This window comes from Maylandia zebra, linkage group LG14, assembly GCF_041146795.1.
Source record: "Maylandia zebra isolate NMK-2024a linkage group LG14, Mzebra_GT3a, whole genome shotgun sequence".
Taxonomy (NCBI): Eukaryota; Metazoa; Chordata; class Actinopteri; order Cichliformes; family Cichlidae; genus Maylandia; species Maylandia zebra.
In genome coordinates, this window is record NC_135180.1 from 30776615 (window position 1) to 30848703 (window position 72089).

Below are 72089 nucleotides of genomic sequence, written 5' to 3' on the forward strand. Positions count from 1 at the left end.
ATCATTTCATTTCATTTAAAATATATATAAAATATACCAAGAAATTGTCACGGTTTGGCATGGCAGACCATGGAGGTTGTAGGGAAGGAGGACTCAGGCGCGGTGCTCTGTGTGCGAACAGTGCGTTTATTTACAGTGTGTGGTACAAAACAACAATAAGTCCCCATGTTTTCCCCAGACTCCCGTGTCGTGTTCTCCTAGTGCTCTCTGCTCCCGTGTCTGCACTCCCGGTGCTCGCTGCTCTTCAGGCCTTCCACGCTCCTCCTGCGGGAAACAATAGCGGCAGCTGTCAGGACACTAAACAATGGCAGGCATGCACTTAACGACGAAACCTAAACTGGGTGACTAACGTAGAGTCTCAAGCAATGATCCCGCACCGGTGGGAGCTCCAAGACTCTTAAGTAGCTCTCCCGACGAGGCCTGATCAGCAGCAGGTGTGTGGCTTCGGGTGTGGCCAGTCCCCTAGCAGGGCCACACCCACCAGGCCTGACGGCGCCTATAAACGAGTGCTCCGACACACAGCCACCCAAACACATGTACAAGCATAGAGAAGAAGGGGGAGCAACACCAAAAATACATAATAATATAACAGGTTCATGACTGCCCAGGGGTCCTGGGTCGCCCAGTCCCAGGACCCTGACAGTACCCCCCCCCCAAGGGTCGGCTCCTGACGACCCTAAAACATAAACACAAACCAAAAAGTACAGTACAACCAACCCAGGGCGGGCGGCGGGCCAGAACCGAAACAAGCAAAAACCACAAAAGAACAACCCCCCCAAGGTCACAGTCCCAAAGTCCGACTGCGCATCCCGCAGCGGAGCAAAAAAGAAAAATGCCACAAAACAGTCTCAGGCGGCCCATCATTACAACAAAAGAGTTCAGGAGGCCTACCTCGAGTCCAATGGCGGTAACGTTGCAGCTCCGGCGGACGGCCATGGGTCCGGCATCAGCAGCAAAACGGTTCTGGGGGCCTGCCACTGATCCAGTGGCGGCGCTGCTGCTCCTCCGGCGGCGGGCCCCGGGTCCAGTGGCGGCGGCGGCGCTGCTGCTCCGATGGCCTGCCACAGGTCCGGTGGCGGCGGCGCTGCTCCTCCGGCGGCTTGCCCCGGGTCCGACGGCAACAGCGCGGCTCCGGTGAGCAATATCGAGGAGTGGCACATGGCCTATGAAGCGCCGGTCGCTGACGTGGACGCGCTAGACGTGGGCGGCGTGGAGGGCACGCTAGACGTGGGGGTCCTTCTGACTCGCTGACCTCCAGTTCTGGCTGAGCGGGTCCCTCCGGACCTCCGAGCTCCTCCGGTGGCAGCACGGGCTCCACAGGCTTGCTGAGCTCCTCCCGCTCGCCGATCTCCAGCTCCGGCTCGCCGAGCTCCTTTGCTGGCAACGCCGGTCGCTCCGGCTCGTTGAGGTCCTCCAGCAGCGGCGCTGGCTCCTCAGCTGGTGGCTCGCTGAGCTGCAGCAGCGCTGGCTCCGGCTCGCTGAGCTCCGGCGCTCTCTCCTGCAGCGGCTCGCCGAGCTCCGGCGCTCTCTCCTGCTGCGGCACGCCGAACCCCGGCGCAGGCGGCGCGGGCTCCTCCCGCTCGCCGAGCTCCTCCGGCTGCACTGCAGCTACGGATGGTTGAGCTGGGGGTGAAGATGGTGATACGGCATCCGCAGGCGGTGGAGATGACGGCAGTGTAGTTGAAGTGGATGGTGGAACAGATGATTGCTGAAACGGCCCCTCAGACCCTTCAGCAGAGACACATGCGTGACCAGCAGGTATCGAGATCTCTGGCAAAGGTGAAGTTGGTTGAGACAGCACCTGGCTCACAGCCGGCTCGTGACGCCATGGCTGGGGCTGTGCGGGGCAGTCAGTCTGTTCCAGCCCAGGTAAACAGTCCTCACTTGACAGACTGAGCTTCTCTGAACATCCTGCAGAGGATCGAAGGAGCTGGGCAGCTGGCTGTGCTACGGCTACAGGCTGGGCAGCAGGCTGTGCTACGGCTATAGCAGGTGACGGTACTAGAGATAGAACTACTGACTGTAGTGATGTTTGTTGAGGAAGTTGAGCAGGTGCTTGAGCAGCTAACTGTGCTGCAGTAGATGGCGCGAATGGCTGAACTGTAGACTGTGCTAATGGGAGAGCGAATGGTGGCACAGCAACAGCAATGGGTTGAGCAGAGAGAGAAGCAGTCAATAAGGGTAAAGGCAGCGAGATACAATCTTTGGCAACACTCTCCGTCTCCTCAATCTTTACTACCTTCTTTCTTTCTTCCCCCTCTATTTCCACTGTCACAGGGAAAGAATTTAACACCCTAATGGAGTTTGTTTTACCCCCAGCGGGATCCACAGCTGCTGGAGTGGGTAGTGGAGTGGAGGCTGCTGTAGGTGGGATAGATGATTGAACTACAGACCGCTTAGCTATAGACTGGGCGGCTGCCTGAGTTACAGGCTTGGCGGTCTCGCAGTGCCTAAATAAAGAAACAGATGGAGTAGAAAATGAAAAATTGTCTTTATGACTCACCACAGCCGGTTGTTGTGAAGTCCGGGAAGCTGGCTGCGGTGAAGAGCGCCGGCGGCGCGAGCGTCGCTTCTTAGACGATGCCGGGCCGGCGTGTCAGGCTGCGGATCCCCCAGCTGGTCGGGCTGGAGAGCAGCCTGAACAGGAGAGTGGAGGTGGAGCGTGTTAGCCAGAAAGTCCGCGACGATCGGGTAGAGCGTATCCAGTACCCACGGGAAGCAAGACAGCGTCTCTTTCAGCCGCTTTTCCACGAAATCTTTCCTCGTGCGCCTCCAGCCAAAGGTCACACAGTCTATTAACTTTATCTGTCATCTCCCTCCTGAATCTCTCCGATGAGTCCGCTGGGTCCATGATTGGCAGGATCATTCTGTCACGGTTTGGCATGGCAGACCGTGGGGGGTGTAGGGAAGGAGGAACCAGGCGCGGTGCTCTGTGTGCGAACAGTGCGTTTATTTACAGTGTGTGGTACAAAACAACAATAAGTCCCCATGTTTTCCCCAGACTCCCGTGTCGTGTCTTCCTAGTGCTCTCTGCTCCCGTGTCTGCACTCCCGGTGCTCGCTGCTCTTCAGGCCTTCCACGCTCCTCCTGCGGGAAACAATAGCGGCAGCTGTCAGGACACTAAACAATGTGTCTGTGAAGGTTCTCAGTCATCCAGGTCATCGTAGTCAAAGGAGCTTGCAAAGAAAAGCGTCTGGACTTCTTTAAGTTGCTTGAAGACGTTTCACCTCTCATCCGAGAAGCTTCTTCAGTTCTAAGGTCAAATGGTGGAGAGTCCCAGATATAAACCTAGTGGGAGTGACCCCCCCACAGAGGGACAAAAGGACCCCCTGATGATCCTCTAATCGCCTGAGCCAAGGTGTGAAACTGGGCGTGGGTCCCAATCAGCCAGAGTTTCAGGTGTGTTCATTGTGAAACCTGGCCCCACCTTATCATGCAAATTCCTGAGGTCAGATGGCCCAGGATGTGAGTGGGCGTTAAGGCGTCTGGGAAGGGATCTCAAAACTGGATTATAGATGGCAGAGAGTTGGTGTCGTAAACCCCCGCCTCTGTTCAAAGATGGTCGCTGACAGTGGACATAGATGGCTTCTTTCACTCCTCTTTCAAACCATCTGTCCTCTCTGTCCAAAATGTGAACATTGGCATCCTCGAAAGAGTGTCCTTTATCCTTAAGATGCAGATGGACTGCTGAGTCTTGTCCCGTGGAGGTGGCTCTTCTGTGTTGTGCCATGCGCTTGTGAAGTGGCTGTTTGGTCTCTCCAATGTAGAGGTCTGAGCATTCCTCGCTGCACTGTACAGCATACACCACATTGTTAAGTTTGTGTTTTGGCGTTTTGTCTTTTGGGTGAACCAGTTTCTGTCTGAGCGTGTTGCTGGGTCTGAAATACACTGGGATGTCATGCTTCACAGAGTCACAGAGATCCACAGAGTGCAGCACAAGCTAGCAAGACAGAAGCTAAGCTCGTTGCAACATGGCAACTGCCTCAACGCTACCCGAAATGGAACCTCCCCCAACCTCATTCAGATCTGGCGTTTGGAACTATCTTGGTTTTCATGTGAAGCATGACCCTGATGGTAAGCGCGTCATGGACAAAAGTAAAACAGTGTGTCGGATGTGCCACGCAATGCTCAATTGATGGGAACCAATGCGTTAGCGCAGTTAGCTTGTTAAGGTGTTGATGCCGTCCAGCCCAACGCATGGGGCGATCCGTGGTAACTTGTTAACGGAGATTTGTCGCGTTATGGCGTTAACGTCATTTTAACGAGATTAACGCTGACAGCACTAGTGTGAACACAACGAATATGACTGCACATTTACGCCGACATCATCCTAGTGCAAAGATAAATGGAAGCAGACAAAAACAACAACCACGCATGCTACACCCTTCACCCGAGTCATTTAGACAGCCGTTAGCACATGAGTCTCCTTATGGGGACCTGATATGTTTAATATGCTGCTGAGAATATAGCCCAGAAGAAGCGTATAGTATAGTTTTTATTTTGGAAAGAGCCATTTCTCTGTAATAAACTCTCTTTTCCAAAGATGAGTGATTTCTCGATCGGATTGATTTATTTTTATCACTATTATTTTGTTGTTTCAGCAACATTAAATTTAAAAAAATTTATTTTTGAGTTAAAATCTATATTTATAATTTTAATAAATGACAAACTAAAAAGGCATGAACATTTTTTTGTATCGAAAAAATATCAAACCGTGACACCAAAGTATCGAACCGAACCATACCGTGAATTTTTTGTATCATTGCACCCCTATTAATTATAGTTACAAGTTACTTCTTCAAAAAAGTAACTGAGTTAATAACTGAGTTACAATATTCTAAAAGTAATTAATTACTTGAAAAGTAACTATTGTGTTTGGTGACACAATACTTTTGTCTTTTATTTCTGTATGGGATATATAGATATGTCAAGATTTTGGCACGATAAAGTTGGGCTCACATCATTACACATCTGAAGTAAAAATCAATCATTTGTTTGTGTTGTGAAGAACAAGATGAGGAGACCAGGATTGCCACCAGGAGATTTACACCCCAGAAAATATTCTGTATGAGAACCATTTTGTTGTCCTTTGTGCTATTTGAATCACATTGTTGTTGAATTGTGCTATACAAATAAACTTGCCTTGCCTTGCCTTGCCTATTTGTTAAAGAGGCATAATCTAATGATTGCACAGTTTATTTTTCTCTTTTTGCTCTCAGTGACTATCAAGACTGACTCAATTTACTGTGAACTTTTGAATTTTTATACTGAACTGTTTCGGCCATCTCCTTGCTCACCTGACTGCCTAGCTGCTCCACTGCCATCCGGACCACCCCTCTATGGGTTAGCCTCCACTCCTGCTTAAGAAAGATTGTGGCATTACCCTGTGAGTCTTTAGTTATTATTTTGGACAAGCCGTTAATCAGTATTGTTCCCCTACTATTCACAGTGATGCTCCCTCACCTATATTTCTCATCCCCAGAGTTCCTACACTGGAAAATACCCAGTGTTGTGTTCTCTTCCCCATCCATGACAGGCCCAAGCCTCACGGACACCTTGCAGTATTCAATAAATTCGGTTGTTTCTCCTGTTTCAGACTGTTTAGTTTTAGTGTGTTTTGGCTCGCAACACGCAGGGCATCATTCTCTTAGTGAATGCCGTTTTATAAGGAAAACGCTAAGGAAAACGCTTGAAAGAAATCTCCGCTTGTGAGCAAAACCCAAACCAAAAAAACCCCGCCCGTTCCTATTGGTCGAAAAATGTACCATGTCGACCAATCAAAAGATATAGCAACATGTTACAGAAGTGATACATCTCCTGCTGTCAGGCCTGCAGGTATCAGGCTGTTGTTCTCCTTTACCTCATAGTGGACAGAAATGGCTTTTTGGAGTGGCACAAATAATTTGTGTGGCATCAAATCTGATGCAGAACACCTGATTGTTCTGCAAATAGTTTGAAATGTTTATTTAAAAAAACGCCTTGGCTGCACGTTTAGGTAAAGAGCTGCAAAAAAACATTGTTGTTTGCATAACTCAGTTACTTTTTTGAAGAAGTAACTATATAATTAATGGCCCAACATTGGTCATTATATTCTGTATTTTGCAGACAGAGTTACAGGACTCTCTCCCAGACCACAGACTCATGGTACAAGTCAGATCTTTATATAAAATAATAAAGAAATTTAAAAAAAAAAGAAAGAAAGAAAGAAAGTTTTGTTTTCAAAATTGGAGTTCAAGTTATTTTTACTTCCAGTAGTGTTAACATACTACACAGGTCATGAACAAGATTTTTTTAACTTTTCATTGTAAGTGGGCTAAAACAGTTAATTAAAAGTAGTCTAACATAAATGTAAATGCTGTAATTTGATTATTTTAATAAACCATGTAACTTGGATGGATTCGATGCTGGCATGACCACAGTGCACAAGTCTGCTGTTGCTCACAGTGGTCCAAGGGATTGCTCAGGGAGTTTGTGCGTTCGCTCAGACACATGAGACTCGTATGTTCGAATGCTGTTCATAGATTTCAGTTCAGCATTCAACACTATAATCCCCTAACAGCTCACTCAAAAACTGGTCCAGCTGGGGCTCAACACCTCACTGTGCAACTGGCTGTTGGATTTCCTCACCGGAAGACCTCAAGCAGTACGGGTCGGCAGTAATACATCCAGCACCATCATTTTAAACACGGGGGCCCCGCAGGGATGTGTGCTGAGCCCCCTCCTCTTCACTCTGCTGACCCATGACTGCACTCCATCATATAGCTCCAACCTCTTCATCAAGTTTGCGGACGACACAACGGTGGTGGGTCTCATTAGCAACAGGGATGAGACCGACTACAGAAGTGAGGTGAGACGCCTGGCCACGTGGTGTGTTGACAACAATCTCTCTCTGAATGTGGAGAAGATGAAGGAGATTGTTGTGGACTTCAGGAGAATGCACACCCAACATGCTCCTCTGACCATTGACGGAGCGTCTGTGGAGAGAGTGAGCAGCACCAAGTTCTTGGGTGTGCACATCACAGAGGATCTCTCCTGGACGTACAACACCACAGCACTGGCCAAGAAATCACAGCAGCGTCTCTTCTTTCTCCGCAAACTAAGAAGAGCAGGAGCACCAGCCCCCATCATGTACACTTTCTACAGAGGCACCATCGAGAGCATCCTGTCGAGCTGCATCACTGTGTGGTTTGGAGCCTGCAATGCGTCCTGTCATAGAACCCTCCAACGCATAGTGAGAGCTGCAGAGAGGATCATTGGTGTCTCTCTCCCCTCCCTCCAGGACATTTACAGCACCCGTCTCACTAAAAAAGCCCTTTGCATAGCGGCTGATCCCACGCACCCAATGCAAAGCTTCTTCAAGCTGCTGCCGTCAGGGAGGAGACTGCGGAGTCTCCAGGCCAGGACCAGCAGACTGAAGGACAGCTTCATCCATCAGGCTGTCAGGAAGCTTAACTCCCTCCCGATTCTGCCCCCTCTTCTCCTCCATGGTCTCACTGAACTCTGTCACACACACACACACACACACACACACACACACACACACACACACACACACACACACACACACACACACTCTGACTCACTCACTGGCCTGCACCAGTTACCAGTCACTTTGTGGAGCATTGGACTGCCACTACCTCATAAGACTTTGTTGTTATACTATCTCTTACTGTACATTACTAAATCTCCATTTGCCTATTTGCACTACTCTGCCTGGTTTACACTTAATGTCATTTACCCTTACCTGAATATTGTATATTGTATATTGTATAGCTTTCTTGTTAATTTGTATTGTATTTATTTAAATTTTTACTTTTTAATTATTTTATTTGCATTTTTTAATCACTCTCTTATATTTAAATGTTCATTGCTATTTCATCTAGGGTTTGAGAGTAACGAAATTTCTATTCTCTGTATGTCCTGTACATGTGGCAGAATTGACAAATAAAGTTGACTTTGACTTTGATGAGAAATTAGAGGGAACATTGGTCACATGCCTTCCTATCTGGTTTGCATTTAGTTGGACCATCATTTATTTTTCAACAGGAGAGTGACCCCAAACACACCTCCAGGCTGTATAAGGACTATTTGAGCAATAAGGAGAGTGATGGAGCTCTGCACCAGATAGCCTGGACTCCACCGTCATCTGCCCTAAACCCAACTGAGGTGGTTTGGGATGAGATGGATTGCAGAGCAAAGGCAAAAGGGCCAACAAGTACTCAGCTCCCCTGGGAAGTCCTTGAAGACTATTAGAAAACCATTTCAGGTGGCTGTCTCATGAATCTCATAGAGAGAAGCTTCAGAGGATATAGTTGTCATACAACTGGGCCAAATATCGTTAAAAAAGGTTTTAAAACCAGTGTATGAAATTAGTTTGAGTGATTTTAGTCCAGGTTTGCCATTTGGAGTTTGCCATCATATATTTTCAATTTAATTTGCAATTTTACCCACCATAGGTGTACTGTTATGCAGCCCTCCCAAAAAAATACTAACTGCATATGGCTGGAGGTGAATTAAAAAAAAAACCCCAAAAAACCCCCCAAAGATTTCTTAAGTTTTTCTATTATCATCATCATGTTTTCTATCTTTTTATAAAATAACCAAAAAATATCAGGTCAGGGGAGATGCATTTATCACTCTTCTTGTGTTAGTAATAATTATAATGATAATGTCATGGACAGTATTTGCCCTGCAAAACATTTCTTGTCACAGCATACATTCAGATTGCAGCTTAATGAGAATGTTTCAAAGTGTTAACTGGCAAATATAGTGAGCACTAATATTTCATATAATATATCCATTTGTGAGTTAGCAGCACACTTCAGTATGTGGGTTGTAGCCCAAAAAACTTCTCATATATAAGATGAAAATGTTTTTAGTTTATAGAAAAAAATCTAATTTTTAAATTTAGACATCTTTCTTTTCACGGTCCGTTCCTTTCCCATCTGAAGTTTGCTATTTTAGTAGTTGATTCAACAAAAAGATCCTCTTACTCTCTTAATGTGACCCTTGACTTCTTAGCAGTTGCTTAATTTTTTAATGACCTCAACTGTTTTCACAAAGGAAATAAATATTCTTAGGGTCATAAAAGTCTGCTCAGACAACATTAAAACATTAATTTTGTTATTTTGTTTCAAAATAAAGTAATTACTTAATTGTTATTGTTACACAGTGTTGCTCACAAAAACTATAAATAATCACTAAAGAAACTGTCAAAGAATCAATGAGAGAAGATGTTAGTTCAGTAATTAAATCGTAAACTTGTGGTCTCTGAATTTTAATAAAAACTCAGAAAGTCCCAGAGTGAATTGGAACATTTTGTGTTTCAGAACTTAACTGTGTAAGAAAATTATCTTCAACATTTTTGCATTAAATGTGACTTCTCACCTAAATAGCGTTCAAAAGTTCACAAATCACCTAACAAGATTTAGAAAGTCCATATATGAATATTTTAACATTTCAATGCAATTATGTTTTATTTATATAGCGCCAAATCACAATAACAGTCGCCTCAAGGCACTTCGTATTGTAAGGTATTTGTGGCCAGTACGTAAGTGTATTCACAGTTCACAAGGATCTAACCAGCTGTGTTAATCTTCCTGAATATCTTAATAATCTTACTTTTAATTTCCTTTGTCCTGAGACAATACACAAAAGGATTTACAAGAGATGGGCCGAGGATGGTGCCAATTAACGATCCCTGGCGTTCTTCAAGAGTTAACACCACACCAAATCTGGTCAAGATAACAATGATAAACTGTGGACAGTATAAACATGATACACAAATCAGGTGACTCACAAGAGTGCTTCCCATTTTCTTTTTGTCATTATTTGATAATATTTTCACAAAAAATAAGATCCCACAATATGAAAGACAAATGAAAGTGAATGTGAAAAATGACACAAAAAAGTATATACTGGCAACTTGGTTGAAATATTTCTCTGGGTTAACACAAGTGGTTCGCATAACTGCAGCATAGTCACAGAAAGTGTACCTAAGCCTTGAATTGCAGTGAGGGAGCGGTGTAGCTGTTACAAGTGTAAAAAGCACCAAACTACAGGCAACAATCCACAGAATGTATGTAAATACTAGTGTACGTGTAATTGTTAAATAACTATGATACTGAAGAGGATAGATTATAGCAATTAACCGATCAAATGCCATAATTGTTAAAGAAAACATCTCCATTGTTGCTCCCACCTGGTAAACATACATTTGAATTATACACTCCACATATGATATGGTATTAACACCAGCAAGCAGAACCCTGATCATTGTTGGAGTGGCACTAGAGGTATAAAGTAGGTCAACAACAGCAAGATTGCAAATCAGAAGATACATTGGTTTGTGTAACTGCTTGTCAGAAACAATGAAGATGATATTGACCAAACTTGCAAAAACAGCTAGTAAATAGGTTATTAGCATAACCACACCAACTGCTACAGGCCTTTTGACTGTGTCAAAACCACCTATAATAAAATGTGTTAGTTTGATTGAAGCATTCTGTAAAGACATATTTAACAAATATTAAGTTACAAAACGTTTCAAGATGTAGTTGGAGAAGTAAAAATATGCTGAAAATGTTAACCGTGTTTAACAGTTGTAAAAAAGAAACTGGTATAACCCTTCTAAACTGAAACAGGTTTGGGTTAACTACAAAACAGTGCTTTCTCATTTTAAGTCTCACAACAACAGGAAGTTTTAACTTGGCAGCTCCCTTATCCAATCACACTGGATGTCAATTCTTTGTGTTTACATATCACAAGGGACTGCAGACTACAAGTCTAGTATGATGTCACCCCCACCCTCCAAAACCAATGATAGATGAGGATAGATTGGAAATCATCAATTTTAAATTCCACTAATTCTATTTCCATACTTCAGCACAAAATGCCACAGGGCTTTATCAGTACCAGTGAAGCCCAATTTACCTCTGATGCTTCAAATGCTTGAACACCTATATAAAAAAAGAACCCCAACAACAACCAAATGAAAAAAGGAAATAAAAACAAACAACCATTTAGTGAATTCCAACATTATATTATAATTTGGACAGACTTTATGAAGAAAAGAACATTTTTTGGAGCATTTTTTAAGCACAAAATTCATATTGACAAAAAAACATATGCAGGCCTTTTTACTGAGGAGAAGCAGCCTATTATGCGTAAATTCAGCAGATAAATGCATCGGTATAGAACTCTTCTACTCTGAGCATGTTCATATTTACTAACACACTTTCATACAGCACTTAAAGACTTTTTGACAATTGTAAATAAACTGGTCTATCTCTTGAAGTGGTTCTGAGCCACAATTTAACCTTTGAACTGGTATTTGTGTAGAAACGAATAAATGTGTTGTGGATGCATCACACAATATTTTATTTTTTAGAAATAATGTTAGTATTTTTAATTTAAGTGAATAAAAAAAAAAAAACAATAATTTCATTTCATTTGAAATATATATAAAATATACCAAGCAATAGAGTTAATCTTTTTTCCAACTAAATTTTCTTTGAAAACAAGACACAACTTTCACTGTATTACTTCTTACGTTTGCTCATTAGGTTAATGACTTCTTTGTTTAAAAAGGGCTGATAGGAAAGATGTGTCATACTCACCCCTCTTGAGTGAATTATAATCAGTACCTAGCTCCAGTAATGAACCTCAGGGTTTGGTGACACAATACTTGTGTCTTTTATTTCTGTATGTGATTTATAGATATGTCAATTTTTTTGGCTTGATAAAGTTGGGCTCACATCATTACACATCTGAAATAAAAATCACTCAAAAATAAATAAATAAAATAAAATAATAATAATAATAACAGTTCACGCTGCTCACGGACCCCAAGACCCCAGAGCCGGGTCTGTGACAATGTTAGTGTTTAGTGTTAGTGTTGTACTTAGGAAATTCTGCATTTTGAGTCAAGGCTACGCCTGAATATTTAGATAATCATTTAAGTTTCTGAGTGGTTTTGTAATTTCCTCAGAAGAGCTAGAAACTGAGACAGTTGTTTAGCATGTGTGGAAGGCACGCTCACTTTAAGTTCCCGATTATTCATTGTGTTAGTCTTTCATCTTGTGTACATTAAGTAACTTTCACTTCACACCTGCTTCTCCACATGCTTTCTGCATTAGAGTCCTCCCTTATCTTTTTGCCAGTAAACACTTTTACAGCATTGCTATGTGCTGGAAATGTTACAGACGCAGAGGTTGGGGAGCCAGCTTTATGAAGGAAAGTAACTTGTGTCACATTGACATGGCTATCAAAAAATCTACTGAGGGCTACTATGCATGTGTCCTAATTCAGCGGTACCATTGGTAGGCCGGGCCATTTGAAAGCAGCAAGAACATAAACGTCAAAAGTGAATGGCTGTTAAATGTAACCTGACCTCCTTCATCAAATCATGTCTCCCCTTTTAAAGATTTTGCTGAGACCAGAGGAAAGAGTGGTGTGACTGGAAAGCTGCTCATACACAGTGTGTAAAAGCCTGTATCAATAAAATGCATAGCAAGGTGCAATGCCGTGTGTGTGGGTCCTCATTCTTGTCATACTCAAGAACACTGTTGGTCAAGTTACTTGAAAAAAGTAATCAGTAACTAATTAATGATTAGTATTTAGTTTTACCAGTTTTCTATGCTTTGAACACAAAGAGAGACTCTTGCAACTGGAGCTATGGAGGACAGCCAGCAAATAATGATCCATTTCAGCATCCTCAGTCCAAGGTATGGACACCCACTGTCACGGCGGGGTGCGCCGATGTGTGCGGAAACAGGACCCAAAAGCAGATGATGACGAGGAATAGTAATGATTAACAGAAAAGTGAACCTTTATTGCGATGACGGCAGGAAATGAACCAAGAGACCAAAGCAAACAGGCAAAACACTAAGAAATAAAACACTAAGCTGGCAAAACACTAAGAAACAAAACACTAAAGGTACTAAGACCAAAAACTATAACTATGACTGAGGTGGAAAATAAACAGGCTAAGACTATGACTATGACTGTAACTCTGGTGAGATAAACAGACGAACTGACAATGGCATGAAGAAAACAAAAGGCTTAAATACAGACATGAGGTGATCAGGGGAAGTGGCGACACATGGGGGAAAACAGCTGACAGACATAAACCTAATGACAGGACCAGGAGAGGAAAGCTAAATACAATGAACAAAGAACACATGACATTGTCAGAATAAAACAGGAAATGACAACACAACTTAACAGACCTAATACGTGATGAAATAAATAGAAAACCCCAAAACATAGAAAACCCAGGAACAATAACTGCCTAAACTAAAGGCAAATAGGAAATAACACAAACTAATAACATATCAAAAAATACAAAGAAAACTCAGAGTGCTGGGTCGGAGACCCAGCCTGTGACACCCACACCTGTAAGGGGTAGTCATCCTGACACTTGAGATCTAACAAAATATCTAAAACGAAAGGAGATGATCAGCTGTGGCCTGCTGAGATTTGATGATTGACCAGAAAACTACTGGGCATACAACCTTCAGACGAGACGGGTAACAGCTACCTCGAGGTTCAAAAGAAAGAATGCAGTGCCTTTTCCTCCATTTTTCAGTTTTTGTCAAACTTGTGAATGAGGAAGCCAAAATTCGTAATGACCCCAATTTTAACTGTGTCACTGCTGCCAACACCAGCAACCCTAAAATTGAAAGGATGATACAACAGAAGTATCGTTCACCTGTTTCTGCTATGAGCACGGAAATATCAAGTGATGTGGGAGCCACCCCTAACAACTTGGACCCCGATAAACAATCTCAACAATAATATATACAGAGAAAACCCAACAATCATATGACCCCCTATCAGCAAGCACTTTGGTGAGTGGGAAGGAAAAACATCCTTTTAACAGTAGAGATAGTGTCCATTTCCCGAAACCTAACTGGAAGCTGATTTCATAGAAGAGGGGCCTGGAAACTAAAGGCTCTCCCTCCCATTCTACTTTTAAATACTCTAGGAACAACAAGTAAGCCTGCAGTGCGACAGTGAAGTGCTCTAATGGGGTGATATGGTAATATAAGGTCATTAAGATAAGACGGGGACTGATTAATTAAGACCTTGTATGTGAGGAATAGGATTTTTAAGTTAAATTCTGGATTTTGTGAGTTAGCAGCACACTTCAGTATGTGGGTTGTATCTCTTTAAGATGGCGGCGCACAGTGTTGCAGTGGCTCACAGCACTCCTTCTCAGTACTCCTTTCTTTTATTTAGTTTGTATGTCCTTCTTATTTCTTTGTATTACGTGCATGGACGCTGGTGCAACAACAGGACAATTATAAACAATCACTGCTCCCCGAACCTAGAGTACATGTCAGTAAGATGCCAGCCTTTTTTTTTCTACTGAGAGAGCTAATGGTAGTGATCATCACGGCTGTGTATATTCCACCTGATGCCAACGTAAACACAGGGCTCTCTATCCTGCTGAACACCATTAACAAACAGCTGCGGGCCCACCCGGACGGTGTTCACGTAATTGCAGGTGACTTTAATAAGGCCAACATAAAGACTGTACTCCCAAAGTTCTATCGGCATGTCAAATGTCCCACTAGAGGAGAGAACACTCTAGACCAGGGGTAGGCAACGCCAGGCCTTGAGTGCCAGTGTCCTGCAGGTTTTAGATGTGTCCTTGATCCAACACAGCTGATTCAAATGGCTAAATTACCTCCTCAACATGTCTTGAAGTTCTCCAGGGGGCTGGTAATGAACTAATCATTTGATTCAGGTGTGTTGACCCAGGGTGAGATCTAAAACCTGCAGGACACCGGCACTCGAGGCCTGGCGTTGCCTACCCCTGCTCTAGACCATGTTTACTCCAACATCAAGCATGCATATAGAGCCATACCCCTCCTCCACCTCAGTCAGTCCGACCACCTCTCCCTCCTGCTCTCCCCCGCCTACACCCAGTGTTGCCAACTTAGCGACTTTGTCGCTATATTTAGCGAGTTTTCAGACCCCCCCCTAGCGACTTTTTTTTCCCAAAAAGCAACTAGCGACTAATCTGGCGACTTTTTCTGGTGCTATTGGAGACTTATGATGACTTTTTGACATGAAAGCACGTATCTGTCTTACTCTCATCAAGCAGCGGGTGCTGCCGTGGGCACCTCGCCCATGCCAATGTGCTCACAGGCGGCAGGTAGTCCACGCGCAGCAGTCCCCCCTAGCTGATGTCAGAGCAGGAGATATTCGCCCCTATGCGATTGTGGCAGGATGAATGTTATGTCTCGGTTCAACCCACTTTCGGCCTGGCACATTAGGGGGGCGCTAGCATAAATAGTGGCGATTTGAGCATTACTGGATCGCTAACCTGTGATCTCCTTTTTGGTCACCTGACTTCACTTGGTGTTGCAGAGATCATCTGTGGGTCAGCCTTCTGAAGCCTCCATCGCAGCTGGTAGGTGTTTACTCAGTGTAGTGCATACATTACCTTACTTGGTGGTAAACAGATATTGTTTTTAGGTCGTAGCTGTAGAAGCCTCCTATGAGCCACTCTGCTCATGATTCGTGACGCTGTTTACTCGGTACGTAATTCAGTTTGTTACGATCTCTGCCTTTCATTGTTCTTATAGTAAATACTTATTATGCTTTGCAGGGAGTGTGGGCCTTAGTTTTACACAACGCTACGCTAACTGAAGTGCTGCTGCTTTGCTTTTACCATCTGTTCCTGTTGCGAGGTTTATTTTCCTGCTGCTGCCAGCCTTTTAAAGTGGTGCCAAAAAGTGATTGTCTGCCAAAAACTGATTTCCAATGTTTCTCTGTGTTTTTTATGTGCAATATCTTTACGCATGTTCGTAAATAGACTTCGGTGAACAGGGTTTACAAAGGGGTTATATAGAGAATTAAAAAATTATCAGTTTTTCAAGTATTTTTACAACTCTGTGTTATTGTACTTACATTATAACCAATCCGGTCCTTTATCCCCACTTAAAATATTTTTACAGAACTATTATAATATTTGCTGACATTTCTGCTGTCCTCTTGGCTAACTTACTCTTACAAAACACATTTTTAATGTTAATGAGATTTTTTTAACTGCATAAATAAAGGTTATATAAAAGTCACTGCCAAAAACTGATTGTGGCTTCTACCTTGTTACACGAATGTTGTTTGTGGCTCAAGATGACTTTATGTCATCCATAAGGGATGCATTTGACATATGTTTCACATATTACAGCCCAACAAGTTACTTATAGCAGTTTAAATACGAGCAATAACTTTTTGGGAAATCCCGGAAATCAGTTTTTGGCAGACAATCACTTTTTGGCACAACACCGGCTACGGGAGTCGGCTGGCGTACAGTTGGGTTATCCCCCAGCGCTGCATATTAGTTTTGTTGTAATATATTATAATATTCTTTTTTTTCTTTTATTCAGATGCGGAGGGCTGACGTGGAGGAGACTGGGGGCGCCTTGGTGGTGGGAACTTTTGAGTGTTACACACCTGTCTTCTTTTAGTTTATTAGCGTCAGTGGGTGATAGTTTGCTGCACCGGTGTATTGGTGAGTTTTCTTTTTTTTTGAGTTGGTGCGTGGCATCCCGGCCCCTCCACTGGTAAACCTCGGCTCTGAATACCTTTTTTTAAGCACATTTGTACATTGATATTTATGATTGTGCTTTTATATGTTGTTTTAAATAATTATTAATAAATTGTCAAACTGTTTTATCATTGAATCTCATCTCTGTACTGAGTATAGCAAACCTAAGTGCCTTCTTGGTGATTAGTGTTACTTCCAGTATTTCCTGGGTGAAATTCCCAGGGTGTCGTTGTCTTTTAAACTGTGAAGAGTATTTACTTTATTCCCACCTCGTGCTGCCACACATACAAACTGCAAAATCAATCGCACATGAGCGAAGCCACTGCTGACTTTGTCTGAAGCTGTCTGATGAGGCTTGCTATGTCCATTTTGATGGTTTATGGTTAAAAATGTTCTTCTTTTACTGTTACTTTTTATGAATCACAAGGTTTAAAACTACTTAAAAAGACAAAACACACACACACACACAGTCTGAAAAAATTTAAAATTAACATTAAAAAAAACCCCAATAATTGCTAAAAGATTGGTTGTTGTTTTTTAGGACAGCCAATAGCGATTTTCCTTACTGAGGAGTTGGCAGCACTGCCTACACACCCCTCAGACGCAGTGCCAGGCCCACCACAAAGACTGTTACAACCTGGCCTGAAAATGCTCTCTCCAAACTACAGGACTGCTTCACACAGACAGACTGGGACATATTTGAAGACCAGGAACTAGAAACTTTCACAGGATCAGTACTGGTCTATATCAAGTTCTGTATTGTATTGTATGCACACATGGGTATTCACAGACGCGGACTAAAGCTTTCTTGGCTGCTGCCTCAAAGCACACTGTGCGCTGTCTATCTTGCGTGCTGCACAATATCGTTTATTATTTAGTAAATATTGATATCTATGACTAGCTAGTTTATTGTGATGGTGCTTTGTTTTCTCTATTATTATGTTGCTCTTTGTTGTTTGCTGTCTCCTCTGTTTGTTTTTTTGTTTGTTTTTTTTTTTCTCCATACAGGTGACCCAGGAGTTCTTTTTTTTTTTTCTCTCTCTTCCCCCCCCTTCTCACCGTCTCTTCTCCCCTTTCATGAAATGCTTTGAGAGACTAGTCCTTCAGCAAATCAAGGATTACCTCCCCCCAGAATTCGACCCCCACCAGTTTGAATACCGTGCAAACAGATCCACAGAAGACGCCATCGCCATAGCCCTCCACTCTATGCTGAGTCACCTAGAAAAGCGGCAAAGCTACGTCCGAATGCTCTTTGTGGACTACAGCTCAGCCTTTAATACAATCATCCCACACATCCTCATCACCAAACTGGTTACTCTTGGCCTCCCCCCTTTCACATGTGCCTGGATAAAGGACTTTCTCACAAACCAGCCCCAGACTGTAAGACTCAGCACTCATCTCTCATCCATTCGCACACTGAGCACCGGCTCCCCACAGGGTTGTGTGCTGAGCCCCCTCCTGTATTCTCTCTACACCCACGACTGCAGTTCGACCCACAACAACAATCTCATCATGAAGTTTGCTGATGACACCATGGTAGTCAGACTCATCTCAAAGGGAGAGGAGGCAGACTACAGAGAGGAAGTCCTGAAGTTGGCAGTCGGCTGCCCTCTCCCCTCCCTGATGGACATTTATTCCTCCCACTGCCTCAGCAGAGCAGTAAACATCATCAAGGATAGTTCCCACCTCTCCTCCATACCTTCTTCATCTCCTCCATACCTGCTTCATGCCCTGGGGGACGGGGCTATGGCTCCCCACACTCCCTAGCAGATCGTTACATGGAGAAACCTTTGGAATACAAGCATGTTGATCCACACAGGTGTACACACGGGTGTTCACAGACGCGGACTACACCTTTCTTGGCTGCTGCCTCAAAGAACTTTGTGCGCTGTCTATCTTGCATGCTGCACAATAGCGTTTAATATTTAGTATCTACTGTTATCTACTGTTAGCTAGTTGATTGTGATGGTGCTGTATTCATTATGTTGCTCTTTTTTTGTTTGCTTTCTCTTCTGTTTTTTTTTCTCCATACAAGTGATCCAGGTGTTTTGTTTTTTCTTTCTTTCTTCCCCATTTCTCACCGTCTCTTCTCCCCTCTGTTTTTCTTTCTCTCCCTCTCTTTCTTTCATTCTTTCTCCCCGTCCTATCCCCCAGTCATGTCTGTCCCGTTTGTAGCAACCGAAAATAAAATAATTACATAATTATAATAAAGGTCAATCAAATGGACCAATATGGCAAGGCCATGATGATCCACTTGGTAAAATAAATCCGCTTGGCATCTTTCTTGGCCTTAAGACAACAATTCTGATGGCTAAAGATCCAAACAGGACAACAAAAAGGATAGTTCCCACCCTGGTTTCAACATGTTCAGCCTGCTTCCCTCAGGGAAGCACTACAGGTGCATCAGCAAAAAAACCCCACAGACTGAAAAACAGTTTCTTCCCAAAGGCCATAACCACCCTGAACTCACACATGCATCGATAACACAGCCCCCAACCCACCCCACCCCCCAATTTTTCCCATTTCCTCTATGAACAACCACTGTGCAATAACAAATTCTATGTGCAATAACCCAACTGTAAATACATAACACTATTTATTACATATTAGTTTTAAAAAGTGGTTTGTATATTTGTACATTTTATATATTTTTCTCTGTTAATACTGTTCATATGTATATAGTGCTGCAGAACTGTGCCCCCTTGCATGTTTGCACTGAGTAGGAGATGCTCTGTATCTCCTTGTACAACTGTATAGTAACAATAAAGACATTCTGTCACAGTCCTGGGTCGGTGACCCAGTGTTTTTGTACTTTTACTTTTGATACTTTTATGCAAGTATGGAACATTTTGTGTTTCAGAATTTAATTGTGTACGAAAGTTATCTTCAAGATTTTTGCATTAAATGTGACTTCTCACCTAAATAGCGTTTAAAATTTCACAAATCACCAAACAAGATTTAGAAAGTCCATATATGAATATTTTAATATTTCAATGCAATTCAGTTTTATTTATATAGCGCCAAATCACAACAACAGTCACCTCAAGGCACTTCATATTGTAAGGTATTTGTGCCCATTATTTTACAAGTAAGTGTATTCACAGTTCACAAGGCTCTAACCAGCTGTGTTAATCTTCCTGAATATCTTAAACATCTTACTTTTAATTTCCTTTGTCCTGAGACAATACACAAAAGGATTTACAAGAGATGGACCGAGGATGGTGCCAATCAATAAACCCTGGCGTTCTTCAAGAGTTAATACCACACCAAACCTGGTCAAGATAACAATGATAAACTGTGGACAGTATAAACATGATACACAAATCAGGTGACTCACAAGAGTGCTTCCCATTTTCTTTTTGTCATTATTTGATAATATTTTCACAAAAAATAAGATCCCACAATATGAAAGACAAATGAAAGTGAATGTGAAAAATGACACAAAAAATGATAGAATGGCAACTTGGTTGAAATATTTCTCTGGGTTAACACAAGTGGTTCGCATAACTGCACCATAGTCACAGAAAGTGTACCTAAGCCTCAAAAAGCAGTGAGGGAGCGGTGTAGCTGTTACAGGTGGAAAAAGTGCAAAACTACAGGCAACAATCCACACAATGTATGTAAATACTAGTGTACGTGTATTTGTTAAATAACTATGATACTGAAGAGGATAGATTATAGCAATTAATCGATCAAATGCCATAATTGTTAAAGAAAACATCTCCATTGTTGCTCCCACCTGGTAAACATACATTTGAATTATACACTCCACGTATGATATGGTATTAACACCAGCAAGCAGAACCCCGATCATTGTTGGAGTGGAACTAGAGGTATAAAGTATGTCAACAACAGCAAGATTGCAAATCAGAAGATACATTGGTTTGTGTAACTGCTTGTCAGAAACAATGAAGATGATATTGACCAAACTTGCAAAAACAGCTAATAAATAGGTTATCAGCATAACCACACCAACTGCTACAGGCCTTTTGACTGTGTCAAAACCACCTATAATAAAATAAGTTAGTTTGATTGAAGCATTCTGTAAAGACATATTTAACAAAAATAATTAAATTACAAAAGGTTTCAAGATGTAGTTGAAGAAGTAAAAATATGCCGAAAATCGTTAACAGTGATAAACAGTTGTAAAAAACAAAACAAAACTGTTATAAGCCTTCTAAACCCAAACAGGTTTGGGTTAACTACACAACAGTGCTTTCTCACTTTAAGTCTCACAACAACAGGAAGTCTTAACTTGGCAGCTCCCTCATCCAATCACGCTGGATATCAAGTCTCTGTGTTTACATATCACCAGAGACTGCAGATTACATGATGTATGATGTCACCCCCACCCTCCAAAACCAATGATAGATGAGGATAGATTGGAAATCATCAGTTTTAAATTCCACTTCAAATGCTAGAACTCCTATGTAAAAAAAGAACCCCAACAACAAACAAATGAAAAAAGGAAATAAAAACAAACAACCATTTAGTGTATTTCAATATTATATCATAATCTGGACAGACTTTATGAAGAACAGAACAATTTTTGGAGCAATTTTAAGCATAAAATGCATATTGATTAACCCTTTAAGACCTACCATAGAACCAAGTCCGCCAGAGCTTATATTATATTTTTACATGCTGTGGAGCCATTTTTGGGAGCATTTCAAGTTGCTATACATCAATACAACCATTATAGCCCAAACTTTAATAATATGTCTGCATTAGGTGCATAGTAATTACATAAATTGCAAAAAAGTGCAATAAACTACAAAAAATTTTTAAATCGTTTTTGTTTTTTTAACATATATTTCTAGTTAGAGAAATTTAAGAGGCTCATCCCTCAAAACTGTAAATACAAAAAAGTTGCACAAACTAGTTTCCCACCACAGGAAATTTATTTTGAGTGTCTTCATAGTTTTATTTTTGAAATACACCAATTTTTATATACTGCAGGAAAAACGAAAATAAATATTATAGTGCAAATTTGCAAAATAACAGCATATGCATCAAAATAAACTATTTCCAGCAGTGCAATATGAGTCCTAAGCATCCCAGAAACGACACAGAAAGTCATAAACTCAAACATAACTTTTTAAAACACAAGTATAGGCTCATAAGGCCCCGATCGTAAAAAACTACATTTCCGCAAAATGACGTCACTTCCGGTTTCGGGCAGGTCATGCGGTCATGTGATAGTTCGCGCTGATGGAGTAGGAAGTGTTACAAACAGCTGATCGGATTGGCGAAGCGTGTTTCTGGAATATCATGTTTTTGTTGCTGCAAGTGATTTTTATGCAGTTTTTGCAAAGATATATGTGGAAGGAAACTGTGACCTAGGACAAGCTAATGGCATAAGATGTAAGTACAACTCCTCCGGTTTCATATGCAAAAAAAATGATTGCGCTAGCTCACGTGGTTGCAGAGCTACCGGGATTTTAAAATAGTTACGCAAAACAGAGCGTGCCCGCTCCGATCGGCTGTAAAGGGTTAAATAAAACATATGCAGGCCTTTTACTTAGGAGATGCAGCCTATTATGCGTAAATAAAGCAGATAAAGGCATTGGTATAGCACTCTTCTACTACAGCACTTAAAGACTTTTTGACAATTGTAAATAAACTGGTCTATCTCTTGAAGCGGTTCTGAGCCACAATTTAACATTTGAACTGGTATTTGTGTAGAAATGTATAAATGTGTTGTGGATAATTTTATGCATCACACAATACTTTTTTTTTAGAAATAATGTTAGTATTTTCATCTAACTAAATTTAAAAAATCATTTAAGTTAAAATATAGATAAAATATACAACTATACAAATAGATAGAGTTAATCTTTTGTCCAAATAAACTTTCTTAGAAAAAAAAGACACAACTTTCACTGTGTTACTTCTTAAGTTTGCTCATTAGTGTCATGAACCGAAGTTCCGTGCGCAAGCTGGACCCAGAAGCAGAACACACACACCAGGGTAGGGGAGAATAAAGAAACCAAATTTTATTATAACTAAAGGTGTCCCGTGAGGGCAGCCGGAAAAAACAACGTGTGGAACCAGAAAAAACCGAAGGACCGGGGAGGTGAGTCGCGCAGGGAACGCCGAGAGCGGGGCTGTGGGAGGCTGCAAAAAAAAAAGGAGAAACAGATTACTCGGGTGCAGAAAAATGGCAGCATACGAGGGAAGGTGGAGTATGCGTCTTACGGTGATAGCTGGGCTGAGTGAACCAGAGGGGGGGGGGGGGCTCCAAAAGGGGTCGAGGCGGCAGGGCTGATCGTGATCCAAATCTCAGGCGGGCAGGTGGACAGGCAGGTGGCTCAAAAACGCCGAGTTGTGATCTGAGTACACAGGGCAAAACAGTGTTAGTTCAGATGGATAATTCTTTCATAAGGGCTTTCCCGCAGGTATACGTTACCGCTGAGAGACGACTACGGACTGGCGAGGAGCAGTAGGTAGGGCAGGATTAAATAGTCCACCTGGTGATCGCCTGGGATGGGATGCAGGTGTGGGGTTGGCAGCCACGCCCGTGGGCGTGGGCATCCCATCAGCACCCCGGACGCCGGGCCGCGGACCATGACAATTAGGTTAATGACTTCTTTGTTTACAAAGGGCTGATAGGAAAGATGTGTCATACTCACCCCTCTTGAGTGAATTATAATCAGCACCTAGCTCCAGTAATGAACAGAGATGGGCAGTAACGCATTACTTGTAACGTGTTACTATAATCCGATTACTTTTTTCAAGTAACGAGGAAAGTAAGGGATTACCATTACAAAAACGCTAATTAGCTCACCGTTACTTTCCCATAAGAACGCTGCGTTACTGCGTTACTAAAACCGTGATTTTTTTTTGCGAGAATGTCTCATGACAATGACATAAGGGAGTGCGACATTCGTGGCAACAGCTGTGTGTAGATCAACAATGGATAATATATCGTATGCGGGAGAGAGTATGACTGTGCAGTGCTTAAAGCGTGGAAGTATTGACGTTACTTTGAGTTTGATTCCATAAAAAGTGACAAAAACATTAGCGTCCGCTGTTCACTGCGTGGGAAGAAAATGTCGGTTTACAGTGAAAAAACCCCTTAACTTCCGAGCAAGGACCGAATGCGCTACCGTGGAATGGGAAATTCACAGACAAACTTGCGGATTCTTCCACTGACCGCTGCGGCACATCTGCACCAGGGCAAACATCCGCCTGCTATACAGGTAAAAATAGAGCAACAGGACCGCTGAGTCTTTGATTTTATTTATTTTCTGCTATGTTTCACTTGCATTTATTTGAAAGACTGAGAGTAAACACAAAAAAAATTGTTTTATGTGCTGGAATCTGCAGAAAATAGGCTTAAGTGTTAAACAAATTTCTTCCAGTCAGAGAATGTTGCATATAATTTAATTTTTGCTTGATGCATAAAGTTAAAAGATTAAAACTAATAAAACAAGTTTTAAAAAAGACACTTTTCCATTTGATTACATTTTCTATGATGGATTATGCAGAAAAAATAGAACTGGGCTGAAAGATGTATTGCTTTATTACCTATTCGGGTTGTAAATCTTGTTTTTAAAAAGTAACTAAGTAACTACATAATTAGTTACTTTTGAAAAGAAGTAATCAGTAAAGTAACGGGATTACTTTTTTGGTGAAGTAATCAATTAGTTACTGATTAGCAGTATTTTAAATACGTAACGGAATACATGTACCGCCGTTACGTATTTAAAATACAACATATGAGTAACTGTATTCCGTTACAGTTACCGATTAAAAAGGTGGTATTCAGAATACAGTTACTTTGTTGAAATAAATGGATTACACTGCGGTACTTTCCTGTTTCATATTGTCGCGGGTCAGGACTGTTTGGGTTTTGTTTGACAGCTATATTCTTTTGTTCCAGGCGGCAGCGTTATGGTTGCCATGGTTACAGGGCGACGCTCTCTCTCGCTCTCTGCGACTGTGTGTTTCCTGGGTGAGAGAGCGCCTTTTCGTTGTTGTTGTTGTTGTGCTAAGCTAACAGGCAGAATGCTACAAGCATAGCTCTAAAGAATGTAGCATCATGGGCAGTGTAGTCCGTGTTGCAGGGAGAATGGACTGCCATACACGTTATGGTTCTGTGAGCGCGAGGAGGGAGAAAAAGGGGAGTGGAAAGGTACGAGTTGTCATCGAGGAAAAACGGGAGCTGGAAGACCCAAATTACACCTTTCTTGGCTGCTACTTCGAAGCACATCTGTCCTGCGTGCTGCACAACAACATTGAATATTTAGTATTTACTGCTGTTTACACTTAGCTAGATTAATGCGATGGTGTTGTGTTTAGTATGTTGCTTTGTTTTTTTTTGTTGTCTTTTTTGCTTGTTTTCTATTCTTCTCTCAACAGGTGATCCAGGAGATTTTTATTTTTTTTCTCCCCCCCTTTCTCACTGTCCCTCTCCCCTTCTGTTTTTCCTTTCCTTCCTCAGACTCATGTCTGTCCCGTCTGTAACATCTGAAAATAAAATATAATAAATAATAAAAACAAAGATCGACCAAATGGACCAATACGGCAATGCCACGATGATCCATTTGGCAAAGTAAATCCATTGGGTATCCTTGTTGGTCTTCAGACAACAATTCTGATGGCTAAAGAGCCAAATGGGACAGGCAGAAAAAAAAAAAAAGAGTAACGTAATGGAATACGTTACAGAATACATTTTGGGGCATGTATTCTGTAATGGAATACATTTTAAAAGTAACCTTCCCAACACTGCTGATTAGTTTTTTCAAGTAAATTGACCAACACTGCTCAGGACTGACTTAGCCCCTCCCTCCTGGCTCACAGCTTCTTCTTCTTGGTTGGCAACCAATGTCAAGGCGCATTACTGCCCCCTGGCTCACAGCTCAGTTGACATTTAGATGAGAAAACATATATTTGACACATTTAAGGAAAATACTAATAAAATAAAAATGAAAAGAAATAAATGTTCTCTTTAGAATTTTTTTTGCTCTTTTTTGCTCTATAAAATAGTTATTTTCCTTTACAATCACACATCTTAGCAGTAAGATATACATGACAAGAGAAACAAATTAAGTTTGAGTGAAAATGTACATTTTTGCACTCTCTGGTCAACTGACTCAATGACTCAAACAACCTGATTCACTCTGGTGAGTGACTCATTAAAACTCGATTCAGTAAAAAGAATCGAATTTGCCATCACTACCTGCCTGGTTAGTTTCATGTACATTCCAAGTTTAGTTAGTTTTGTATTTCCTGATGTTCAGCAATAAAGCTGCCTTTTGAATTTATATTCACCTCTGTGAGTCTGTGTTTGGGTCCTCTCCTGCCTACTTCACATGGCTAGCACATGACAGAAAGGGCGTTAAGAATAGTGATGTTGCGAACGAAATGGCTCTTAGGCTACGTTCACACTGCAGGCGAAAGCGCATCAAATCGGATTTTTTTGACCCTATGCAACCCATATCTGATCATGGTATGACAGTGTGAATGGCACAAATCCAATATTTTCAAATCCGATCTGGGTCACTTTCGTATGTGGTACTGAATCCGATACATATCCATTGTTTTAGAAAGCGACTGCTGTTTGAATGGTCAGGTCGCATTAAATCCATCTTTTACGTCACTGACAAAAGTCAGACACCAATTATCAGCTCCGGAGAAGCACCCGAGAAGACATCGCGAAGGCTTACTGGCCATCGAGTGTAGATGTTAGTGAAACTGTTGGGAAGACAACGTTGGAGAAACGTGAACATTTTATTTATACTGTATAATCTGCAGATTCTGACAGAAATCTGCAACTATCCTTTGAAGCACCGCTCCTCTCTAAAACAGCAATAAGGATAATTATTAGGTTATTTACATTATTATGTAAATAACAAAATAACTTAAAGCAAAAATTGGGAACCGTAAAGTCCGAAGTCTTAATATTAAGGGCCACCAGTCAAACAATATTGTTTGGTCTGGGTCTAAACAGAGTGCATTGTGTGTGACGTCTTCTTTTGCGCATCCGGGCCGCTTTGAGGGTTCACACTAGAACGTGTTTGCAGTCGCATTTTATTTGTAGTGTGAACAGGCAGATGAAAAAAAATCAGATTTGATCAAAGAATCTGAATTGAGCATTAAGACCTGCAGTATGAATGTAGCCTTAGAGCCGGATCTTCGAAGTGAAAGACGCGAACCGGCTCCTTATTGGGAGCCGTGTTTTTTTTTTTTTTCTTTCTCTCACCCTCTCTCTCGCACTTTTTTTCAGCTTCACTCCGCACGCAAGCCTTGTGCGCTGGGGGGAGGGATGGTAGTTACACTCGCAGTAGCACAGGAACAGAGCTGGAGGGAGAGACAGAGAAAGAGAGCCAGGGACAACAACGTCACATTAGAAAGGTATGGTAAGCATCCACAACTATTTTCAGTTGCAGATGATAAAGGATTCAGAAAGTTTATTCATGCAGGCTCATATGACAGAGAATATGCATGTTCTTTTAGTTTTCACATTTTAATTTATATGTATTGTGTTTTGGTTCTCAGTGTTTTGTGTTGTTTCACTTTAAATTAGTTTACTATGTGAATAGTTGGTTTTTGTATTATATGATTTATTTATTACATTTTATGTGGAGTGAATAAATAAAAGTATGTTTGTGTATAAATACACAAACAATACACTTATGCTTTCAATTGTGTAATTTAAGCGATCTAGGTAGCTCTATTTTGGAAGTTCAGTTAACGCTTGAAATGTGTTCTGGAGTTTGTATGTGCTTTGTCTGTAGGGGCCACTGCATATATTTATATAAAAACATATATAAATAAAACCACTTTTATTAAATTCCTTTTGTGCATAATTTTATATTATTGTTAATAATAAATTAATTAAAGCGACAAAACAACCTAAAGAGCCAGTTGGGAGCCAAAAGAGCCGGTTCTCTAAAAAGAGCCGGAAATCCCATCACTACTTAAGAATGACATTACATGCAAAATACCTCTGTACTCTGTACTGTTGTGTGACTACTACAAAGGTAAATAAAACTCACAAAGACAGCTTGATTATGTGCACCTTAATTTACATCAGAATATCCCCATCCATCCATCCATCCATCCATCCATCCATCCATCCATCCATCTATTTCCATCCATAAAAGAGGCTGTGCTCTAAAACTCTGTCACAAAGGTGACTTTGAGTCTGACCATATTGCATATCTATGTGTAGACGTTTCCTTTTCAAAGTGCAAAATTATAGGTGGAGACTGTATAGAAACATGATTTCTATATGTAGTAGGCAATTTACTGCACATTAGGCTGAATTTAGAACCAAAAACATGTCTTTTTCAGTGTAGCTGTAAGAGTTGCTGCTAGCAATGCTCAGATATTTGGAATGAGAGGGGGATGATACCAATACAAGCAAGCATTTTCTTTTTCAAGGCGCCAAGTTAGTTGTGTCACTTTTTCCAGGTTTGCCCACACAGCAACTTTTTTTGTTTGTTTTATGTCTCTCTGATATAGGATATCTTAACAAACCAAACTGAAAAGTCAAAATATAGCAGTCCACTTTCTTAGCTGAACCTTGTTAGGCTGGTGTTGGAGCCATTTATTCATTTTTATCACTTTTTAAATTGAATGAAAACCTCTTGCTGCTTTCAGGTATTGAATACTATCCTTGGTTTCCAAACACCTGATCAGACACAACTGAAGGTCTGGAAGAAATCAAAACAGTTATTGAGACAGTTCAAATGAATAATTGTTAAAGTTGATTTTTTTGTTTTTGTTGATTAAATTATGATTATTTACAGCATAGCAGGAAATCACATTCTGTTACTCACAAACACTGTTTTACATTTTCTTACAAATTGAATTGAATAGTTAAGGTGCAAATATCTTGTGGAAGTCCACAAAGTGGACTTCTGTGCCAGTCAAAGTGAATGGTTAGTGTTTCAAACATTTTGTGACAAAACATTCAGAAAACTTGCACTGACATCAATTAAGGCTATTTCAATATTTTTCTAAAAAAATAAAAAGCACACTCAGTTCACAAGATTTTAGTCATATGTGTTAACCATTTTCAAAATCTTATAGAACTTTTTTTGTGACTATCTTAAAGATCGTATTTTTAATTTCTTTTGTCCTAAGACAGTACACAAAAGGATTTACAAGACATGGACCGAGGACTGCACCAATTAATAAACCTTGGCGTTCCTCAAGAGTTAATACAACGCCAAACCTGGTGAAGATAATGCGCACAAACGCAGGACAGTAATGAACAATTACACAAATTAAGTGACTCACAAGAGTGCTCCCTATTTTTTTTTTCATTATTTGAAGATAATTTTACAAAAAGTAAGATTCCACAATATGAAAGACAAATGAAAATGAAAGTGAAAAATAAAACAAAAAATGCTACAATGGCAACTTCATTGAAATATTTGTCTGGGTTAACAGAGGTTGTTCTTAATACAGCAGCAAAGTCACAGAAAGTGTACCTGAGCCTGGAGCTGCAGTGTGGGAGGGGGACAACTGTTGCAGGTATGTAACACATGAAAAACCAGTTAACGAACCACACGATAAATGTAAGAACAAGAACACGTGTGTTCGTTAAATAACTGTGATACTGGAAAGGATAAATTATTGCAATGAATCTATCCAATGCCATAACTGCTAAAACAAATGACTCCATTGATGTTCCCAAATGGAAAACAGGATATAGTATTAACACCTGCGAGTAGAACCCCAATCATTGTTGGACTGCAACTGGAGGTGTACATTATATCAACAACAGCAAGGTTGCAAATCAGAAGATACATTGGTTTATGTAATCTCTTGTCAGAAATAATAAACATGATATTTGCCATATTGGCAAGAACAGCAAGAAGATAGGTTATTAGGATAACCACGCCAACAGCAATAGGTCTACTGAGTGTGTCAAAACCACCTATAATAAAGTGTGTTACATTGATTGAAGTATTCTGTGAAGACATATTCTGTTTGGAAGTTGAAGAGGAGAAGAAAAAAGGCAAAGCAAATATTGATAAAATACGTAGTAAATCTTCTTTATCAGACTTCACAAAATCCTCTGAGCTCAGTCAAACAACTTTGCTTTTACTGGGAAGTATTTGAACCTCTCATTTTAAGGCTTATAAGAACAGTACGTTTTGATTGGACAGCTCCCTGTTCCAATCAAATTAGACATAAGAACGTGAAATGTCTATATTGGATCAGATATTGCAAAAAGATGATGTCATTCCCTTAATGACAGGATAAAGGTTAACCTGTATTTGTTTTCAATGGATTTTGTCACACCATTTGGATCAAATAACAAAACAAAAGCTCAAAATGAAAGAAAGCTTGATCTATGTTACATTTTTCTCGCTACATCTCTTTAACACTACACCCTATTAATGGCTAGGAAGGGACTAATATTAGCAGGAGGTTCAAATATTGTATTCCATTTTCTTGAGAAGAAAAATCTTAGAAAACTTTTAGATAGCTTTTATAGTGAAACTTGGGTCTGGAAATGTTACAAATGGAGAAGATGGTGAGCCAACTTTATGAAGGAAAGTAACTTTGTGTCATGTTAACATGGCTGTCAAAACAATGTACTGAGGGCTACTGTGCCTTTGTGCCAGTTCAGCGGTAGCATACATAGGCCAGGTAATTTGAAAGCAGTAAGAACATAAGGTCTAAAAGTCAGTGGCTGTTAAATGGAACCTGACCTCCATCATCAAATCATGTCTCCCTTTTTAAATATTTTGCCGAGACCAGAAGAAAGAGTGCTGTGACGACTGGAACGCTGCTCATACAGAGTGTGTAAAAGCCTGTATCAATAAAACGCATGGCAAGGTGCAATGCCGTGTGTGTGCGGGTCCTCATTCTTGTCATACTCAAGAAGTACCAAAGGCTGAGAAACGCTTGAGAAGATGTGGAGGCTGAAGGCAACAGTGGTCCCAGTGGTAATGGGAGCAATTGAGCAATGACCTCCAAGTGGCTGGAGTGGCTCCAGCAGATCCCAGGAACAACATCCAAGACTCCTATCCTGAAGAATTGTTGGAATAGCAATACTATGCAGGACTCTCAAGCATTTGATGTGTGATTGTGTCATAAAGTTGCTTGTGTAACTGATCATATGCAACTTCATGAAACAATCATTATTGCACAATTTGTTTAAAGAGCAACTACCTAATTCATTCCTCATTCTTGTCATACTTAAAAAGTGCCCAAGACTGAGAGAAGTGCTTGAAAGTGATGGGATTTCCGGCTTTTTTTAAGAGATCCGAGTCTTTTACGGCTCCCAACCGGCTCTTCAGGTTGTTTTGTTGCGTTAATTAATGTATTATTAATAACAATATAAAATTATACACAAAAGGAATTACTAATGTAAAAAAACGTGGTTTTATTATATGTGTCTATGTATAAATATACACGGGGCCCCTAGAGACAAAGCACATACAAACTCCAAAGCACATTTCTAATGTTAACTGAACTTCTAAAACAGAGCTACCTAGATCACATAGATTACACAGTTGAAGGCATATAGATATTGTTTATTTATACAGAAGAACTCATATATATTCAAATAATTTAAAAAAAAAGTTCATTTACCTGTTACTACCACACACCAAATCCGGTCGTTAGTACTTCCTGGCTTGTGTAGACACTAGGTAACAAAAGCTCAACACTGCACCTAGCATCCTGGAGCACTTCTGTTGTGTTTTGTACGTGTTTTGGAGTTTGTACATGCTTCGGAGTTTGTACGTTCTTCTTCTGAGTTTTTACGTGTTTTGGAGTTTTTTATGTGCTTCGGGTTTGTACGTGCGTCGGAGTTTGTATGTGCTTTGTCTCTAGCAGCCATAAATATAAATATACTTTTATTTATTCACTCCACATAAAATGTAACAAATAATTCATATTATACAAAAACCAACTATTTACATTTCAACTTTTTTTTGTTTTGAAGTCCATTAAGTCTCTCTCTCTCTTTTGAGGTCAACTTCCTGAAGGCCTGAGTCATGGAGTGCCCGCATGATTATGGCCTAATGATGTTCACCTGAAAGGAGTAATCCAATTATCCACTGATAGTGGGTCAAACCATCAGATGAAAGCTGGGGCATGGGCTGAATTTTCAGTTTGATTTGATTTAGTTAATTTGTATATTATTTAGCTGGGGTGTGTTTGTAATCACATATATGTGAGGTGTGTTAGAATAACTGCATACAATAACTGTATAGGTTTTTTGTTTCTGGGCTGTGTTGGGGGGGAAATCTTTTATAATAATAAAGTAATGTATACTTTATTGATCCCCGTGGGTAAATTACTCTCTCTGTGTTTAACCCATTCACTCAGTGAAGCAGTGGACAGCCACTCATCAGGTGCCCGGGGAGCAGTGTGTAGGGACGGTACTTAGTCAGGGGTACCTCAGGGTAGCTGTTTGGTGGATGCGAACCCCCGGGCGAACATGCTACCTACTGAGCTATCCCTGCCCTCCTTTAATATTTTATTGGTGGTATGACCGGCATTCATTTAAGGAGGGTTTTTGTGAGAGGCTGGGTGGCTCATTTTTAGATGTGTTGCTGGTGAGCATGTTAAACCTCTGTACATGGAAAAAAGAATATTGTAACGTTCTCAAGAACCAGACGTTTTGATCTCAGTTTGTCCGTTTATTCGGTTACACAGGCAAACGGGCCGTTAACTCCAGGGAGAGTGCTCACGTGCAACCCCTCACTTCAGCCCCGTACAGTCACACAACAACAAGGACCCCCCTCCCCTTCATGCACACATTAACTCCCTTTTTTATGGTGGCTGGGAAGTGAAAAGCGCAACAAATTAAAAATCCACAACAAATTAAAAATCCACAACAAATTAAAAAACGGCAACAAATTAAAAATCCACAACAAATTAAAAATCCACAACAAATTTAAAAAACGCAACAAATTAAAAATCCACAACAAATTAAAAATCCACAACAAATTAAAAAACGGCAACAAATTAAAAATCCACAACAAATTTAAAAAACGCAACAAATTAAAAATCCACAACAAATTAAAAAACTGCAACAAATTAAAAATTCACAACAAATTAAAAAACCGCAACAAATTAAAAAACCGCAACAAATTAAAAATCACTCCTTGGCGGCCGCTTATCGGGGCCTGGAGCTTGGGGCTCGCTTGGGCCACTTCGGAGGTGGGGTGCCCCCAGCCTCTCGGCCTGGGGCTCGGTCACTCAGGCACAGTTGGCTGCCGGCGGAGCTCACGGGCACGTCACTGCAACCCCCCTGGCTTCTGCTCCGCGGCTGCTGAGTGAACCCTCATCTGGGACTCTCCTCAGCTCTTTCTGGGACAGTGGTGCGGCTGCCCCTCTGTTAGTCTTCCTTGGTCTCTTGTGTTCTGGGGGCCTCTGGATGTCTGGAGTTTTGATCTCTTCCATACCTGCTTCATATCCTGGAGGACGGGGCTGTGGCCCCCCCACACCCTCTAGCAGATCATTACATGAAGGAACCTTTTAAAAAAACAAGCGCGTCCATGCTCACAGGTATACACACGGGTGATCACACCCACAAACTACACCCTTTTTGGCTCCTACCTCAAATCACACTGTGTTCTGTTGATCTTATGTGCTGCACAATAATGTTTAATATGTAGTATTTACTGTCATATTCCCATATATCATTGTGATGTTGTTTATTCTATTACTCTTGTTCTCTTCTGCTTGTTTTCTTTTTTCTTTCTCAACAGGTGATCCAGGTGATCGATATATGCATTTTTTTTTCTTTTTCTTTTTTTTTTTTTCCTACCCATTCTGTTGGTTTTTGTTTTTTTGCCCTTCTCCCCCATCCCTCTTCTCAGCTGTTTCTCTTTCCCTCTTTCTTTCTCCCCTTCTTTCCTCCAGTCAAGTCTGTTCCGTATTCAGCAAGTGAAAATAAAATAAACAATGAAAGGTGAATCAAATGGACCATTATGGCAAGGCTGGGATGGTCAATTTGGTAAAGTAAATCCGTTGGGCAGCATTCTTTGCCTTTAGACAATAATTCTGATGGCAAAAGAGCCAAACGGGACAGGCAAAAAAAAAAAAAAAAAAAAATCCACAACAAATTAAAAATCCACAACAAATTAAAAAACCGCAACAAATTAAAAAACCACAACAAATTAAAAATCCACAACAAATTAAAAAACCACAACAGTGATGTCACGAGAGGGGGCGTGGCCAGGATTTTTGGTTGAGGCGCCATGTTTCTGGGCCGAACAAAGCGCTAGCAAAAGAGGAGCGAAAGTACACGGATAACACCAGTTATGGTTCGTACTTGCTGTGCGGTCGGTTGTAAAGTTAGATCGCACGACCGGCAAGGGAATAAGGTTGAAAATGGTTTATCTTTTCATTCTTTCCCCACCTGGAAGCAACATGAGGCAGCTCATGTATCGGATGTTACCAAAAGAAGGCGTCTAGTCTGGATAGCAGCTGTGAGACCAGCTGATATCCAGTTCTCTTCCATCTCCAAATATCTGTTGGTGTGCTCCAGACATTTTCATTCCGGTAAGTTATAGATATGTTCATATCACTCTTTATCGGTCTTTTAAGTCTGACATCACTAGCCGTGTCTTGGCTCAAACTCCCAAGAGCACCTGCAGGTCCTTAAATCACACGATCACTGTGGCATCACTGAGTGTTGAAAAACTATCTAAAGTCTTTCATCTGTAATAAAATGATCAGCGTTCTGCTCTACCATGTGTAACAATTGAGTTTATCATCCAGGCATCCATGAAAACGAAATTAGCAGGAAGTTAGCTCGCTAGATTCCATCTAAATACAATATAGCATGTCCTAACTGAGGGATTTTGGAAACAAATTCAAACGTACAGCTCTGCTATCACTTCCAACATAAATGAAGACAGAAAACTAAACAGCAGTGACGTTTGTAGGGTACTGTGAGTAAAATGCGTTTGATTTCCCCCCAAACATTCAAATTAGTGCAATCATAAATTCATTCATGAGGGACAAATTACAGTGAGAGCATGTGGAGGCTCTGGCTATGTTCACACTGCACGCGAAAGCGCATCAAATCTGACTTTTTTGACCGTATGCGACCCATATCCAATCATGGTACGACAGTGTAAAAACAGCACAAATCCAATATTTTCAAATCCGATCTGGGTCACTTTCGTATGTGGTACTGAATCCGATACATATCTGATGTTTTAGAAAGCAACTGCTGTTTGAATGGTCTGTCTTTTATGTCACTGACACGAAACATATGCCAATTATCAGCGCTGGAGAAGCGTCCGAGAAGACATTGAGAACACATGAGCGCTTCGTGTCCATCCCGTGTAGATGTTAGTGAAACTGTTGGGAAGACAACATGAACATTTTATTTATACTGTATAATCTGCAGATTCTGACAGAAATCTGCATATCCTTTGAAGCACCGCTCCTCTCTAAAATGGCAATAAGGATAATTATTAGGCCATATGTAAATAACAAAATAACTTAAAGCAAAGTCTGAAACAAGTCTTTATATTTAAGGGCCATCAGTCAAACAATACTGTTTGGTCTGGGTCTAAACAGAGCGTGTTGTGTGTGACATCTGTTTTTGCATATGTGGGACACTTTGAGGGTTCACAAAGGAGCGCGTTTGCTGTCACATTTTATTTGTAGTGTGAACAAGCAGACAAAAAAATCGGAATTGAGCATTAAGACCTGCAGTGTGGACGTAGCCATAGTGAGTTCAGTGCATTGATGTGACATTGTCCTGAAGGATTTAGTTATTCTCAGTGGTTAAAGAAATTGCAATTATTTATTCATATTTATTAGAAATAATCCTAATTACATATCTTGCTTCCGTGTTTGTGTCCTGTGTCACAAAAATACATTTTTTACTATAATACATTGATTAATGACCTGCAGAATCTCCTTATCATATTACGTGTCCATAATTGTCACCTAAAGTCAAACTTTATGCTTTCTCCATAAAGTGATTACATACTTTAGTTTCATTTTCTGAAGTCAGGTTTCTGAAAGAGAACAGGCAGATTTGAAATATAACATGCAGCGTTCTATAGATGGATACATAAAAAAATGGAAAATTACATGTATGTGCTAACTTTCTAAACACTTTGTTACATTTGTGATAAATGGATTTGAAAGTAGATAAAACACATTTATGTTGGCCTTGGCTCATTAGAGTCTTTGTCTTTAAATTAACTTGTAACTTGTATGTTTCAGGTCCTGCACTCTCAAAGACTGAATTATTATTATTAACCTTTATTTTACCAGGAAAAGTCCCATTGAGATTAAAAACCTCTTTTTCAAGGGAGTCCTGGCCAAGAGGCGACAACATGTTAAAATTACAAATTTACATACATGTTATAAGTAACAATTACATTTTAAAAAACATTTTTCTCTGGCTCTCTCAATTTGGACTTAAAAGCATTTAATGAAATAAGATCTGCTATCTTCCAGTCTTTTTGCATCATGTTCCATGTAAAAGGGGCAGCATAAGTAAAAGCCCTCTTTCCCAGTTCAGTTCTGGCAAATGGAACATTGAGCAGAAGAAGATCGCTTGAACGAACCAGCATTGCAGCCATGGGTCATTGTGAGCATCACAGGGAAGGTTGAAGCCGCCCACTGCACCTGTATGGCCAGAGTCGTGGAGACCTGCAGCCATGTCACTGCTCTTCTTTTTAAAGTAGAAGCAACAATGTGGATCTGTGGCACAAGGGCTGTTACAGATGAACCTGCATACTGGGTTTTGCTGGGTAATATGACCAAGATACAGCCAGAGGTTGGCCATAAGATAGACTTCTCCTCTTCAGCTGCCCAAAAACGGCTCTGGATCAAAACATAAACAGACCATCCGTATTGACAGGTAAAAGGAGCCGTCCTCAAAAACGAAAAATCCCACCTGCTAATGTGGAGGAGTTGTCACTGCTATTGGATACTTTGCTGGAGCACAGTAAAGCTGTGGGTTGTGGGAATGACCCATAATGTTTTATATAAGGGTCTAGATTTATGCCTGAAGTGCACTGCCATGTAAATAATTTGCATTTACTGAATATGTACTGACTGAGTACCACTGTTCAAAAGTTCAATAAAGAAACAAACTAATTTTTGCCTCTTTTTTATTATAGAACATCACATCAGTTACAATGTAGAATCCATGTCAGTTTATAAAAGACAAAATGTGTCATGGTCTCCGTGCCTGCCCGGTCGGCCCCACAAGGCTACAATTGCTGTTGCTGTTTTCTCCCTCTCTGCCTGGGCGGAGCTCACTGTGGGCTCCCGCCCTTGGCCCACACACACACCTGACAACACTCACCCATCATCACCGGGAGCACTATTTGAGGCTGGAACACAGATCCTCTCGTCGCTGGATGATTGTACCCCTAACGTTAGTGTTCTCACAGCTCTTGTGCTTCATATCCGTGACTTGTGATTAGTTGGTGACCTGCCTTCTCGTCTGCTTCAGATCCCCCCCCCCCCGGACCTGCGACCTCCCTGCTGCGGGAAAGTGTGTGAGTGTGAGAGAAGAAGACGTGAGCGAGTTACCCTGTGATTTCCCCCCCGGAGTTTTGGATCCCTTCACTGTACATATATTGCACTGCACTGTAAATAAACCACACCTTGGAGATACCTTACCGCTCTGCGCTTGAATCCCTGTACCAGATCGTGACAGAATCATCCAGCCACGGAAATGGATTCAGCAGACCCAGCGGTCTCGACTCCCACCCTCGCCACTTTGGCCGCGATGCTGGCACGCCACGAGCAGATGTTCATTCACCTTCGAGCAGAGCTCGCGAACCTCACACAGGCCGTGGCTCGGCTAACACCGCTACCGGCCGCTCCTCTGGTCGCCGCTCCTCCGTTGGAGGCGCCAGTTCCAGCTGTAAGTGTCGCGCCACCTGTTCACGTTGACAGATTCCTCCCTACTCCCAGGGCTTTCACGGGAGAGATTGATAAATGTGCTGGTTTTCTCACTCAGTGTGCCCTTCAGTTTCGCCAGCAACCGCAAACCTTTTCTACTGATGGTGCGAAAATCGCTTATATCGTCCAGTTACTCCAGGACCGTGCTCTAACCTGGGCTCAAGCTGCGCTTCAGGCGGAGCCGGACATCACCTTTTCTGACTTTCTTACTAAGTTTAAAGGTGTGTTTGACAGGAAAGCCACAACTGCCACCGCCGGCCAGCGCTTGCTTGCGCTTAAACAAGGTAAACGCAGCATGGCTGATTTTTCTATTGACTTTTCTACCTTGGCTGAACAGGCGAAATGGGGGGAAGAGGCCCTTAAAAGTGCATTGCTCACTAATATTAATGAGGAAATAAAGAATGAACTAATGCTCCGTGAACTGCCTTCCTCCCTGGATGCGCTTCTGGTTTTGTGTATGCGGGTGGACGATCAGGTGCGCGCACATCGGAGCGCACGCGCGCGTTCGGGGCATGCCCCGCTGGACTTTTGTGGGACCCCTACTGCAGCCCATGGGTCGTGTGACGCCGACACCGGGGATGGGGAAGAGCCCATGCAGCTTGGGCGCTCACGGCTGTCGCCCGCGGAGCGCCAGCGCCGTCTTGCCTCCGGTGAGTGCGTTTATTGCAGCCGTAAAGGCCACTTTGTCTCCTCCTGCCCAACGCTGGCAAAAGGGCGCGCTCACCAGTGATCGTGAGGGTGCTGGTGGGCGATCTGTCGAGTGAAAGCCCTCTCCCCAGGCTTCTTTTGCCGGCTACTCTGCGTGTTCGGACTGTTTCTCATTCTCTCTCCATTCTCATTGACTCTGGGGCTGAGCAGAACTTTATTGACACCTCACTCGCCGCCAAACTGAACATCGCCTTGGAGCCTCTGTCACGCCCCCTCCGCGTTCACGCACTGTCGAGCCAGCGCCTGCCTGACATCACTCATGTTTCTGAATTCCTTTCATTATCTCTCTCTGGCAATCACGCAGAAAGGATTTGTTTTTTTTCGTTTAAGGCTCCTCTCACTCCGCTGGTTCTGGGTCACCCCTGGCTTGTCCTCCACAACCCGCATATCGACTGGGAGAAGGGTGCCTAACTAGGTTGGAGTGTGGCCTGCCATATGAACTGCCTCCGGGCTGCGGCTTCCCCCGTTTCGCTCCCACCCACGGCCTCGCCGTCGGACGCCCCGGACCTCTCGATGGTTCCGCGGGTTTATCATGATCTGCGGGATGTTTTTTGTAAGGATCGGGCGCGGTCCCTTCCCCCGCACCGCCCGTACGATTGTGCCGTCGATCTTCTTCCTGGAGCTCCGCTGCCGTCTAGCCGCCTGTACAGCCTCTCCCGGCCTGAGAGGGATGCTATGGAGCGTTACATCTCGGAGTCGCTGGCGGCAGGGTTGATTCGCCCCTCCTCTTCCCCTGTCGCGGCTGGGGTTTTTTTCGTGGATAAGAAGGATGGTTCGCTGCGGCCGTGTATTGACTTTCGGGGCCTTAATCAGATCACTGTTAAGAACAAATACCCTTTGCCGTTGCTTTCCTCCGCCTTTGAACTGCTTCAAGGCATGACCGTCTTTACCAAGCTGGATCTGCGCAACGCTTACCACCTGGTGCGCATCAGGGAGGGGGATGAGTGGAAGACCGCGTTCAATACGCATCGGGCCACTTTGAGTATCTCGTGATGCCGTTTGGGCTGACTAACGCCCCCGCAGTGTTTCAGGCGATGGTTAATGATGTCCTTCGTGATTTTGTTAACCGTTGTGTATTTGTGTACTTGGATGACATCTTGATCTTTTCTAAGACACTCGAGGAGCATAAGGTCCATGTCCGGCAGGTCCTGCTACGCCTTCTGGAGAACCGGCTCTTTGTGAAGGGGGAGAAGTGCGATTTCCACGTGGCGTCAGTGAGTTTTCTGGGCCACATTATCGAGAAGGGGGACTTGCGGACTGATCCGGAGAAAGTGCGGGCTGTGGTGGAATGGCCTACTCCTCCTGATCGCCGCCAAGTGCAACGTTTTTTGGGATTCGCCAACTTTTACAGACGGTTCATTCGTGATTTCAGCAGAATCGCTCTCCCTCTCACTAAACTCACCTCTCCCAAGGTTCCCTTCCAGTGGGATTCTGCCGCTCAGCGAGCCTTCGCCCTGCTCAAGGACAGGTTCACCACCGCTCCCATACTCCGGCAACCGGACCTTACACGGCAGTTCGTTGTGGAAGTGGACGCGTCGGACTCCGGGGTTGGGGCAGTTCTGTCTCAACAGATGGACGGTAAGCTGCACCCGTGTGCCTTTTATTCTCGCCGTCTCTCCCCAGCAGAGTGTAACTATGACATCGGGGACCGGGAGCTTCTGGCCGTCAAGCTGGCCCTGGAGGAGTGGAGACATTGGTTGGAGGGAGCAGCACAACCATTCATCGTCTGGACGGATCACAAGAATCTGGAGTACCTGCGCTCGGCTAGACGTCTCAATTCCCGGCAAGCCAGGTGGGCACTGTTTTTCGCTCGTTTTGACTTCACTATCACCTACAGGCCAGGAACACGGAACGTAAAGCCAGACGCCCTGTCCAGGCAATTCTCCATCACTGGGGAGGACTCGGACCCTGAGCCTGTCCTCCCGGCCGCCTGCGTAATTGGAGCCATCTCCTGGGAGATCGAGGGGCTCATCCAAGAGGCGCAGGAGACCGAACCGGATCCTGGCACTGGTCCACCTGGTCGCCTCTTCGTTCCTTCAGCCGTCCGCTCTCAGGTTCTCCAGTGGGCTCACACCGCCCGCTTTTCATGCCATCCTGGGGTCCTCCGCACCTGCTCGTTCCTCCGACGTTACTTCTGGTGGCCTGCTATGACTAGGGATGCCAAGGAGTATGTAGCCGCCTGTTCGACCTGCGCCCGGAATAAGCTTTCGAACCGCCCTCCACCAGGTCTTCTGCAGCCTCTCCCTACACCAGCTCGACCATGGTCCCATGTTTCTTTGGACTTTGTCACGGGCCTGCCGCCCTCCGCTGGTAACACCGCCATACTTACCATTATCGATCGTTTCTCCAAAGCTGCACATTTCGTCGCCCTCCCGAAGCTCCCCTCGGCCTTGGAGACGGCCCGGCTCCTCACCTCCCATGTGTTCCGTCTTCACGGGATCCCCGAGGACATCGTCTCGGATAGGGGGCCGCAATTCACGTCCCGTGTTTGGAGGGAGTTCTGCTCCGCACTGGGGGCCAAGGTCAGTCTGTCTTCCGGTTTCCATCCACAGAGTAACGGGCAATCGGAGCGGGCCAACCAGGAGCTGGAAGCTGCCCTCCGCTGTGTCACTTCGCACAACCAATCGACCTGGAGTGAACAGCTTCCATGGATCGAATACGCCCACAACAGCCACACATCCTCCGCCACGGGCAAGTCTCCCTTCGAAGCGTCCCTGGGCTATCAACCACCTTTGCTCCCGGCCATCGAAGGTGAGCACTCCGTTCCTTCTGTACAGGCTCACCTCCGCGGGTGCCGTCGTGCCTGGCGGGCGACTCAGGCTGCCCTGCTCCGTACTAAGGAGCGGAACAAGACCCTCGCTGACCGTCACCGGACACCGGCCCCCGTGTACACCATCGGTCAACGAGTATGGCTGGCTACCCGTTTTGTGCCGCTACGGACTGAGTCGAAGAAGCTGTCTCCTCAGTTTATTGGCCCTTTTCCCGTTGAGGCCATTGTGAACCCTGTGTCTGTCCGCCTCAAGCTGCCGCGCAACATGCGCATTCACGATGTCTTTCATGTGTCTCAGGTCAAGCCGGTGCTCTCCAGCCCGTTGTGCCCTCCCTCCAGGGCCCCGCCGCCCCCCCGGCTCGTGGATGGTCAGCTGGTCTACAATATCACCCGCATCATGGACTCCCGGCGCCGGGGTCGGGGTTTTCAGTACCTGGTTGACTGGGAGGGCTACGGGATAGAGGAACGCTCCTGGGTGCCTCGAGCTGCTGTCCTGGATGGTGCCATGCTCCGGGACTTCCACCGCAGGCATCCAGGTAAGCCTGGTGGGTCACCGGGAGGCTCCCGTTGAGGGGGGGGTACTGTCATGGTCTCCGTGCCTGCCCGGTCGGCCCCACAAGGCTACAATTGCTGTTGCTGTTTTCTCCCTCTCTGCCTGGGCGGAGCTCACTGTGGGCTCCCGCCCTTGGCCCACACACACACCTGACAACACTCACCCATCATCACCGGGAGCACTATTTGAGGCTGGAACACAGATCCTCTCGTCGCTGGATGATTGTACCCCTAACGTTAGTGTTCTCACAGCTCTTGTGCTTCATATCCGTGACTTGTGATTAGTTGGTGACCTGCCTTCTCGTCTGCTTCAGATCCCCCCCCGGACCTGCGACCTCCCTGCTGCGGGAAAGTGTGTGAGTGTGAGAGAAGAAGACGTGAGCGAGTTACCCTGTGATTTCCTCCCCGGAGTTTTGGATCCCTTCACTGCACATATATTGCACTGCACTGTAAATAAACCACACCTTGGAGATACCTTACCGCTCTGCGCTTGAATCCCTGTACCAGATCGTGACAAAATGTTTACACAAAATCATGACAGCATTTACACGATATCACCCACTACTAACATTACTTAATTTACTATCAATTACTTCAATTTATCTTCTGAAAAATTACTGTTATTTATACAGCACAAGACTTAAGAATATTTAACAGGAGCAAGTTTCATTTTCCCCTGGTTTTACTACCACACTGTTCACCAAACGCAGCAAACCTTCACCATCTTATCCAGAAGGGTCACCTCATCACCCTCACATGGAAGAAGTAACCTGATTGGCATGGTGGTATGTTTGAAGCAGGTCGCTTGTGTAGCGCTGGAACCCAGTCACGATGTTTCATCCATTTCATTGGCTGGTCTGCTGCAATAATGCCAAATAATTAGCAAGTCTATAAATAGCACGTAGTTCTGCAAAATCACTCATTAGGATGTTTTTTTTTCTAATTTGCTATGACCTCAGAGTGCATTGAAAAGAAAACTAATAGGCTATCTGGTCTTTAAGTGATGGCGTGACAAATCCTGCTTCCAGGCCTAAAGTAGTCTGCGTTTAATATGGGTTTTGTGTTGTTAACATGTTTAATGTTTTTTATTGTCTTCTATTTAATCTCAAAAAACTCCTAAAAACAGTAAGTGATCACTGTTGGCCTCCCACTGCTTCTATCACCACTAATCATTTGAAAGCTCAGTTTTTAAAACCTTACAGTTTTTTACAGACGCTAGGACACATTTCTCAACACTTAGGTCACTTTTGCAAAACTCTTCACACAATCCTTCTAACTGACCGTCAGCTTGGCAAAGCAGTTCATTTCACATTCAAAATGCACTACAACTACCAAAACACTTTATTCAGGTCTCAAATAAACTCATTCTTCCAGAACACTAGCAAAGGTTGACAGCCGACAAACACACTTTGTCACCCACAAAACAATGACCTAAAAAACACTAACAACATGTAGCATTACACAGTGTTTTCTTGTGTAAAACAAGGACACATCTCTGTTTATAATTTCAATATATGTTACTGGAATGAATCAGACATCATGCAGAATTCGTTAATATTTGTTTATGTATTTTTATTTTTTGCACTAAGAAATCCCAAAATACAAGTATTTATATACACACCATCCACTGATGCACATACAATAGCAATGCTAATCAACCCGGTCTTCTCCATTTGGCCACAGGTTCTCATCCACATCACATCTAATGTCATCTAGGGCAATACACCTAGGAAAGAATCTCCTGGCATGCCTGATCCATCCCTGGCAATCTTCTGCTGATATCTCCAGGCATCCAGCATTCATTGCATCCAGGAGGGACATTTGATCATGTGGATGATGGTCGTAAACCTTCCACCGCCATGAGGAAAAGAATTCCTCTATGAGGTTGAGGAATGGAGAGTAAGGTGGGAGGAAAAGAGACTCCATTCTGGGATGGGCTGCAAACCACTCGGTGACTGCACGGGAGTGATGAAATGCCACATTGTCCCATACAATTATAAATGTTGGCTGATTCCTTCTCTCCGCATCCCTTTCCTCACCTAGCACAACCCTTCCATAGAGATCATGCAGGAACGCAAGGAGCCGTTCAGTGTTGTATGGCCCAATCAGTGGTCTGTGTAACAGCAGTCCATCAGTGGATATTGCTGCGCACATTGTGATGTTGGCACCCCTCTGGCCCGGGACATTCACTGTGGCTCTCTTCCCAATCACATTCCTCCCTCGTTGACGTGCTTTGGCCAAGTTGAAACCTGCCTCATCCACAAAGATGAAAATGTGGTGCGTTTGCCTGCCTTCAATCTCCATGACTCTCTAACATAAATCCACAAGGCAACATAAGCTGTTACAGTAGTAAATTTCTATAATTGTCTTTGTGTGTGTTTGGTTTTGTTCAAAAACAGATCTGTATTTTATTCTGATCTTACCTGGACATACTGGTTCCTGAGTTGCTTGACATGTTCAGAGTTCCTCTCAAAAGGCACAGTGTACAACTGCTTCATCCTGACCTGATGTTTTTTCAGGACTCTAGAAATTGTTATTACGCTTACACTGTGAATATTTGCGAAGGTAACGTTGTCTGCCAAGACTCTTTGTCTAATTTCAGTGAGTTTTATCCCATTGTTTCTGATGACCATATCAACAATGGCAGTTTCCTGCACATCAGTGAACATCCGTCCTCTCCCTCCTGTGTGAGGTAACCGTTGAGTCCTAAGCAGGAATGCAACAACAATTACACAAAAGCTTATTTACTTCTGAAATGTGCAAATGCCCCTGCAGAATACAAGTTACCTGTTGGTTTGCCGGAAAACTCTAACAATAGATGCCACTGTAGAGCGTTGCAGATTTGGCTGCACTCTCTGACCAGCCTCTCTCATTGAGTGACCATGATTTACTACATGATCAATTACAGTAGCTCTGATCTCATCTGAGACTACAGCTCTTGATCTTCCTCTTATTCTTCTTCCACCACGCATACATATTCCTCGCCCCCTCCATGCCACTCTTCTTCCTCTTTCAGCCACTTCTCCATTTCTGGCTGGGTCCATGTTTACGTCACAAAACAAACCTATTCAGCAGTTGTCTCCTTTTGTAATGGAATTGAAGGAGTAACACCTGTGTAGAGGTTCATCTACAATGGGAATCAGCTGTGGCTGGTTAAACTGCATTTTTAGATTTAGAATATGTTTCAATAAAATATTGCTGTTGGATTTTGCTGTCTTTTCAAGTTTTGCATTGTGTTATTGTTTTGGCCATAAGTTTAACAGTTTTGAAAACAGTATGTAAGCACATGCAAAATGTCCTGTCCGTACAAAGATTTTTGGCAGTTGTTGTGTCTGAGTGAGAAGATAATTCATGAAATTTGAGAGATGTAGTCATTGAATGCATTTTGTGCCAAAACAATGATAACTGGTCCTCAGTTTAGCCCACATAGACTTCTGTTGTGCTCACTGTGTGAGGAGTTTTGCAAACGTGACCTAAGTATTGAGAAATGTGTCCTAGCGTCTGTAAAAAACTGTAAGATGTAGCTACAGCCCAGCCTATGCAGCAGTATATGAATGACTAATCCTATTCATTCTTGTGGATGGATTATCTCAGTTGTTCTCCTGGCTGAAGTTTGGTCCGTTCACAGCATCCTGCCATGAGATTATATTTGTTCCTGACCACCGAGAATCCTCACGATAACTTTTATCAAGTGGAAAAAGTTAGTGTTTATATTATGCTAACATAGCTGTGTCGCTAACGGTCACGTAGCACATTGTTTTACACCAGCTAGCCAAACTTCAGTACCCTACAAACGTCACTGCTGTTTAGTTTTCTGTCTTCATTTATGTTGGAAGTGATAGCAGAGCTGTACGTTTGAATTTGTTTCCAAAATCCCTCAGTTAGGACATGCTATATTGTATTTAGATGGAATCTAGCGAGCTAACTTCCTGCTAATTTCGTTTTCATGGATGCCTGGATGATAAACTCAATTGTTACACATGGTAGAGCAGAACGCTGATCATTTTATTACAGATGAAAGACTTTAGATAGTTTTTCAACACTCAGTGATGCCACAGTGATCGTGTGATTTAAGGACCTGCAGGTGCTCTTGGGAGTTTGAGCCAAGACACGGCTAGTGATGTCAGACTTAAAAGACCGATAAAGAGTGATATGAACATATCTATAACTTACCGGAATGAAAATGTCTGGAGCACACCAACAGATATTTGGAGATGGAAGAGAACTGGATATCAGCTGGTCTCACAGCTGCTATCCAGACTAGACGCCTTCTTTTGGTAACATCCGATACATGAGCTGCCTCATGTTGCTTCCAGGTGGGGAAAGAATGAAAAGATAAACCATTTTCAACCTTATTCCCTTGCCGGTCGTGCGATCTAACTTTACAACCGACCGCACAGCAAGTACGAACCATAACTGGTGTTATCCGTGTACTTTCGCTCCTCTTTCGCTAGCGCTTTGTTCGGCCCAGAAACATGGCGCCTCAACCAAAAATCCTGACCACGCCCCCTCTCGTGACATCACTCTCCACTTCCGGTATTTCAGACAATCCCTTTCCGTCAAGGATTTTTAATTTGTTGCGGTTTTTTAATTTGTTGTGGATTTTTAATTTGTTGCCATTTTTTAATTTGTTGCGCTTTGCACTTCCCAGCCACCGTACTTTTTCCTGCAGTACAACCAAACACGTATCTTAAAGAAATAACAACAGTGTGCAGAGATAACCAACCTATCACTGTAAAATAACCTTTAACTATCGTTACAATATATTCAAAGCTTTGAAAAACAACTGGCAGTTTTTTCCCATCTGGTCCCATTCACATTACCTTCACATTACCATTACCTACATTTTGGTGTCAGAAGTGGGATGCGGCGCTTGGTGAGTGGGGGTGGAACATATTAATAGTTGCAAAATGGGTCCGAAGTCACAAGCCAAAGTTTAGAAGAGGACTGCCTGGAGGAGGGCGCTATACACTGAAAAAAAGGGACTGGCCATCTCTTGGATTTATGTAAGCATCTTGCATGTATTTAACACAATTGCCTCATGTTTTAAAGTTAAATGTAACTATATAGTGTAAAAGCTACATGATATGCAGAAAGGGTGTATTAAATTGTTCATATTGTGGCATGCAGAGGAAACTTTACAAAGAAGCTCAAAGAGAGAGATTGTTATTCAACCCCAAGCTGGTAGGGGGAGCTCTTTATTACAACACACACTGATGCTACACTGTGCTTCGAGGGTCATCAACAGCATAACAGAACTCACCCATGGTTGCATTCATTCTATAAAACAACAACTGTAAGTGCCTTTGAACCACAGTACAAACACAACATTCAGGATAACAGTTAAAAGTAGTGTAACCATAAACAACAAAACAAGAACATCCAAACAGCAGCACACGTCCCAAGGCATGATGGGAGAGAACTAGCCGCTCCCCCAACACGCCACACAGCCCCCACCTGAGTGGTTAGCTGTCCCCAGCAACCGGCATGTCCATAGCAAAGTCTCTGAGGTGTTGGGGAAGGCGACGGCTTCGTTGAGGACGTTCCGTGGGTCCCCCAGCTGCCTCCGAGGCCAGGTTGGGGGCCTGTGGTTGAAGCTGGGACCCTGACGTCTCCCTGGATGGACTCAAGGGCTGATAGGGTGCCAGGCGATCGCGATGGAGTACGACCACCCTGTTCCGTTTGACCAGCCGCACCCTGTAGACCACGTCGGACAGCCTCTCAAGAACAGTGCAGGGTCCAACCCACTGGCTCATCAGTTTGGGAGAAAGCCCTTTCTTCCTCTCCGGGCTGTAGACCCACACATGCTGACCGGGCGAAAGTCCTTCCCCCTTGCAGCGGGTATCATAAGCTCGCTTCGGCCGGGAACCTGCATCTCGGAGAGCCTGCCTGGTCAACTGATGCACCTCTCGGAGCTGGGCGAGGAGGTTGTGGAGGTAGTCCAACCCGGGGTCCCCGCACACTTCCTGCTCGGGGGAGATCCAAACACCAAGTCCACTGGGGTACGAAGCTCATGACCAAACATCAAGGCCGCTGGAGTGCACTTAGTAGACTCCTGGACTGCAGAACGGTAGGCCATTATGACCAGGGGAAGGTGTTGATCCCAGTCACGCTGCTGGTGGGAGGTCAGGATAGCAAGCTGGGTGGCCAGGGTGCGGTTGAAGCGTTCCACCAACCCATCGCTTTGGGGGTGCAGTGGCGTCGTCCGGGTCTTCCTGATACCCAGCCGCTGACAGACCTCCTTGAACACCGCAGCCCCAAAATTCCGGCCCTGGTCGCTGTGCAGTTCCTCTGGTACCCCGAACCGGCAGAACATCTCGTTGACCAGACGCTCAGCAGTGGTAACAGCACTCTGGTCAGGGACTGCATAGGCCTCAGGCCACTTAGTGAAGTAGTCCATGGCAACCAGGACGTAGCGGTTCCCCTGGTCAGTGGTGGGGAAGGGTCCCAGGATGTCCACACCAACCCGCTCCATGGGAGCCCCCACCTGATACTGCTGCAAGGGGGCATGAGAGCGTTGGGAAGGCCCTTTCTGAGCCGTGCAGGCATTGCACCGATGGACATGGAGCTCTACGTCCTGGCGACACCCGGGCCAGTAGAACCGAGACCGGAGTCGCCGCAGAGTCTTGGTAACTCCAAAGTGTCCTGCCCCCGCTGCACCATGAACCAGCTGGAGCACTCTGGACCGCAACTGTTGAGGTACCACGAGCTGGAAGACCTCACGGTGACCCCCGGGAGCCTGCCAGCGGCGATAGAGGAGGCCGTTTCGGTTTGTGAGGTTGGCCCATTGGGAGTAGAGAGCCTTGGTCTCGAGGTCCAGTGCAGATACCTCTGGCCATGATGGTCTCTGACCGGCTCCAATCCAACACTGAACCTGGGAAAGGGCAGGGTCCTGGTTCTGGTTGTGTTGCAGCTGTTGGGGATCCATGGCCTCCAGACCCTAAGTATCCCCCGCGGCGGACTGGACCTGAAGTCTGCTACAATGCCCACCTGGAACAGAGTCATTCTCAGGGCCGCCCTGTGGTGACGCGATCACTGAAGTCATGCCCTCCCGGTCCTCCAAGCGTTGGCAGTACCTGCACTGTTTTTCCTCACAAGGGCGTCGGGAGAGGGCATCTGCATTGGTGTGGAGAAGTCCCGCCCGGTGACGGACCTCAAAGTGGTAATCTTGCAACGTTTCCAACCACCGGGCTAGCTGTCCCTCCGGTTCTTTAAAGCTGAGCAGCCAAGTGAGGGACGCATGGTCTGTGCGCAGGAGGAACTTCTTCCCGTAGAGGTAGGGTCTGAAATGGTGGAGACCCAGGATGATGGCCAGCAGCTCTCGACGGGTGACACAATAGTTCCTCTCCGGTCTGCTGAGGGAATGGCTGTAGTAGGAGATGACCCGCTCCCCCTCAGGGCCTTCCTGCGACAGTACAGCCCCCACCCCTGTGTTGCTGGCATCAGTGTCCACGACAAAAGGGAGCTGCAGGTCTGGGTAGGCTAGCACCGGTGCCTCAACCAGTGCAGATCGGAGCCGATCAAATGCCACGGCACTGTCCTCACTCCAATGGAACTCCCGGCCCTTCTGTGTGAGCCAGTGCAGGGGGCTTGCAATGGTAGCAAAGTCCTTGACGAAACGCCGGTAGTATGATGCCAGGCCAAGGAAACTCCGCAACTCAGCAATGTTGCCCGGAATGGGCCAGTCTTTCACAGCGGCCACCTTCGCAGGGTCAGTGGAAACCCCTGCTCCGCTCACAACGTGACCCAAGAAGGTCGTCCCCTTTCGGAAGAGATGGCACTTTTTGGGGTGGAGGCGAAGGCCAGCCTGGCGGATAGCGTGGAAAACAGCAGTCAGGTTAGCCAAGGCTTTCTCGAAGTCTGTCGCGTGGACGAGGAGGTCATCCAGGTAGACCACACAGCGGTCGCGGGGGATGTCAGCCAGAACCCTCTCCATTAGGCGCTCGAATGTGGCTGGGGCATTGCAGAGGCCGAAGGGCATCACCTTAAACTGCCACAGTCCCTGGCCAATGGAGAAAGCAGTCTTTGGGCGGGCCTCTGGCGTCAGCTCCACCTGCCAGTAGCCACTGCGCAAATCGAGGGAACTGAACCAGCAGGACCCAGCAATGTCGTCGAGGGCATCGTCAATCCGGGGCAATGGGTAGGAGTCCTTGCGTGTGATGCTGTTGAGTAGACGATAGTCGACACAAAACCGCCAGGTACCATCCTTTTTCCGAACCAGTACAGCCGGGGCTGCCCAGGGGCTGTTTGAGGGTTCGATGATGCCCGCCTCTGCCATTTCCCTGATCTTCTGCTCTGCTGCGGCACGCTTGGCAAGGGGAAGGCGACGAGGGCGGAGGCGGATGGGCCGTGCAGCCCCAGTGTCAATGTCGTGTTGTACCAGGCTGGTTTGCATGCAGTCCTCATCCTTGGCTGCAAAGATGTCGGCAAACAAGTCGAGTATCTCTCGCAGCTGCCGTCGCTGATCAGCCTGGAGACCCTCGCAGCTCCTCTGGTATAGGTCCTCGACAGCTTGCTTGGTCTCTGCAGACAGTTGCGGTACTGCTGGTGAAGGGGAGGCCCCTTCCCCCGCCAGCGGCGACAGGTCCTCAGGCTTCCTGACGCTGGCTGAAAAGGTGGAGGCAGGCAGCGGGACTTCCGTTGTGGTGTGGAGCTTCACAGCCTCCGTGCCCAGGTAAAGGATTGCTCGGGACACGTCCACTGTGGCCTCCCATTTGGCTAGCAGGTCCAGGCCAATGATGCATTGGTCCTGGATGCTGGCTAGCCAGAACTGGTGGTCCACGGTGCAGTTAGCAACAGTCACCGGGAGGGATCTTTCCCCCTTAACTTTGGCACGCTCCCCCGTGACTGTGGTGATGTGGAGCTGAGTAGGCTGCCAACCCTGCGGTATTGGGCCATCAGAACCAGGGAGGACTCCAGCCTGTACTAAGGAGAGCGTGGATCCAGTGTCTATCAGGGCTCTACAGGTGGTGCCGGCAAGGTCACAGTCCAGATACAGTCCCCGTGTCTGGCCGAGCCGGCCAACCCGCAAGTGTGATTCGGAGGACAGAGTGGTGGCAGGGGGCAGTTCCTCCGTTGTGCCACCCCGCCTTAGTTTAACGGCAGCTGGGGTGCCAGGCTTTGTGGGCTTGGTGCTGGACAGTAGCGTGCGATGTGGCCTGGTTCTCCGCACCGATGGCAGTTACCCCTGGATTGGCCTCCTGCTCGCCTATTCCCTCGCCGAGATCGCCAGGGTGGTGTGTTGGTGGTTTGGCGGGCCTCCTCCGCCTGGTCGCTCCTTTCGTAGTCCGTTTGGCGCACTTGGTGACTTATGCCAGGGCTGCGTGCACCTGGGCTGAGCACATGCTCCACTCTTTCGGCCTCAGTTAGAGCTGCCGCCAGGGTTTCTGGTGCATGCAGACGGATGTGCTCTTGTAGCCGTTTTGGCTGGAGACCCCGGACAAAAGCCTGGAGAGCAAGCTCTTCTTGTGCTGCAGCATCAAAAGCAGGGTACCCTCTACGTGCATAAAGACGTAGGTCAGCAGCATAGGCACCCAGACTCTCCTCTTGTCTCCGTGGGCGGTTAGCAAGTTTATCTCGGGCATCATCTGCATGTGTACGGAGGCCAAACCTGCTCTGCATTGCTCTGGCAACAGCAGGCCAACTTAAACGCTCTTCTGGCTGAAGATCTGTGAGGATCTGCAGGGCCCTGCCTTCCAAGGCGAGGGCAACTTGGACAGCTGTCTCCTCTGTTGACCAACCGTTTAGCTGAGCAGCCAGCTGTACCTGGATAAGGTAGGTCTCTGGAGGTGCCTCCCCATTATAGCGTGGCAGCTTCATGCTCCCCCGGACAGGAGCCCCTGATGGCAGCGGCGGCTGCACTTGGTCCTGGAGACAGTTGGCGTTGTCCCCCTCGGCTGCCAACAATGAGGGTGTGCTGCTCCCAGGCATCACCATGAGTGGAGGCTGGCTGGTCGCTCGTGGTCTTGGAGCCTGCAGCATGCCTTGGCGGCTCTGACAGCTCCCCAGTGGGCGGGGGTGTGAGGCTCCATCTGGTAAGCCCCACAGGTCTTCCCCTGGCTGGCTTGCTGCTGCCCGGGGATCTCCCCGCTTCTTCGATTGTGCTCCATTCACTGCTTCCAGGTGAGTGATAAGCTCCTCAATCTTCCTCAGCTCCTCTTCTTCTTTCAGCATAGTGGCCATGCTCTTGGAATCCCACTTCTGACACCAATGTGGCATGCAGAGGAAACTTTACAAAGAAGCTCAAAGAGAGAGATTGTTATTCAACCCCAAGCTGGTAGGGGGAGCTCTTTATTACAACACACACTGATGCTACACTGTGCTTCGAGGGTCATCAACAGCATAACAGAACTCACCCATGGTTGCATTCATTCTATAAAACAACAACTGTAAGTGCCTTTGAACCACAGTACAAACACAACATTCAGGATAACAGTTAAAAGTAGTGTAACCATAAACAACAAAACAAGAACATCCAAACAGCAGCACACGTCCCAAGGCATGATGGGAGAGAACTAGCCGCTCCCCCAACACGCCACAATATCATGTTCAGGTGAAGTAAGTCAATAAGATAGCAACGTTAAATCTCGTGAAACCACGCGTGATTTCATCTCGCGGGCTTTGGATCGTGGTTCAAAAAGGCATCCATCTCAGTCAAGTCGAGCAGCAAACCCTATGGTTTTGGTATGTCTTGATTTTTTTAATTAATTTTTACCATATTTCAGCCAAATGTAGTTAAACGTCTAGAGTGTCGCCATGTAACATGCTAAAAAAGAGCCGTTAGCTTATTTGCTGTTTTATCTGTTGTCAAAGAATTGGCGCTTTTTCATTTGAATTTGTCTTTGGCACAAGAGCCGTAATATCACATTAAACCTAATTACGAGGCGCTCATAACATAATTTGGTTTTCTGTGTGAATAGATTTGCCAACTGACTCTTCAGTTACATTGTGTACTTACTGTACCGTGGTGTTAGTGAGATTTTGAACATTGAACAGCTTTAGCTAATATCATCAGCGGCATTATGCTAGCTTACATCCCTACCCCTCCTGCCCTCACCTGCTGTCCTTTTGTTTTTGTTTTTTTTTGCTGCACATTGAGAGACGACCTCTATTCTGCATTTCACCAGGAGTCAGCTGATGGATTGTGGGTTCAAGGTGTTATGGTAAGAAAGTATATTCTATTTTCGTTTCTGTAACTTAATTATAATAGGTTTTTTATAATTATTAGGTGCATGCATACTCACCCTATTAATACAACTGAGAAATCCAAAATCTGCCATAGAACTTATACCTGTATGTATTGCCAGAAAGGTAATTACTGGACTCGCATTAATGCACACTTGAACTGAAATGAGGTTGTAACTTGTGGGTTGTTGGGTTGCAAATCAGAAACAAACATCTTTGGATTTTTTTTAATCCCATAAGATCTGGAAACACAGTTTTTATTCAACAAAACATTACTGATTAACCAAGCACAGTGCCTGCTGTTATTTCAAAATAATTTTATGTCATTTCAGATAAAATGCAGCATTCCAGTGCATCCCAACCATGCCTTTACAGTCAAGGTTTCTGACGGAGCTGAGTTTCTCTCTGACAGTCTGCTGAACGTGTTTGCAAAGTGATCGGGGGAACAGGGCACAAAGCTAAAGGATGTAGCTGCCATGATGACAGTAAGAACTTTAAAATTCTTTAACTACAGTGTATATGTATTGCATTAGGTCAGTAAAAGATTTTTATGCTACATCCATTGAAACAGTCAACTATTACCTGTGAGTAATGATTCCACTAAAAGGATGCCATAATTTTCGTCACGCATTTACTGGCCCACTGAGAAAAATTTATCTTTTTTTAAAAATAAATGTTCTGGAAACTATATATCCATAAAGCTGATGTCAAACAGGAACTTTTGATATTGCTTTGTAGACGCTGGTGTTGCATGTTGACTGGTTTAAAAAGTCAAGAGTTTTTGTCTGGGATCATTTTCTTCTGTGCTACTGAAAAGTTCACAAATCTCTGTTTTCTTTGTTATAATACTTTAGGATGACATTAATGCTCAAAGGGAGTCTCATCAAAGTGCTCCGCATCTGTGTGAAAGACAATTGCAACATCTTGGTGCAGGAGTTCATGGTGAGTGTTTTATGAGTAGATTGTGGCTTTGCAACATTTAAAAATGCATTTAGTTATCCACTTGATCCTCATTGGACTGGTTAGGACCAGTAGTCCTCTTTAATAATTTGAAGTTCACATGAAGCCTGGTAGTGAACTCGGCCGCCGGCCCTTGAGGCCCCACCCCTACCCCTGTATTAGGGGTCACATCAGTGTGAAAAAACTTTGAATTTGTCATTCTAATGAACAAAGGAAAATCCCACCAGTATTTACATTAGCTTTTGTTTGAAAAAAAAAAAAAGACCAACTGACCAACAGCTAACCAAATTGTGGGGCTGAAAGTCTAAATTCTAACATCTTCTGAGTGACATAACCTGGATTTCTGATGGGCCGGTGTCTTTCTAACAAAAACTAATGTAAAGCATTTGAAATTATTATGTTTTTCACTCTCTCTTAGAAACTCTGTTAGACCATGAATGGCAGCATGGCAGGCCACTCTTTGGCTATAGCTATTTACTATGTTGCTTGCATTGGTTTAAATTACTCTAACATTAGAACTGGTAGATTCAAAAGAGATGAGTTTAAAAAGGAATCTTAAAGAAATGTTTTGTGTTTAACCAGGACTTGACTGAGGCCACTGCACAGATTGAGAAAACCACAATGAACATCTGTCTCCAGAGATGCGCCAGGCAATGACTTTTCTGATGTTGTTCTTCAAGATCTGGATAACGTGACCTTTGCAGTAGCCATGCTGTTTGGACCTTTTTTATTCTTTCAACATGAGTTACCCATCACAACTCTGCTACACTTTTGAGGTGATTTCAGAGGGTGGTAATGGAGTTGGATGCAACTCAGCTCTCAAGAAAAGCTCACAACTAAGACAAAACTGCTCCTGCAACGAAGCTCACTGTTATGCATGTGAGGTGACCAGCTCTAGGTGAGAGGACATTTAAATCTCACACTTGTTCTGCTGCATTTTGAAGCTCAATTCCAGGGACGGATCGCAGGGTTCATTTTAATATACTCTGCAACTGCCATGAGGACGAGCCGTTTTTGTTGTTGTTTGTTTTTCCTTTTGCTCTGTACAAGTTCTGTTTGTCTGTTTGGCAGCATTTTTAAATTTCTCTTTGTATTTTTTCTTTCTTTTACTAGTGAAGAGATGTAGCGTGAACAGTTATACAGTCTAAATATCCCATATGGGTCGTGTGAAATGGTATTTTCAGTTTCATTCAGTTGAAGTAAAGAACGTTGAATATTTCTAAGTGTGCCGTTTTGAACCAACATGTCACAGTATGATCAGTGCTGTAATTTTTGACAGTCACTGTATCAATGTTATTTTTGCATCTCTTGAATAAAGGTTTTGACCTGCAATTTCTTTAGTTATTGGGGTAAAATGGGTAATGTTAATAGGAAGGTGTTTGCCAATTCAGTAACCTAATTTAATGTTAATGGAAACTAACACTACCTCAAATTGTTTAGTTATAATTGTTGTTTAACTGAATCTTGACGTCAGAGGCCTTAAATAGAATGTTTTGTATTGTTCTTTCCCAACATTTTTCAAAAGAAAGTCTAATTTCTTTGCTGTGATTGATTCCAGAGAACTTCGGCCAAATCTTTCACTTCACATGGTAAGTCATCTGGGGTTGGGGGTGGTCCTAAGGAGTTCAGGTCTTTGAAGTAGGGGGATGTGTTTGTAAAAACACATCCCCCTAAGTTAACCACCAAACCTGTTTGTTTCTATTGTGGGGTGGAGGGTCACATTAAGCATGTGTCCAGCCAGAAAGGCCAGAGCAGCATATGTGTATACCCTTCCAAGGCCCTGTGAGAATGAAGTTTGGGAAGGGAAGCAGCAATCCACTGCCGTGAAGATAAATGGTAGGAAAGCCCAAACCCTCCTGGACACTGGTTGTATCTACTCTGGTCGAAAAAATCCACGCTTCGTACTAATGTCCACAATTCTTTTATTCCTCTCACAATCATGGAGCACCATGAAAACTAGAAACAAGTAAAATAATATCAATAGCACATATGATATTCATCTCAGGCACTTATTTCCTTTCACAAAGTGCACAAGTGTTAAACAAATAACAGCATAATGTTTTTTTACCGTCTATGCCTTGTAAAACCAGCAGTAGAAAAGTTGTACATTCCAAAAAGGTCCGCCGTGTTACCGTTCTGTCTTGTCTCTCCTGCGCACAACTTCCGGTTCCCGCGACTCACAGGAAGTGACTACTTCACGATAATTTTTAACAGAAACATTTCTTATAAGAAAGCTGTATCACTGGATTCATAGATTATCTTTTCCTACTGCAAATGTACCAAATAAAGAAAACAAATAGAAAACAATGTAACTACAAAGCCAGCAGGGATGACAAAGGAACGTTAGTAGTCCCCTAGCAGTGGCGGGAACAAGTTTTAAGATTGGGGCATTGTATTCCCTGGGCAGGGTATCTGGGAACAAAGAAGATAAGAGACCAAATTGCCAGCAGGTTCTATTGGCCAGGCACGAAGAGAGAGGTTGAGGAGTCTTACTAAATCTGTCAGCTGGCCGGGGATAAAAATGTCCCAAAGTTTCCTTTACAGCCTTTACCTGTTATTGAGGTTCCATTCAGTCACATTGCAATGGATATAGTGGGGCTGCTAGAGCGTATTGTCAAGAGAGGTTTCACATTGCAGGTCCCAGGTCTGTAGGTTATTGAAAACCTTTTTCAGTTTTTGTGAAAAAACAATGAATGGTTGAACGGTGCCTTCCAGCCAGTGTTTCCATTCTTCTAGAGCCAGTTTTATTGCCAGCAGCTCCCAGTCACCGATGTCGTAGTTCCACTTTGCTGGGGAAAGACGATGATAGAATATAGCATATGGGTGGAGCTTACCATCATTTTGCTGGGATAATACAGCTCCAACCCCAGAATCCAATGCGTCCACTTAAACCACGAAAGGCTGATTCAGTTCCGGGTGGCAGGGGTTGGGAGAGGTAGTGCGAGTTTACTAAAGTCCCAAATAAAGCGACGGTAAAAATTGGCAAACCCCAGAAAAAGCTGGAGTTGGCAGTTTGGGCCAGTTGACAACTGCTTGGACAATTCTCTGGGTCTGGTTTCACATTTCCCTGCTCAATTATGTAACCCAGGAATGCCACAGAGTCTACATGAAACTCAATACGAGATACTAAAAATGCCCAAGATGAGTGTTAAATGCTGTTTTCCATTCGTTGCCTTCCCTTATCCGTACAAAATGATAGGCATTTCACAGATTGAGTTTACTGAAAATGGTAGCTCCCTGAAGCAACTCGAAGGCAGAGGTGAGAATTGGTAATGGGTATTTTGTTTTAACGATAATGTTATTGAGACCGCAAAAATTAATACAGGGTTGGAGGGATTTGTTTTTCTTTTCAACAAAGAAAGATTCGGCTCCTACAGGAGAGGAGGACGGCTGGATAATTCCAGCTATTCGAGAGTCTGTAATTGTTATGGTCCTGGGTCGATGACCCAGTGTTTTTTGAGTTTTGTACTTTGGGTTTTTGGTTTCTTCCCATGGTGTCAAGTTCCTTAGTTTTTTAGTGTTTCTTGAGTTCTAGTTTTAGGGTTTGTTATGTGGCTTCCTTGTGTTCTGCATTTCCTGTTTTATTGTGAAGGTCTGTGTCTTATGCCAGTCTGTTCACTTTGCATTTCCCCTGTCTTGTCTTGTCAATCAGAATCAGCTGTGCCTCCCTCCTGCGTGTAGTTTCCTCGTTCCCATCTGTGTATTTATTTATCTCTCGTGTTTGCCACTAGTCCGTCTGTGTTTCTTCTCAGAGTCGCCAGTACAGGTTAGTTTTGTTAGTTATTCCCAGTTTAGGTTATCTTTAGATTCTGTTTTTGCTTGCTGTGTTTCTGTTTGTGCCACCAACGTTTAAATAAAGCTCGCTCACATCCAAGCCAGTGCCAGCGTTTGGGTCCTCTCTCACACACACCACACACCTGCCACCGCAGCCATGACGGTAATATATTTCTCCATAGCCTCTCTTTCAGGCTGAGAGAGACTATAGAGGCAGCTAGTGGGGAGTGAAGCACCATGGAGGAGATCTATGGCACAATCATAGGTAATGACAGTGCTTGATCTTTACAAAACACTTCAGCAAGATCATGGTACACCAGTGGAACAGACGTTAAATCGAGAGGTTCTGATGGCACAGGTTGAGGGGTGGCAGCCCGGAGGCAGTTTATGTGACCCCAGCCCTGTACTAGTCAATATGAGGGTTGTGCTGTTGGAACCAGTGCTGACCTGGAAGTATGGAAGAGAGCTTTTGCTAGACAGGTTGCCCACCAGTACTCTCTTCACCATCGATGGGAGCGCCCTTTTGATCAAGATGGATAGGTTGAGATGAAGCAGCCCTTATGGCCACAGTAAAGGCACTCACCAGAGGTTAGGCGGCATTGGTGTTCTGCAGGTGTGAGTCGCGAGCACCCCAGCTGCATGGACTGTTCTCCCTCTTCACCATCACCATATACGTGTGTGTCTGGGTTTGGACATTCCGTCACCTGGCAAACTAATAATTAAACCATGCCTTGGTATTCTTACAGATTTGGGCCTTGGCACAGTTAGTTGAGATTTGGGCATGGAATTTATATAGTGTGAGTGCTACCTGTGGCCAAGCAGAGATCCCCAATGCTTTCTCAACAACAGTTACTTCCAGGGGTGGTCCTAGCCTGTTTGGTGCTCTGGGCGAACACTCCCTGTTTTTTTCTGGGATTTCACATAACCCAGGTAAAATAATTAATACATAATGGGCTTGGATTGACAACATTATGAATTAAATGTGCACTATTTGGAAGTAGCACGCCCCTTCACCTTTCAACAGGTTGTATGTGAGCAGCAGCAACAAGCAGGCTCACCGAGGGCCCTCGCGTTCTCTTTTTGCATATATGAGTGTGATAGAATTTAGAAAACACATTGGTGCAAATCTTAAGTCTATATCATAATGTCTTCTGTTTTTGTGTTTGTTGTAGGGCTGTCAATGTCAACGCATTAATGCCGTCATCATGATTAACGCGATTAACGCTGAATGGACAAACTTTGGACAAACTGCCCATAATGTGTTGACAGAGACATTTCAGGGATTTTGAGTCATTCTGTGCTCCAGATGGATTAATTGCATTAAAAATGTTTTAATTGCATTAATTAGGGCTGGCCGATATGGCCCAAAATTCATATCTCGACATTCTTTAGCTGGATGGCGAAATGTGATATATATCTCGATATTTTTTTAAGCCATAAAGTAAGAACAAAAAGGGAGTTCTTAGTCAAAGCTGTGTCCCATATCTCACACGGGCACTTTTATTAACATACAGCGCAGATGTAAAGATGTACATAATTTAGAAATAAATTATCAGCATTTAATAATAATGCTCCATAAATAAAAGAAAACAATGTTGTTTTTGTGCATAACAAAAAGCTCACAATTGTGCAGTCAGCATGTAAACTAAAAGATGATGAGCATAATAACAAAGACAGATTTCGCAGCTGCTCTGTTCCCAAGTTCTACTGCGTGACTGACAGCCTGGAGTTCGCTTCGTAACCATGTCTCTTAACAGGTGCCATTTGTTCAACGTAATATTACCGTATTACACAGTACGGTAATATTATGTTGAAGCACAATACATATTACTCCGTGAGGCTCCAGACTATGGTAGCCGTAATGCGCCGATAATCCATCAAGTGGTGCAGCTTCGTAGCTTACCAAAGTCGTACTAAAACATTTTTAACAGATTGCTGAGCGCCGTGTACCACATAAAATCGGTTCGCGGTCAGTAAGCACAACCAGAATTCATACATAAGGGCACACTGTCGATTTTTGAGAAAATTAAAGGATTTTAGGCCGTGCAGACCCATGCATGGGGCTATGGGGCTGCATGGCATCAACGTTAGCGTTAGCGCGGTTAGCTCGTTGACGCCGTGCAGCTCCACGCATGGAGCGATCCGCGGTAATTTGTTAACAGAGTCCTAGCGTTAATCACAATGACAGCGTTAACGTTGATAGCCCTAGTTTGTTTGTTTGTTTGTTTGTTTTGGGTTTTTTTTAATGTTACGAGCTAGTTATTAGGTGCTCCAGCTAGCCAGAGAATCCTCCCTCTCCTCCTTGTGTAGAAAGCAGCAGGTGCACCTCGTAAATGGAGGGCGCCCTTACTCCTCGCAAATGGGCAATAGAAAACCGTTCGGTGCCTATGAAATCCCCAAAATGCGCTGGCATGTTGTCAGGGCAGCATGGGTGCGAGCAACTTTTTTTTTTTTTTTGCCGATGCCATGATGCCACCCCCACCACGATGCCGCCCTGGGCAATGGCCCATGTCCCCATATCAAAAAAACACCACTGGCTATTTCTGTAAACATTATATTAAGTAATTTACAAATTTGTTAAAAAAAATATCACAATTTCTCCAATTTAGAAAACAAGTAGATAACAGGCTTTTAAAAATGTATGATTTTATGTGTATAACAGAGGCTGTGTGTAAGGCTTTAAGAATCTGTCACAAAGGTGTCTTTGTGTCTGATCTTATTGTATATCTATGTGTAGAAATTTCCTTTTCAGAGTGCGAAATTATGGGAGGAGCTGTAAGAGTTGCTGCTAGCAGTGCTCAATTATTTGGAATGAGAGGAGGATGTTACCAATACAAAAAAGCATCTTCTTTTACTGAGAGCCAAGTTACTCGTGTCATTCCTTCCAAATGTCCCCCACACAGAGCAACTTTTTTTGTTCGTTTGTTTTATGCCTTTTTGATATAGGATCACTTAACAAACCAAACTGAAATGTCTGTGAAAATACAGCAGTCCACTCTCTTAGCTATCTAAACTATGTTAGGCTGGTGTTGGAGCCATTCATTCATTTTGATCATTTTTGAAATGTAATAAAAACTGATTGCTTTCAGGTATTAAATACTATCCTTAAATGGCCTGTATTTGTATAGCGCTTTACTAGTCCGTAAGGACCCCAAAGCGCTTTACACATCCAGTCATCCACCCATTCACACATATATTGGTGATGGCAAGCTACATTGTAGCCACAGCCACCCTGGGGCGCACTGACAGAGGCGAGGCTGCCGGACACTGGCGCCCCTGGGCCCTCTGACCACCACCAGTAGGCAACGGGTAAAGTGTCTTGCCCAAGGACACAACGACCGAGACTGTCCAAATCGGGGCTCGAGCCGGCAACCTTCCGATTACAAGGCGAACTCCCAACTCTTGAGCCATGATCGCCCTTAGTTTCCAAACACCTGATCAGACACAACTGAAGGTCTGGAAACGAGCAAAAGTATTATTGAGGGATAAAGTTCAAATAAAGTTGATTAGTTTTTGTTGATTAAAATATGATTGTTTACAGCATAGCAGGAAAAAGGCATACTGTTGCTCACAGACACAAAAACAGTTACACTAAAAACTTTTGTTCTAAATTTTGTATGATTTTAATTGAATAGTTAAGGTGCAAATATCTTGTGTATTCTAAAAGTAAAATAATTCTCACTTTTGTGCCAGAATCAAAGTGCATGGTTGGTGTTTCAACCATTTTGTAAAATAATGTTCTGAAAATTTACACCGACATCTGTTAGGGGTATTTCTGTGTTTATCTAAAAAAAAATAAAAAGCACACTCAGTTCACAAGATCTCAGTAATATGTGTAAAACTTTTTGAAAATCTTAAAGAGCTTTTGTTTAATTTCTTTTGTTCTAAGAAAGTACACAAAAGGATTTACAAGACATGGACCGAGGACTGCACCAATTAATAAACCTTGGCGTTCCTCAAGAGTCAATACCACACCAAACCTGGTGAAGATAATGCGCACAAACGCAGGACAGTAATGAACGATTGCACAAATTAAGTGACTCACAAGAGTGCTCCCCATTTTCTTTTTTTCATTATTTGAAGATAATTTTACAAAAAGTAAGATTCCACAATATGAAAGACAAATGAAAACAAAAGTGAAAAATAAAATAAAAAATGCTATAATGGCAGCGTCATTGAAATGTTTTTCTGGGTTAACACAGGTCGTTCTTATTACAGCAGCAAAGTCACAGAAAGTGTACCTAAGCCTGGAGCTGCAGTGTGGGAGGGGGACAGCTGTTGCAGGCATGTAACACATAAAAAAACAGTTAACAAACCACACGATAAATGTAAGAACAAGAACACGTGTGTTTGTTAAATAACTGTGATACTGGAAAGGATAAATTATTGCAATGAATCTATCCAATGCCATAACTGCTAAAACAAATGACTCCATCGCTGTTCCCAAATGGAAAACACACATTTGAATTAAACATGCCATATAGGATATAGTATTAACACCTGCGAGTAGAACCCCAATCATTGTTGGACTGCAACTGGAGGTGTACATTATATCAACAACAGCAAGGTTGCAAATCAGAAGATACATTGGTTTATGTAATCTCTTGTCAGCAATAATAAACATGATATTTGCCATATTGGCAAGAACAGCAAGAAGATAGGTTATTAGGATAACCACGCCAACAGCAATAGGTCTACTGAGTGTGTCAAAACCACCTATAATAAAGTGTGTTACATTGATTGAAGTATTCTGTGAAGACATATTCTGTTTGGAAGTTGAAGAGGAGAAGAAAAAAGGCAAAGCAAATATTGATAAAATACGTAGTAAATCTTTATCAGACTTCACAAAATCCTCTGAGCTCAGTCAAACAACTTTGCTTTTACTGGGAAGTATTTGAACCTCTCGTTTTAAGGCTTATAAGAACAGTAAGTTTTGATTGGACAGCTCCTTCCTCCAATCAAATTAGACATAAGAATGTAAAATGTCTATATTGCATCAGATATTGCAAAAAGATAATGTCATCCCCTAAATGACAGGATAACGGTTGATTGGAAGTTAATTCTCACACACTTACAATAATCTCTATTTTGATTGTTTTCAGTGGATTTTGTCAAACCATTTGGATCAAATAACAAAACAAAAGCTCAAAATGAAAGAAAGCTTGGTCTTTGTTAAATGTGTCCCACTACATCTCTCTAACACTACACCCTCTTAATGGCTAGTACAGATAGAGAAGATGGCGAGCCAACTTCATAAAGGAAAGTAACTTTGTGTCATGTTAACATGGCTGTCAAAAAAATGTACTGAGGGCTACTGTGCCTGTGTGCCAATTCAGTGGTTACAATAATACATTTTATTTAAAAGCGCCTTTCAAAACACTCAAGGACACTTTACAGAACAAATATGGAACCTGACCTCCATTATCAAATCATGTCTCCCTTTTTAAGGATTTTTCTTGGACCAGTGGAAAGAGTGGAATGACTGGAAAGCTGCTCATACAGAGTGTGTAAAAGCCTGTATCAATAAAACACATAGCAAGGTGCAATGGCGTGTGTCTGGGTCCTGATTCTTGTCAAAGGCTGAGAGAAGCACTTGAGAAAATGTGGAGGGTGAAGGCAACAGTGGTCCCAGTGGTAATGGGAACACTCGGGGCAGTGACCCCAAAGCTAGGTGATTGACTCCAGCAAATTCCAGGAACAACATACGAGATTTCTATCCAGAAGATCACAGTTGTAGGAACAGCAAAGATACTGCGCAGGACCCTCAAGCATTTAATGTGTGATTGTGTCATAAAGATGCTTCCGTATCCAATCGTATGCAACTATATGAAACAATCATTAGATTGCACAATTTGTTAAAGAGTAGTTACCTAAAACTGAAAAGAATAGTGTTAGATCTTCTATTTGTATGGCTCTGGATACTCTGAAAAACAAAGTCTAAAAACATAAGTACTTGACTGACTCATATAACTCTGAAATGCATACGAAATGTCATATCAGTACTTAAGAACATTATTTAGGGGCTCCAGGGATCCACGGCAGGTGGGGAGTAATGCACACTCCTCATTTGCTCCACTATCCTCGCTCCTCACACTCCACTCCTTTGTACACTTGCTCCGCTCTTGTACTCCGACACACTCCTCACAAACACACTACACTGCTCAGTCCAACACTCACGCTCAGGCATCCAGGAAAGGACTGGAGAGCACAGACTTACAGTTTTTCACGATTGCTAAGACACATTCCTGAAAAGCTGCTCTCCTTTTCCCCAAACTGTGAACACAAAACCCAGTTTTCAACCTACATTCACAAAACCTCTGACTCTTTTTGCAAAACCAAACTTTCACCCCAAAACAATTCAATCTGTGCTCAAAATTGAACTATGCTGTCAAATCATGCTTCAAGTCAATCTAAATTATATACTCTACTGAGTACGTAGAAATAAAGCACACAAATATAAAAATGAAGTACAAAGGAAAAAAGTGCATTACTCCGCCACAGCATCATTTCTCCATACTGGGTCAGGCCGCAGGACTTCATCTATATCACAGGCCACATTTTCTCTGGCCTGGCAACGGGGGGAAAAAAACCCCTGGCATGCCATATCCAGGCTTGACATGCCTCCACGCCCATGTCACCACAGGCCAGTTCCATGGTTTGCAGGAGATTTACCCTGGTGTAAGGTTGGCGTTCATATACCTTCCACCGCCATGAGGAGAAGAATTCTTCAATGGGGTTCAGGAAAGGGGAGCACAGTGGAAGGCAAAGATTGATAAAACCTTGGTTCATATTGAACCACTCCCTAACCTGGAGGCCCAAACATTGTCCCAAACAACAACATAGATGGGCTGCTCATCCTGCTGCCCTATCAGAGCATCTCGCATGTGATTGAGGAAGATGAGGAGCTGGTGAGTGTTGTAGGGCCCTAGGTTAGCATGATGGTGGACAACACCATGATTGCTGATGGCAGCACACATGTGCAATGTGACATTGCATTGCATTGACAGGTAACTACCTGTTCTCTTCTCTTAGAGAGACACGGTGAATCTACTGATGTTTGGTTGTACCCTTTGTCCGGCCTTTTTCATTGTCATACCATGGACAAGAACATGGTCAATCACAGTAGCTCTGATTTCATCTGATACTACTGTTCTTTGTCCTCGATGACCCCCTCCACCACCTTGACCTGCTCAACTTTCTCTCACACAAACTCCTCTTCTTGGATTTCTATCCATTGTAGTGCCTCACAAACCAGTGCTCTGGCTGATATGTACCCTCACATCATTAGCCACAAGTGTGATAAATTTTGAGTTGTTGTGTTCAACTGGTTACACCTGAGCTTTAATTGTGTTTGACTTTTGCCACCTGTGCTCACCATTATGCAACACAGGTGCATCACAATGACAATGTGTTGCAAGATGTGTTTACACAGGTGAAAAGTGCTTATGGTTTTGCCAAAAGAGTGACTGATTCAATAAGTGGGATCAGGCAACTGAAAACTTTGGTTCAGACGGAGTTTGCATGGAGGCAGGACCCAAACACAGACTCAATACGCCAATTCAATTTCAATTAAATGTTCTTTATATAGTGCCAAATCACAACAATAGTTGCCTCAAGGTGCTTTATATTGCACAGTAGATCGTACAGTAATAGATACAGAGAAAAACCCAACAATCATATGACCCCCTATGAGCAAGCACTTTGGCGACAGCAGGAAGGGAAAACTCCCTTTTAACATGAAGAGTACGAACAGGTATGAACAGGTACGATTCAATGCAGAGAGGTCTACTAACACATAGTGAGTGAGAAAGGTGACTGGAAAGGAAAAAATCAATGCATCACGGGAATCCCCCAGCAGCCTACGTCTATTGCAGCATAACTAAGGGAGGATTCAGGGTCACCTGGTCCAGCCCTAACTATATGCTTTTATGCTGGTTTCTGAGTTTTGCAGCTGGGGTGAACAAGCATCAGCATCAGGCTTTGAAATGAATTAAGAGTCTGTCTTGGTTTTTCGTTGATTAATAGGCAACCAGGTTTCTGTAAGGCAAAGTAAATCAATTTGTTGATCAATTATTAAATCATGTATTAACAGAGACCTGGAGGAGAGAGACCTACTATTTAATAATCCACATTTCACTGTTTACTCTTTGGTTCAGATGTGGATACTGTATTGTTCTTTCTTTGTGATTTTTTATGTTTGGGAGCTGACACAGTCTCTATGGAGATGGGTTTTGGGGGGATAAGAGGAGGAGAGAAGCTGCAGAGAGGCATGTAAGACTGCAACTCTGCTTCCTGGTCCCAACTCTGGATAGTCATATTTTGGGGGGTTTAATAAAGTTGTCCATATTTCTAGAAATGAGAGCTGCTCCATCCAAAGTGGGATGGATGCCGTCTCTCCTAACAAGACCAGGTTTCCTCCAGAAGGTTTGCCAATTATCTATGAAGCCCACATCATTTTTTGGACACCACTCAGACAGCCAGCAATTTAAGGAGAACATGCGGCTAAACATGTCACTCCTGGTCTGATTGGGGAGGGGACCAGAAAAAACTAGTTTTCAGTTTTATTTGTCATATGCAAGTTAGCACAGGGTCAACATTGCAATGAAATGTGTTACAGAGTCCGACATCGTTTTGGCAAAGTTACACACAGATTCAATATTGATTTTAGTTACCTCCGATTGGTGTAACTAGGTGCCATTACTGCCGATGTGAGTTATGAGTTTACTGAATTTCCGTTTACCCTTAGCCAGCAGTTTTAAATTTCCCTCAGTGTTGCCTGCTCTGGCCCCTGGAAGACAATTGACTATGGTTGCCGGTGTCTCTAGCTTCACATGTCTGAGAACAGAATCACCAATTACCACAGTTTGACCCCCGGCGGGTGTGTCGCCGAGTGGGGGAAAAATGGTTAGACACATGAAGAGGTTGGTGGTGTACCTGTTCATGTAGGTACACCACCAAACTAGTGCTTAAACAGAAGCCCTAGTTTGCTTCTGTTTAAGACTATGCTTCCTCCTCACCGTCACCCAGCCGCCCTCTTTCCCCAGGTGCTTGGGGTCTGCTGGGGAACAGCTAGCGGGGCCTATGCTTACAGGGGCGACCATGGCTCAGGGGGTTGGGAACCGTATCTGTAACCAGAAGGTCGCCGGTTCAATCCCCGGGCTCTCTGTCCTGGTCGTTGTGTCCTTGGGCAAGACACTTTACCCTACTGGTGTTGGCCAGAGGGGCCGATGGTGCGATATGGCAGCCTCACTTCTGTCTTTTTTTTTTTTTTTTTTTTTCCCCATTTGGTTCTTTAGCCACCAGAATTGTTGTCTGAAGACCAACAAGGATACCCAATGGATTTACTTTGCCAAATGGATCATCGTGGCACTGCCGTATTGGTCCATTTGGTCGATCTTTGTTTTTATTATTTATTATATTTTATTTTCAGATGTGACAGACGGGACAGACATGAGTGAGAGATAGGAAAGGGAGAAAGAAAGAGGAAGGAAAGGAAAAACAGAAGGGGAGAGGGACAGTGAGAAAGGGGGGGAGAAAAAAAAATCTCCTGGATCACCTGTTGAGAGAAGAATAGAAAACAAGCAAAAAAAGACAAAAAAAAAAAGAAACAAAGCAACATACTAAACACAACACCAATACTAAATATTCAATGTTGTTGTGCAGCACGCAGGACAGATGTGCTTCGAAGTAGCAGCCAAGAAAGGTGTAATTTGGGTCTACGAGCAGTGAACACCCGTGTGCATACCTGTGTGGATCAGCGCGCTTGTATTCCAAAGGTTTCTCCATGTAACGATCTGCTAGGGAGTGTAGGGGGGCCACAGCCCCGTCCTCCAGGGTGTGAGGCAGGTATGGAGGAGATCAAAACTCCAGACATCCAGAGGCCCCCAGAACACAAGAAACCATGGAAGACCAACAGAGGGGCAGCCGCGCCACTGTTCCAGTAAGAGCTGAGGAGAGTCCCAGATGAGGGTTCACTCAGCAGCCGCGGAGCAGAAGCCAGGGGGAGTTGCAGTGACGCGCCCGTGAGCTCCGCCGGCCGCCAGCTGTGCCTGAGTGACCGAGCACCAGGCCGAGAGGCCGGGGGCACCCCACCCCCGAAGGGGCCCGAGCGAGCCCCAGGCTCCAGGCCCCGATAAGCGGCCGCCAAGGAGTGAGCCGGTGTGTACCTGGATGCCCACCCCCAGACACAAAGAACCACCAACGCACCGACACCTGAGGGAGTCCGCCACCGGCAGGGGAAGTGGTGGTAGGTGGAGATAGGCCTCCAAACCTTGGAGGGCCTGAGGTGTCCCCAGAGAGGTGGCGTCTGATACCCAACCTGACATATAGACACAGACATACAGGCACACACAGACACAAACATCCATTCCCCCCCTCATGCTCTCATATGCACTCACTCCACACTCAACCAACGTGGAGACAGACATAAAGAGACGCTGTACACACGATCACACTCCCCAAGCGTACTCTACAAACCGGGTCTAGGTACCCTTGCCCCTGGAGGGGGGAACTGCACCCAGACCCAGGTGGTGTTACCCTTTTCCCTGCGGTGGGGAGAGGCAGACCACCCCGACTCCGTAGCAGCAGGGAGGCCCCACACTCCAGACCGCAGTCAGACGGCCAACTCCACCTAGCCCTCCCGCTCCAGCAGGCCGCAGAGAATGGGGGTGGGAGAAGACTCCAAACCTCCCTCCACCCGCTCATTGTAGTGTTGATGCATGTGTGTTCTAAGGTGCAATTAAAACCCAGGAGGGCATGGAGCTACCTGCCAAGGAGCAGCAGGTAAGCGCATAGTCCCTCCTGATAGCCCTCAATGTCTAAGTGTATTTAAAATTGAGAGGTGGGCAACGACGCCAGGGGTGAGGTGTACACCCTGATGGTAATTTGGATTCCGTGATTGTGCCCACCCCCAAGATCCTATATGTATGTGTAATGAGAGTGTGAATAATGTGAATGTCTAAGTTGTGGGATAAAATTGAGGCAGAGGCAGCCAGAAGGGGACAGAGGGGGGGGGGGGGTAGCCTCCTCTGCACCCTGGTGACAGTCTGCCCCAGGGCAGCTGTGGCTACAACCATAGCTTGCCTCCACCAGTGTGTGAATGCGAGAGTGAATGAATAGTGGCATTGTAAAGTGCTTTGGGTGCCTTGAAAAGCGCTATATAAATCCAATCCATTATTATCATTATGCTATCTTTGGCTGCACCAGCTACAGAGGCCTAGCTAGCTACAGGTGAATGAAGGGTGCGAAGCCGAGTCTCCAATTCAGGTATCCTGGCCTCCAGAGCAGCAAATATGCTAAATTTGTTACAAGTATCACTACTGCTAAAGGAGGCCGAGGAGTAACTAAACATCTGACACAATAAGCAGGAAAGTGCAGGAGGGACAGGTGAAGAGTCCATGCTGCTATCGAGTGGGCTGCAAGCTATGCTAAGCTAGCGAAACAGTAAAGACACAGTGAGTGAATACTTTGGCTATAAATTAGGTAGTGAGTACACAGAAAGTGTGCTTCGGATGAAGCACGTGAAGATTATGCTATGACAAAAAGAATGTATCTAAAAGTTTTTAATTAAATTGCTAAGCAGATAAGCCACTCAAAAACACCACGGTGTTTGAGCAGGAACAGGAAGTGATACTCTACCGAAAGAGAGTGAACACGAAGTGACAGAGCCACCCTGTCACTTGTCCTCACCAGTGGTTAGGTGGCGTTGATGTTGTGCAAGTGTGAGTCGTGAGCGCCCCAGTTGCATGGACTGTTCTCCCTTTTCACCATCACCATATACCGTATTTTCACGACCATAAGGCGCGCTTAAAAGTCTTAGATTTTCTTCAAAAAGTACGGCGCGCCCTATAGCGCAGTGCGCCCTGTGTGTTGTAAGGAGGACGTAGTAGAGAACACCATGAGAACGCTAAAGTGTGAAGTGTGGGCGTTGATCGTATATACCGGACAATCGCACATACCTGTATAAAAGGACAGGTATGTGCATTATGTGGAACATCATTGTTTTAACAACCCTGAAAATGGCAAAGAGACACGCTTATGAAGCACAGTTTAAACTGAAGGCCATCAGCTATGCGGAGGAACATGGAAATCGAGCAGCCGCGAGAGAATTTAAGATTAACGAATCGATGGTTCGCAAACGGAGGAAGCTAGAAAACAAGCTCCGGCAGGTCAAGAAAACGCAGCTGAGTTTCCGCGGACATAAGGTGAGGTGGCCCGAGTTGGAGGAAAGACTCGAGCGGTGGATCATCGAGCAAAGAACGAGCTCCTACTGCAGCAAACACATCGGCGACAAAAACATCCAGCCCAGCCACATCACAAACATGGACGAGGTCCCGCTCACTTTTGACATCCCGGTGAGTCACACTGTGGAGAAGAAGGGGACCAACACGGTAGCGATACGCACAACGGGGTATGAAAAGTCTTCTTTCACTGTTGTGCTTGGCTGCCATGCTAATGGACAGAAACTGCCACCTATGGTGATTTTTAAGCAAAAGACTTTGCCTAAAGAGAAGTTTCCAGCAGGAATCATCATTAAGGCAAATGAAAAGGGCTGGATGGATGAGGAAATTATGAAAGAGTGGCTGAGGGAGGTGTATGTAAGGAGACCAGGAGGTTTTTTCCACGCATCACCATCGCTCTTAATCTGTGACTCTATGCGTGCCCATCTCACAGCCGATGTGAAAAAACTAGTGAAACAAATGAACTGTGAGCTTGCTGTCATTCCGGGAGGCCTGACAAAGGAACTCCAACCGCTGGGCATCGGTGTGAACCGCCCGTTCAAAGTAAGGCTGCGAGCGGCCTGGGAGCGATGGATGACCGATGGAGACCACAGTTTCACCAAGAGTGGAAGGCAGTGCCGGGCGAGTTACGCCACAATTTGCCAATGGATTGTAGATGCTTGGGCTAACATGTCTGCTGGCACTGTTGTTCGAGCTTTCGCAAAAGTCGGCATCATTTCCGAGGAGCCGCACGGCACGGAAAGTGACTCTGACAGTGAAGAAAGTGAACTTGGCATGTTTGATGGAGATTTAGCGCAGCTGTTCAATTCAGACACAGAGGATGAGGACTTCGATGGGTTTGATTGATGATAAAAATGTGAGTACCAAACTTTGTTTTGCTCCTGCTTTATTTTTAAATATGCACACTTGTATGCTTGTATGTTGTTGATGATGACGATTACTGGTAATAAAAATGTGAGTACCAAACTCAGTTTTGCTCCTGCTTTAGTTTTAAATATGCACACTTGTATGCTTGTGTGTTGTTGATGATGATGATTACCGGTAATAGAAATGTGAGTAAGGTACCGAACTCAGGTTTGCTCCCGCTTTATTTTTAAATACGCATACGGTACTTGTATGCGCCCTATAATCCAGTGCGCCTTATGTGTGTGTTAAATACAGTAATGGCACACATAACTGAGACTGCGCCTTTTAGTACAGTGCGTCTTATGGTCGTGAAAATACGGTACGTGTGCGTCTGGGTTTGGATATTCCGTCACCTGGTAGTGAGTCCACAGGTGCCAGCGGCTCCCAGAAACCACGACCCCGCATACGCCGGCAAGCCTGGAGGCAATCATCCGCCCGGATGCATAGAGTCATGAGAGCATATAGAGAAAATGGCAGTTCACGCATAATTAGCTCATCCTCACACATTATTTAGAAGAGTGCTTTTGATTGCTTCCTGACCCTGACCTGTTTCTTCGACCAGTATCCAAAAATGAATTGAAAAGTCGGACACGCTCCGCTTACCTTGATTGAGGTTTAGTAATTGGTGAGAGGCTGCTGTTGCTATGGATCCCTTGTCAAAAACATTCTTAAATTTAGCCAAAAAATCTGAGTAAGAGATTTCAAGGTTAGTAAGTAACATGACTTGTGCCCACTTCAGTGCACGGTCGTGCAATAACTGGGCGAAAACGGCAAGTTTAGCTCCGTCATCAGAGGTGCCACTATTGGCGAAACAGAAGCAAACATTATGTTAAGAATCCTGCACATTTATCCAACTCACCACTAAAAGGTGAAATATGTAAATATGTGTAAAATATGCATGGTTTCTGTTTATGTAATCAAAAAGGTTCAATTAACTCCTTTGTTGTTATCTGAAATAATATTAATGTTATATTAAACACACTTGTTGTCAGCTGCAAAACAATATAAAATGCACAGCAAAATGTACTGAGGTCCATGCAGGAGTTTTATATTAAGACATCCCACGACATGAAGGACAGCAAGAAAAACATTGCCGCCCATGACAATAATGTCTTAATCTTTGTACTAGGACATCATATGAAACTCAAACTACATATTTCCATTCAAGTACGCATGAGAGATATGTGTTTCGAAATGACAGGGAGCGTCTAGAACATGTGCAGCAGGCGCAAAAAATGACGCACATGCAGAGTGCAGGCAGCCAACGCAACACAAATTTTGAGCTATTTGCTCCAGCTAGTGGTCAATGCAGTGCTTGGAATGCGTGTCATGTCTGATGTGAAAGGGCCTTAAGAATGACATTAAATGTAAATTACTTTTGTACTCTGTACTGTTGTTTGACTCCTTTGCAAAGGTAAATAAAAGACAACTTGGTTATGCGCATGTTGATTTCGATTAGAATGCCTCAACCCCATCAATCCATTTCCTTCTACTTATCTAAAAGTCTGGAGCATATCCCAGCCACGACAGGGCAAAGAATGCCCTGGACTGGTTGCGAGTCACA

General features: G+C 43.9%; 1 long non-coding RNA gene across 1 annotated transcript; it reads left to right on the forward strand.

Annotated features, from left to right (window-relative positions):
- Window positions 1-52447: 52447 nt before the first annotated feature.
- On the forward strand, window positions 52448-54331 carry LOC106675464 (uncharacterized). Its single transcript, XR_003024812.2, has 4 exons — window positions 52448-52624; window positions 52979-53131; window positions 53501-53588; window positions 54189-54331. It is a non-coding gene; the product is annotated as an uncharacterized LOC106675464 (long non-coding RNA).
- Window positions 54332-72089: the final 17758 nt, after the last annotated feature.